At 42.1% G+C, this 72089-nt stretch overlaps 4 protein-coding genes across 7 annotated transcripts in view; 2 read left to right on the forward strand and 2 right to left on the reverse strand.

Moving 5' to 3' along the window:
- Window positions 1–5893, reverse strand: part of LOC106085788 (lysosomal-trafficking regulator) — a 65751-nt gene extending 59858 nt beyond the window's left edge. Inside the window, exon 1 of one of the 2 annotated variants that reach the window (XM_013250202.2) lies at window positions 5539–5893. The gene's annotated coding sequence lies outside the window, so the exon portion shown is untranslated. Of the gene's footprint in view, window positions 1–5119; window positions 5199–5538 lie in introns of those variants that run through there. The other variant, XM_059361216.1, reaches the window with a different exon arrangement.
- Window positions 5894–11161: 5268 nt separating this feature from the next.
- LOC106085790 (succinyl-CoA:3-ketoacid-coenzyme A transferase, mitochondrial) lies at window positions 11162–24114 on the forward strand. 2 transcript variants are annotated; one of them, XM_013250204.2, is made up of 7 exons: window positions 11162–11274; window positions 11354–11467; window positions 16553–16751; window positions 16821–17207; window positions 17275–17858; window positions 23306–23476; window positions 23545–24114. In XM_013250204.2, exons 2-7 carry the CDS (start codon window positions 11396–11398, stop codon window positions 23686–23688), a joined length of 1557 nt encoding a protein of 518 aa, XP_013105658.2. In that variant the 5' UTR covers window positions 11162–11274; window positions 11354–11395; the 3' UTR covers window positions 23689–24114. The 2 variants fall into 2 exon arrangements, with proteins under 2 accessions (XP_013105658.2, XP_059216315.1); XM_059360332.1 differs by having other exon boundaries at window positions 11162–11467.
- A 9333-nt stretch (window positions 24115–33447) lies between these two features.
- Window positions 33448–33993, forward strand: LOC131994090 (uncharacterized). The gene is made up of 2 exons (XM_059360348.1): window positions 33448–33736; window positions 33804–33993. The coding sequence occupies exons 1-2, from the start codon at window positions 33500–33502 to the stop codon at window positions 33963–33965; spliced, it is 399 nt and encodes a 132-aa protein (XP_059216331.1). The 5' UTR covers window positions 33448–33499; the 3' UTR covers window positions 33966–33993.
- A 384-nt stretch (window positions 33994–34377) lies between these two features.
- Window positions 34378–59621, reverse strand: LOC106085791 (uncharacterized). Of its 2 annotated transcripts, none has more exons than XM_013250206.2 (4): window positions 59454–59621; window positions 49916–50006; window positions 37997–38344; window positions 34378–34789 (listed from the first exon to the last, which is right to left on the reverse strand). In XM_013250206.2, exons 2-4 carry the CDS (start codon window positions 49931–49933, stop codon window positions 34472–34474), a joined length of 684 nt encoding a protein of 227 aa, XP_013105660.1. In that variant the 5' UTR covers window positions 49934–50006; window positions 59454–59621; the 3' UTR covers window positions 34378–34471. The 2 variants fall into 2 exon arrangements, with proteins under 2 accessions (XP_013105660.1, XP_013105659.1); XM_013250205.2 differs by having other exon boundaries at window positions 59174–59621.
- Window positions 59622–72089: the final 12468 nt, after the last annotated feature.

A 72089-nucleotide genomic window follows, 5' to 3' on the forward strand; every position in this document is an offset into this window, starting at 1 on the left:
GCAGAGAAAAGATTGCTACCATACACTGTTATAACGCATTCATAGTTTCGTTGCTTTTGACTTGCCTTCATTCGACAATAGCAAGTAATGTTGGTGCTTTAAAATGCATTAATTGTCTTGATGAGTGGTTCTTTAAGTTTTTGTTTACACCCACCACCATCATAGGATAGGGAGTATATTCATTTAGCTATTTTATTTGCAACACATCGAGTTATCCATTTCCGACCCTGCAAAGTATTTGTGTATATTTCTGATCGTCGTAAAATTCTATGACGATTTAACGATCCCATGGCAGCCGGTTGTGCGCACCGGATTGACCCGACGGAACCCTCATCGGCAAGGTCTGCCGCCTCAGTGTACGTTTTCGTCTTTTTTCGTTATGGGAGAGGCACATCCCAGAGTGCCTTCTCCGCACGCTTCAGGTACGTGCCGGAATTGAATAGAACCCCGGACCCTGGTTCTGTTAGGTTTGCCAGAACCGCCTCCATCATCAGTCGGTGTTGGTGAGGTGTAACCGGAGCTTGGAGTGGGTACATTTCCGTTCTTGCTCTGGCCTCACCTCACTACGGGAGTATAGTCATACTGGATATGTCGCAAGATGCTGTGCGAACATAATCAGCAGTGGGTCACAAGCGTCGCCGTCGTCGCCTTCTTTGTCCTCGTCGTCGGACAATGTGACCCCCCAACATATCGTGCCGGGAAATGTACCGTTTTTGCAGCTAAACTGCAACGGACTCCGTGGCAAGATCGATGAGATTGTGGATTTCATGAGTCGGAGAGATATATTGGTCACAGCGATCCAGGAGACAAAGCTGACCAACACCTGCAGCTTGCATAGTTGTTACGGATACAATGTGCTACGTAAGGTCCCTCAAGGAATGGAGGTGGAGGATTGGCCTTCGTGATACATCATTCCGTGCAATATAGACCCATCTCGCCTGCGCCTGCCGCTAGTGACCTCTACATGGAGTGCATGAGGATAGCAGTCAGGTCCGGTACTGCCGAGATAGAGCTATACAACGTGTACATACCGCCTTTTGGTAGCTATGTCCCGATTAAGGGCCAAGCTTACAACCCCGACATAAGTGGGTTACTATCTGGCCATAATCGTCTGGTTCTAGGGGACTTTAATAAACTTCATGGCATTCTCCATAGGCATAGCTTTGGCAGAGCAGATTAAAAGGTCCACGTTTTGCACGGTGAATGAGGAGGTGCAGCAGTTCGGCAGACTTTCCCATTGCATACCCTGATCTCCTGAGGCACCGGTGTAGGCAAGCTGTGGTCTACTGTTAAGTCATTGTCACTCTCGAACCCCGGTAGACGGTATGACAGAACCTCAGTCACTTTTGGCGAAATAACCGTGACTGATCTAAGGAGATGCGTCAGGTAGTTCAACCGTCAATTAATTGTGCGTCCCGAGAGTGACAGGGCAAGGAGGAGAGCCATACGCCGTAATCGTTGTCTCCGAGCCGATGAAGAACCATCACAATTTACCCAGGGCGAAGTTACGAATGTCATCCGTGGCGCCAAATCATCTAAGGCTTTGGGCCCCGACGGAATCTCTACATTGATGTTGAAGAATCTGGATTCACCTGGAGTTGAGTACCTTACTACTATCCTCAAACTGTCTTTGAACACTCTTATAGCTCCCGATGGCTGGAAAATGGGCAGAGTGATCCCGCTGTTGAAGCCTGGAAAGGACCCGAGTAAGGGGGAGTCGTACAGACCCATCTCCCTTCTCTCACCAGTAGCAAAGACATTTGAGGCATCACTCCTCCCGAGCCTCGTAGGAGAATTTCCATTCGCCGAGCATCAACATAGATTTCGAAGACTGCAGAGCACAACAACTGCTTTGCATGCCATCGCCGCACACATTTGCCGTGCTTTGGGGCTTTTATCGCAGAGACCATCCAAATTATTTTCTTGTGGATAGATATCCACCGCCCAGAAGCCTTAAGGTAGATCTACATGATCTAGAGCGTGAGGTATAGCGCCACAAGAGAGAGCCTCTAGAACAAGCAGCATATCAGGCAGGTCTAGGCAACATTCATGCAGACACGGTAGCAGATGCGGTAAATGGCTACCGGTTGATTGTAATCCTTGGAGAACGATCGCCTTCCATTACACCTGAAGAAATTGACCTATCCGGCAAGCCAGAGTAGTTTTGGCTCAATTACGTTCCAACAGTTGAGCAGCACACAATGGAATAAGATTCAGACAGATAAAAATGCTAAAATGGGATAGGCTGTCTACTCAGATCCCTTGTGTACCCCCTCCATCCTTATCAGTATTTTCTGGGCTATCGAAATAAAATACTTATCTTATCGATATGCATCCAATGCACAGACACGTCCCTTTGGATCTTCGTAATTCATATCAAGAGGTTCAGCAATACAAGAAAGAACCTCTAGAGAAAGCGGTCGGGTCTAAATACCATCCACGAGGATACGGTAACGTAAACGGTGAACAGCAACCGAATGTATGTCCTTCTTGTCCGCCACCCATATCTCCTTAAAAATTTAACCTTCTTCGGCCAACCAGGGAATTTTTGACTGGAATACGTTTCGTATGATGCAGCGCCTCATTACCTATTTTTTTACATTTGATGCCATAGATGGAATTTTTAATTAAGGACAATATACTGTTACAACAACAAGCGCGTCACGAACATTTGAATTAAAAACGACAGCTACGGTAGAATTATCCAAAATCTAGATTTTATAAAGTAGGCAACACTTGACATCTCTTTTACCAGTATTTTTATAAAAATAAATCATATCAAAATGAACCATTATTTCATTACAAAATATGATTTGTACAAAAAGACTGTCCATAATTTCAAAACACTTTATCAAATCTGTATGGGTATTGAAAATAAAAATTCCCCTTTTTAACTTGCACGTCTCATTCTAGGAAGGTTTGTTACGCCATAGGTTGGAAAATGTAGTAAATCAATTTACAAAAACACGAAAACATATAGACGTTGCCTCGAGTATTGTTTTTTTTTTTTTTTGTATATCACTTAGAAGCGCTGTAGATTTTCCACCATTTACTCTTAACCCCGTTGTTTACCAATTTAACTTTATAAATAATTATTTTTTTTTTTTTTCAAAAGCTGAAAGACTTTCAGTCAACATTTGCTCCCAAGTCTAATACCTTAAATTTTCTCTGTTTACATTTCTCATCATCATTACGTCAAAGAGCTACTGACCGTCGACAATATTCATAAACATAGGTACGTGACAAAGACCACAAGGCTTCCTAATGAACTGCAGTCGTCTTCATCTCAGAATTTAAATTCGAAGTGGATGATAGAAGAATGCTCCATACGGAGTAGCTGAGGCGGCAGTCGCGGACAATCAGCGGTATCGAGGGGAGAGTCTCAGTGAGAAGCCGGGTGGCATCGAATCTTGCATAAATACTGAGCGCCTATGATGCTCGATACGACAAGCCGAGTTATTGGCGCCTTTAAAAAGGCAATGGCCAACTCGCGGCAATCGGTCGTATAAACCGGAACGAGCCTGCTCGCATATAACAGGTTGGCGAGGATCGCCACCTCCAAATGCAAATGTGGCTACAACAACAACAACAAGGTCCTCATGTTACTTGCTGGCAGCACTGTTGGGGTGTTGACAACTAAATCTTGTTGACTACATGCAAAGCAATTGGCCGGTGTGGCCTCGCTATTTCAGCAGCACACAGTGGAATAAGATTTAGACAGGTTAAAATGCTAAAAGGGAATGGGCTGTCTTCTCAGATCTAGTGTGGACCAACTCCATCCTTATCAGTATCTTGCAGCAGCTGCCGAAATACTCATCTTATCGATATGCATCCATTACGAAGACACATCCCTTGGGATCTTCGTAATGCAGATCAAGAGGTTCAGCAATAAGAGAACGAACCTATAGAGAAAGTAAATGCAATACCATCCACGAGGATACGGTAACGTAAACGATGAACAGCTACCGAATGAATGTCAATCCCATGGCAGCCGGTTATACGTACCGGATTGACCCGATGGCAAGGGCTGCCGCCTCAGTGTACAAGGCACTGCTACAACAACAACCGCATGTATGTCGTTCTTGAAGATCAACTGCCACCCATACCATAGTTTACCATCTTCGGCGAACCAGGGAATTTTTGGCTCGAATACGTTCCGTATCTACTTTTATACGATTGATGCCATAGATGGAATTTTAAATTAAGAACAATATACTGTTACAACAACAAGCACGTCACGAACATTTGAATTAAAAACGACAGCTTCTAAGGTAGAATTATCCAAAATCTAGATTTTACAAAGTAGGCAACACTTGACGCCTCTTTTACCAGTATTTTTATAAAAATAAATCAAAAATAACGGTTCATTACACATGTGATTTGTACAAAAGACTGTCCATAATTTCAAAACACTATCAAATCTGTATAGGTGTTCTAAATAAAAATTTCCCCCTTTTAACGTTCTAGGAAGGTTTTTTACGCCATAAGTTGGAAAATGTACAAAAACACGAAAACGTGTAGACATTGCCTCAAATATTGTTATTTGTATATCACTAAGAAGCGCTGTAGATGTTTTCCACCATTTACTCTTAACCCCATTGTTTACCAGTTTTACTTTATAAATAGTTCTTTTTTTCAAAAGCTGGAAGGCTTTCCGTCACCATTTGCTCTCAAGTCCAATACCTTAAATTTTCTCTGTTTACATTTCTAATCGTTACGTCAAAGAGCTACTGACCGTCGACAATATTCATATGCATATGTAGGTACGTGACAAAGACCACATTTTCTTTTACACCGAGTCCATTGACCTAACCGCAAGCAGAAAGTGCTATATTAATGATCGTCATCTAGGTATCAAACTAAGAAACTAAATTCGATAAGGCTTCCTAATGAACTGCAGCCGTCTTCATCTCAGAATTTGAATTCAAAGTCGATGATAGATAAGCATAAGCAAGACAGCTAGCCAGCTAGCCAGACCCCCATTGTGTACATTTCCACATTGTCAAACATTATCAATGCATACGCATTGCATTCAGTGTCAGAAGAAGAAAAAAAAACAACAACGCAATCGTAGCAGCAGAAGCAACAGCAGAGTTTAATGTATTAAGGGAAAACTTACACTTGACTTTGCAAAAGAAGCAAACATGAAGAGGTGATGGCCGTTACATTGATAGTTGAGTTATTGATTTGGCTGGCCGGCTGACTGCATCTGCTTTTGATTAAAAACACCACAGCCAAATGAACGTGGAGATAAGAAAACAAAAATGAAAGAACCGAGCACAGATGATGGACGTTGGATGGGTTGGATGCTGAGAACATAAAAGGATTATCGCTTGCAAAACCAACAACTAGTAAAAGTACTTTTACACCACAGTCGAATTTTTCTATCGACCATCGAGCCACTACACCTTAAATGACCTTTTAGATTTCAAAAGGAGAACCTAAACAAGATGATGATGAAATTGCGTTTTATTTTTTTTTTTTTTATTTACGTTTCTTTTCTCTCCACCGAGGAAACATTTAATCAGACTCACTCACCAACGTAAATATCACCAAAAAATTTTGTGTGACACACTTTGTTGTTATCAACAAAATTGAAAAATTCACATTTTTGGAAACAGAACAGATATTTATGGTCTTCGATTTATGCGAATTTGCTTTGTTGTTATTTTTTTATTTATTTACGTGCTAAAAGCACTTCTTTGTTTTATTCCGTTTTAATTAAATTCACTTGGGCGTATATATTGTCATGTATAACAGTAATTGACTTTTAATATCTTATAACTTTCTTAGGCAATTTCTGAGATCACTTTTTCACTTTTTAATCCCTCTATTCACTGCGTTTGTGCTGCAGTTTTTTTTATTACTCCATTAAACTTATTCGATTTTAGCAACAAACACTACTAAACGTAAACCGCTAATGATGCCAAAAATCAAAAACACAATGAAAATGCAGAGGATGAACAAACCGAGGAAACATAACAAATAACAGCTGTAGCCAGATAAGAAATTAGTGTTGGAAAGGAATAAGACCAATAAAGGCAGGGTAAGGAATTGTTGCTTTAGTTAAAGTATTGGGTTGCCCAAAAAGTAATTGCGGATTTTTTAAAAGAAAATCCATTTTTAATAAAACTTAGAATGAAATTTAATCAAATATACCTTTTTTACACTTCTTTTCTAAAGCAAGCTAAAAGTAACAACTGATAACTGACAGAAGAAAGAATGCAATTACAGAGTCACAAGTTGTGAAAAAAATTCTCAATGCCGACTATATGAAAAATCCGCAATTACTTTTTGGGCAACCCAATAAAATGTTTGTCAAAGAACATTGCAAGTAATTCTTCAGCTGAAATTATGACATAATTACCAGGTAGGGATCCGAAAACAACTGAGTACAAATTTTTCTCGCGAGTGCACTATCTGTCTGTTGGTTATGTGTGTGTGTATTATGGTTAAGAACACACAAACAATGAAAAATGGCGCAAACTAGTAACATACACAAAATCAGAGTTGCACTAATCACTGATTTTGACAGATAGTGCACTCAATATTTTGTTGTTGGGCAACTGCCACTACCTGTATGAATATATCTTGGCTGAAATTGAGTGCCTAGTTAGTTGCAAATGCAAATTTTGCCTATGAACATTCCACTAAGGAACAGGGGCAAACTTCTCACATATCAATGAGTGCAGTCCGATTCAAGTTTTTAAGTTCAATGATAAGGGGCCTCCTTTTTATAGCCGAGTCCGAACGGCGTGGCGCAGTGCGACACCTCTTTAGAGAGAAGTTTCACAAATTTTGCCAGCATTAGGAGGGGAAAACCACAGTTGAAAATTTTTTCTGGTCTCGCCAGGATTAATTAGATTCTCAATAACAAGGGTGCCAAAAAATTAGGCAGCTGACGAAAGAGCAAAGTATAATTGTTGTTATTGTAACAGTGTGTTGTGTTCTATCTGTCGTCTGCTTGATATTGTTGAATATCCTGATTCAGGAACTCTGGGACTAAACATGGATGAATTATTTTAAAGGTTCTCCCATTTGTACAACAACATAAAAACCGTATGGTGGAATCGCCATGAAGTTGATCGACATTTTATCAACACAAACAAAGTAATATGAGAGAAAGAAGATAACAACAAAGAGAATGCAAACAAAGATCTGGCATCTTAATACCCAAGGCGGATTTAAAAAGTTGGTCTCACGCGAACACCTGTTAACAGCCGCCCAGGTTTGACGGTATTATGATGACAAATTTTTGTTTGCATTCTCCTGTTAACAGTCGGCCAGGTTTGACGGTATTATGATGACAAATTTTTGTTTGCATTCTCTTTGTTGTTATCTTCTTTCTCGCATATTCCCTGCTCATGTACGCACACGTATTCATACACGTACACGCATTTCTTTGTTTGTGTTGGCGATCGGTTTGATGACAACATGGCGGATTGCACCACATTATTTGTGGTTTTTGTAAAAATGAGACAATCTTTAATTGTTTCGCCATGTCAATACCATCAAATCTGACCTTTTTAAGCTTGACTCTAGCGAAGTTTTCGGTTGCAGCTAAGACATTTATGTCGCCTCCAAAAAATATTTGTGTAGAATACAAGATGGCGATGAACATCGAATTATAATTTTTGCCGAATTTAAATCATTTATGGCTAATAAAGTAAATATGTGCTGTAATTAATCGTTTTTATTTGCAAATAACTTTATTTCACTATGCATGGAGCCATTAATGCAGACATTTTGCTGTTGTTGTTGTAGCAGTTTGTTGCGTTCTATCTTTCGTCCGCTTGATTCTGTTGAGTGTCCAGATCTAGGAACTCTGCGACTAAGATGGGGTGCATCCAGAGGGATCTGGGTCTGAGTCAATTGGGTCTGGCTGGGCAGTGTGGACCCTGGCTAGAATCGGGACATACATCTTGCACTTCGGCATCAATCCTTGATCTATAGGAGTTGAGGCGGCGGCATCTGCCGGAACGTAATTGAGCTAGAACTACTCTTCATTCCAGGATTCACTGAGTAAGTTAAAGCCATAACATAAAGCGGATAGGCCCCATGAACTTCATTTAGGATGTCAAATCTGCCTATTGAAAATGTCATCAAATAGGAGAAAATGTAAACAAAGAATGAATGTATAAAGAGAACAAGTTGACATCCCAATGCAAAGTTCTGTCAAAAATTAAAAAAAATTATATGTCGGCTGATCGCTTGGCTGAACCTCCTTCAGTGAATCCTTGATGTTTTCGCAGGTGATCTAAACTTCTATTAGTGAATCCTTCGTAGTTGCAAGAACAAATTCACCAATGACCATTATGTTACACTGTTATGCTGTCGTTTGATCAGCGTACCTGCATGCGAAATTTTCGGTAACGGTAGCGGTACCGAAAATTTCGTTTGGAATATGTCAACGTTTTTCTTATGGTAACGAAAACTTCGCCAGAGGTGTATACTGCGCTTAAGGTAGGATGCACCCAGAGGGATCTGGGTCTGAGTCGAGTGGGTCTGGGTAGGCAGTTAAACAGGTGACGTTTGATCCCAGGTCACAATCGGAACACACATCCTGATATGCTATGCAGTCTTGGAAAGACATGCTAATGCTCGGCAAATGGAAATTCTCCTACGAGGCTCGGGAGGAGTAGTCTTACAAGCGTCTTGGTGAGAGAAGGGCGATCGGTCTGTATGACTCCACCAAACTCGGGTGCTTTCCAGGCTTCCGTAGCGGTACCACTCTGCCCATTTTTCAGACATTAGGAACTAGAAGAGTGTTCAAAGACAGGTTGAGGACAGTTGTAAGGTACTCGACTCTAGGTAGATCCAGATTCTTCAGCATCAGTGTAGAGATTCCGTCGGGGCCCAACGACTTGGCGTCACGTATGACATCCGTTACATTATCTATTGTAAATTGTGGTGGGTGTCCTTTGGCTCGTTGACCATGGATGCGACGATTGGCTCTCCTCTTAACGCTGTCACTCTCGGGATGCACGATAAATTGACGGTTAAACAACCTGGCGCACCACTTCACGGTTACGTCACCAAAGGTGACTGAGGTCTAATCACCCCTTCTACCGGTGTTCGAGTGTAGCTTAACAATCGACCACAGCTTGACTTAGCTGGTATCTATGTTTCTTTGCTCCGATTATGTTCATCGTTTATTTTCCTTGTCATTTCCAGATTCAGCTCACTGATTTTTGGTAAGTGAGATACGGAAACCAATCCCATCATGCTTGTCTTCGCCGGGAAATTGGGTCGCACTTGGGTTATTCGACCGGTTGGTATAAAGCTTGCGTCTACTGCGTTAATGATGTCTCGGAATTTCCTCTCGGCAACTAGGGGGGTGGTGGTTCACTGAAGCGGCGATTTGTATACTCGCTGAAGCTAGCCCAATCAGCCTTCTTCTGATTGATAAACGTCCGGCGCTCAGAGATTATCAAGTCGGGTGGTCAGTCGATGGTGAGAATTATGGCGAGGTGTCCTGACCCCAAAGAGATGAAGGCTTGCCAGGATACGTCACTCAGGAAATCAGGGGATACAATGGAAATGTCTGGCGAGCTACTACACCTCCGCGTAATTCTAGTGGGGGCATCCTCATTTACCGTGCAAAATGTGGGGAATGCCATGAAACGTGATGCGCATTTAAGTCTCCTATAACCAAGCGATTATGGACAGACAGTAGGCCACTAATGTCGGACCTGTAAACTTGACCATTAATTGGGGCACAATAACCAACCAGCGGTATCTACACATTGTATAGCTCCATCTCGGCAGTATCGAACTTTATTGCTATCCCCATACATTCCACGTAGGAGTCACTTACGCCAAGCGCAGACGAGATAGGTCTATATTGCAAGGAAATGGTGTATCACGAAGGCGAATTCCCCACTTCCCCTCCTTAGCGATACATACGTAGCACATTGTATGCATGGCAACTGTGCAGTCTGCAGGTTTTGGTCAGCTTTGGCTCCTGTGTTCTGCAATATGTTGTTCGTAGTCATAAAATCTACTATCTCGTCGATCATGTCTCGAAGACCGTTGCAATTCAATTGCAAGAATCTCCCCGGCAGTATTGGAATAGTATATCACGCAGGCCAACTCCCCATTTCCACTCATTAATTGTATCGTAAAACACTGTATTCATGACAACTGTGCATGCTGCAGGTTTTGGTCAGGTTTGTCTCCTGAATCGCTGCAAGCAATATTTATTTCTGCTATCACGTCGATTTTGCCTCGGAGACGGTTGCAATTAAATTGAATGAATGATGCTCTTCCCGCCAATGGTTCGAAAATATTGGGGCTGGCATGATACCGTCTTTTGCGGTATACGAATTTCTAAAAATCTGCTTATTTATGTTATTCATAAACGGATATACAGACTGATCGGTACTATATTGGACCTTTTAATTGTTTCAAAATGAAATATTCCTTTAAGGGCTGGTAGTATATTTGCTTTTCGCCGATTAAGATAATACATTTTAAAGCAGAAAAACTTATTGATTTCATTCAGTAGGACATTCCCTGATTACTTATGATAAAATTTCAAAAAAGATGTCATTTATTTTATCATTGTAAAAGTGTAGTGTTTCAAAAAAGTAATCGCATAAAACATAGGTTTTTACGGTGAAAATCGCCAAGATATATTCACTTACAGGTAGTGACAGTTGCCTAACAACAAAATATTGAGTGCACTATCTGTCAAAATCAGTGTTGTTGTTGTTGGGCAACTGCCATTGCCTGTAAACAAATATATTGGGTTGCCCAAAAAGTAATTGCGGATTTGTCATATAGTCGGCGTAGACAAATTTTTTTCACAGCTTGTGACTCTGTAATTGCATTCTTTCTTCTGTTACTTTTAGCTTGCTTTAGAAAAAAAGTGTAAAAAAGTATATTTTATTAAAATTCATTCAAAGTTTTATTAAAAATGCATTTACTTTCTTTTAAAAAATCCGCAATTACTTTTTGGGCAACCCAATATCTTGGTACCAGCCATTAGCTGAAAAATTTCCCCAAAACGTGCCCTTAATAATTTCCTACACCTAATACTTATATTGTCAAACGAAAGTACTATGTACTTTCCAACACTGTATTTTAAGAACAGAATCAGCTGATAAGAAAACTTGCAAGCTTTTGCTCAGTTCTCTTCATATTTTCAAGATATTTTCCAAATGTTCAGTAAGAGATACGAGTACGTGCGTGGATCACCAGATTTCCGAGTCCAGTTGGCCTCTGACGATCAAAACGTGTCAATACATAATAATATAAATATATAGCATAGATGTGAATATTAATTATCCAGCTATATTCCTGATATATATATATACCTTTATACGCCAATATTGCTTTACACATTTTCTAGATTTTTTAAAAGTTTAAACTTTGTCGGAAGCAAGAAAACAAAATGTTGGTGCAACAAGCCGCAAGACGTGCCTTTTTCAGTAATGGTGTCTACAATAAAAATACTGCACTTAAGGTAAGTGAATTAATTGATAATTGGGTCTGCTAGTGGAGGGCTGATGCCGCCACTAGTTGCGGCGTCAAAGAACACTAACACTGAAAACTTGTTGTATGGGAAGGGTAGGTGATGGGCAAGATATTAGAATAATACGTAACTATGGAATATTCTGCTCTCTTATCAAATTAAAAATTCTTCTTACTTTGCCTCGACTTTGCTTCAAGAGCAGGAAACTTAACATTTGAGTGGATGTACATGTTTACCGGAGGCACATGTGTATGTATGTTTGTACATACCTGTTGGAATGCTTCCAAATGCATAATTTCAATGATGACATTGTGCTGCTAAACGCAATAACCTTTGACAAATGATATTTTAACTGTGTTCCATTATTAACAGACATTTTCTTAAAGAATTACAGTCTCGTTCTGAAAACAATTATTGTTTTTGTAAGTTGAATGTCTAGTTATTGTTATTCAATAATAAATCGGGCAATTTTACATATATTATAAACAAGTTATTTTGCATTGCCCATTTTTATTTTTATCATCGTTTGAGAAAATAATACGAAAACATTGTCTCATTTCAAGCGTATGCCGTCGTATTCGTTTCTATGATTCGCATACAGATGTTTTTATGGTGCTCTCTTCTCCACGTGTGCTGATTGCGGCAGATCATTTGCTTACATAGTGAGATGGCGAGAGTTGGATACGAGGGTAGTATTATACGGTGAGGTAATTTGGAGATGATGGTTTCTGTCAAACTTCAAATTGAAGGCAAACAACTTCAATTAGTGACTTCCCATGCCCAAATGCGCTCGGGGATGCTCTTAGAGAGGCCAGAGTAAGCTGATAGTAAGTCTAGTAGAATTGGCTGTGCAGATGAACAGGTGACGTGTGTCGTGTAGTTCCAGGTCACATACGAACCATCAATCATAGACCCAGTACGAATTGAGGTGGCTGCATCGCCTGGAATGTAGTAGGGAAGTTTTAACCCTTTTGGAAGCTATGGGCGGCGTTTCGTCTCTAAGAACGGCATTCGCACAGTAGCTGTATGCCGCTGCCGCTACTGTATCCTCGTGAATACTACTTAGAACTGCCTGATACGCTGTTTGATATATGTTGAGGATCTCTTAGCATGTAATTATGTTTACGCACAGGCAGGATATTTGTTGCCACATTTTCCTGTAGGTGTAAAAGCTCGTTCCGGTTCAAAGGTCCTATCGCCACGGGAACATGTTGGCCATTGGTTATTTAAAGGCGCCAATAACTCGCCTTGTCATATCGGGCATCATAGGCACTCAGTTTTTGTGCAAGAGCCGATGTCTCCCGGCCTCTCACTGAGACTTTCCACTTGATATCGCTGATTGTGCGCGACGGCCGTTACAGCTACTCCGTATGGAGCATTCCACTATCCGCAACCTGTGGATGCGCCCGGTAGCTCGCAGCTAAGCTTCTTGTGAATGAACACCACACAGATGGGACCTCAACGTTCCAGCATGTGTGGTGCTCACAGATATCCGGTGCCGGGAGGGATATTTGTTTCGGTGTGGAGGTAGTATGGAGGCCACCGTAGCGCAGAGGTTAGCATGTCCTCCTATGACGCTGAACGCCTGGGTTCGAATCCTGGCGAGACCACCAGAAAAAAATTTTCAGCTGAGGTACTATGTAAAACTTCTCTCCAAAGAGGTGTCGCACTGCGGCACACTGTTCGGACTCGGCTAAAACAAGGAGGCCCCTTATCATAGAGCTTAAAACTAAAAACCGACTGCATTCATTGATATGTGAGAAGTTTTCCCCTGTTCCTCAGTGGAATGTTCATGGGCAAAATTTGCATTTTTGTGGAGGTAGTATAAATGGGAACATATGGGTAGTATACATGGAAACAGTTCGCCCCATTCTAGCAGGGTTGTGCCTTATCCATTGCGATTTGCTCAGCTGGTGATTACACACCGGCACTGTATTTAACACTGTCCGGCAAATCATGTTAGTTGAGGTTGGAGGGTACACGATTGGTAACCTTGGTTGTAAGCCGCTTCACTTAGTGACCTTAGGAGCATGTTGCATGGAGTAGGTACATTTCCGATCTTGCTCTGGACTTACGTCAATACGGGAGTATAGTCACAATGAATATGTTGCAAGGTGCTGCGCGAACATAGACATCAAAAGTGTCGTCGCCTTCGGCGTCCTCGTCGTTGGACTATGTGATCCATCTCACCTCTTCTGTGTAGCAAGATACTTAACAGCAGCGTCCCAGACTCGATGTTGCCAGCCCGATGCCGGGAAATGTATCTTTTTTTTTGCAATTGAATTGCAATGGTCTGAGAGGCAAGATCGAAGAGATCGTGGATTTTATGAGTAGGTAGAATGTATTGGTTTCAGCAATCCAGGAGACAAAGCTGACCAACACCTGCAGCTTGCACAGTTGTTAAGTATACAATGTCCTACTTAAGGATCACTCAAGGAATGGAGGTGGGGGATTGGCCTTCGTGATACACTATTCCGTGCAGTATAGACCCATCACGACTGGCGTTGGTGACCCCATGTTGGGGTGCATTGCGATAGCAGGCAAGCCGGTACTGTCGAGATTGAGCTATACAACTTGTACATACCGCCGGTTGTTAGCCCAGTTAATGGCCAAGCTTACAAGCCCGACATAAGTGAGCTACTATGTGGCCATACTCGTCTGGTTCTAGGAGACTTTAACGCGCAACACATTTCATGGCATTTTCCCCTAGGTAACCACCAGCGGGGCATAGCTTTGGCAGAGTAGATTGAAAGCAGCTCGCCAGACATTTCTATGGCACCCCTAATCTCCTGAGTGACGTATGCTGGCAAGCCGTCAGATACATAATTCTTATCATCCACCGACCACCCGATTTCATACCTCTGAGCGCCGGATGTTTATCAATCAGAAGAAGGTCGATTGGGACGGCTTCAGAGAGTACAACAATCGCCGCTTCAGTAAACTGCCACCCTCTCGATTGTGTTAGTTGCCGAGAGGAAATTCCAAGACACCATTACACAGCAGTCGCTAGCTTTATACCAGCCGGTCGAATACCCCAAGTGCGGCCCAACTTCCCGGCGCAGGCAGTGGTACTCGCAGACGAGCGTGATGGGATTCGTGGTATGGACCCCACTAACCCCAGAATCAGCGAGCTGAATCTGAAAATAAACCGGGTAGTCAACGAACATAAGCGGAATTTGTGGCTGGAACACTTGGAGCAATGTAACTTAGGTACCGGTTTAAGCAAGCTGTTGTCTACTGTTAAGTCACTCTCGAACCCCGCTATACGGGATGACAGGACCTCAGTCACTTTTGGCGACGTAACCGTGACTGATCCCAAGAGATGCGGCAGGTTGTGCAACCGTCAATTTATTGTGCATCCCGAGAGTGACGGGGCTAGGAGGAGAGCCAATCGTCGTATACGTGGTCTCCGAGCCGAAAAATAGCCATCACAATTTACCGTGGACGAAGCTACGAATGTCATCCGTGGCGCCACGTCACCCAAGGCGTTGGGCTCCGACGGAATCTCTACATTGATGCTGAAGAATCTGGAACTTACAACTGTCCTCATCCTCTTTTTGAACACTCTTACCCGTTGTCTGAAAGATGGGCAGAGTGATACCGCTACTGAAGCCTGGAAGGGACCCGAGTTTGGGGGAGTCATAAGACCGATTGCCCTTCTCTCACCAGTAGCCAAGACGGTTGAGGGATTACTCCTCCCAAGCCTCGTTGTAAAATTTTCACTCGCCGAGCATCAGCACGGATTTCGAAGACTGTATAGCACAACAACTGATTCGCATGCCATCACCGCAAACATTTGCCGTATCTTCAATCAGTCCAGGTCATGTGATAGGACAGTCCTCGTGGCACTGCCATGCCAAATTATTTGAGGACATCAGCCAGGGCTGAAACGCTGGGTCGCGAATTATCTGTGTGGTCGCCAGTCATTTGTGGAAGTTAGGGATAATAAGTCGAAGCACCGTTGAGTGAAACAGGGAGTTCCCCAACGCAGGGTGATATCTCCGGCACTGTTTAACTTCTATCTATCCACCATTCCACTGCTTTGCATGCCATTACCGTACACATTGTGCCGTGGCTTCCATCAGCCCATGCCATGTGAGTAGGCGGTCCTCGTGGATCTGGACCTATCGAAGGCATTCAACACAGTCAGCCATGCTAAACTATTTGAAGACATCGCCAATACGTTCCTTCAGCCAGGGCTGAAACGCTGGGTCGCGAATTATCTGTGTGGTCGCCAGTCATTTGTGGAATTTAGCGATAATAAGTCGAGGCACCGTTGAGTAAAACAGGGAGTTCCCCAAGGTGGGGTGACATCTCCGACACTGTTTAACCTCTACCTATCCTTCATTTCACCGACAAAGGCAGAATTTTCTGGCATTGGTACGATAATAGTTGGGTTAAGGTAAAATGGATTTTTTTTTTGCAAATTTTGCCCATGAACATTCCACTAAGAAAAAGGGGCAAACTTCTCATGTATCAATGAGTGAAGTCCGATTCAAGTTTTTAAGCTCAATGATAAGGGACCTCCTTTTTATAGCGGAGTCCGAACGGCGAGCCGCAGTGCGACACCTCTCTAGAGAGATGTTTTACATGGCATAGTACCTCACAAATGTTGCCAGCATTAGGAGAGGAAAACCATCACTGAAAATTTTTTCTGATGGTCTCGTCAGGATTCGAAACCCAGGCGTTCAGCGCCATAGACGGACATGCTAACCTCTGCGCTACGGGGTTAAGGTACTGCTGCCTTTATTGCTGCCCGGCAGAAAACGGAGGCGTCACAAACGATGACCCACTGCTGACTATGTTGACACAGCTCCTGACAGCTCGGTATGAGAGTAAAACTTCATCGGGTCTGTCTGTGACAAGGAACCGGCTGCCCTGAGGTCATATGTTTATTGTATGTTAAAATTTGTTATTTAAAGAAAAATTTAGTCTATGTTTTGTCATATCTTATCTATGATTAGGTATTATTTAAAACTTTTGCTGTCTTAAAATATCAATTATGATGGCTCGTTATCACCACGTGCCAAACTAATCTGAACATTGTTGTTGCATTTCTTTATCATATCATTTTAGCTCATTGCCTGCTATTCCACCAGCGGTAAGCCGGCTAAAGGTAAAGTATATACAAATGCTGCAGATGCGGTAGCCGATATCAAAGATGGATCCAAAATTCTGTTCGGTGGTTTTGGTATATGTGGTATTCCCGAGAAAATGATTGAGGCCATCAGGCAGAAGGGCGTCAAAAATTTAACTGCGATTTCCAATAATGGAGGTAGGAAATTTTTTAAATATTTATTTTTCCCAAATGATCCTGTAAGGACAATGTTTTTGCCCACATAAGGTGTTGATGATTTTGGTTTGGGTTTACTTCTAAAATCACGTCAACTCAGCAAAATGGTGTGCTCATATGTGGGCGAGAATGCCGATTTGGCCAAGCAATACCTAAGCGGTGAATTGGCAGTGGAATTAACACCTCAAGGAACTTTGGCTGAGAAAATTCGAGCTGCTGGTGCCGGTGTTCCCGCATTCTTCACACCTACTGGTTATGGTACTTTAATACAAGAGGGTGGAGCTCCCATTAAATACGCCAAGGATGGCTCAGTTGAGATTGCCAGCAAACCGAGGGTTGTGCAGGAATTCAATGGCAGGCAATATGTAATGGAAGAATCCATATTTGCCGATTATGCCATTGTGAAGGCCCAAAAAGCTGATCCTTTGGGAAATTTGGGTAAGCTATTCAGTTTTTTCGCCCCAGCGCTTGAAATCTTTGATTTTCATTATAACATAATTTACAGTGTTCAACAAATCCGCGCGCAACTTTAATGCCCCCATGTGTCGTGCCGCCAAAATCACCATTGCCGAAGTGGAAGAAATTGTTCCTGTTGGTTCCTTGGATCCCGATCAAATACATATTCCTGGTATTTATGTCAAACGCTTGTACAAGGGCACCAACTATGAGAAACGCATCGAAAAATTGCGCATCACCGAATCCAGCAGCGACAAAAAGGGCGAACCATCTGCCGCCCAGGCCATACGTGAACGTATTGCCAAGCGCGTTGCCATGGAATTCCGTGATGGCATGTATGCCAATTTGGGCATTGGCATTCCAGTACTCTCCTCCAACTATATTCCCAAAGGCATGAATGTGATGCTGCAATCGGAGAATGGTATTATGGGCTTGGGTCCCTTCCCCACTAAAGACAAAGTTGAAGCCGATTTAATTAATGCTGGCAAAGAAACTGTGACTGTTGTGCCCGGTGCCTCATTCTTTGGTTCTGACGATAGTTTTGCCATGATTCGTGGTGGTCACATGGATTTGACCATATTGGGTGCCATGGAAGTATCGGCCACCGGAGATTTGGCCAATTGGATGATACCCGTAAGTTGAAATGTTTTTTGAAGTTTCTTTGTATTTAAAAAAATTACAAACAGTAAGGAATGGCAAAAGTCGGGCGGTGGCGACTGTATAATACCCTACACCTACCCTATAGGTACAATGTGGGACTTATTTCCAAGTCTGATCCAATGGTTATGGACCTCAGCGAATGTTTTCAGATGGCTTATTAAACAATCGCTATCAAATTTCATGCAAATATGTTCAAACTATACCAACTACGGTTGGCAAATAACAAAATTGGTGCAAATTACCCAGAATCTGACGAACATATATATGGGAGCTATATCTAAATCTGAACCGATTTCGAGCTACAGACATTGTGGTAGTCGTCGAGGAGAGCGTTGTGCAAAATTTTGGCAAGATTGGTCGATAAATGCGCTTGCAGTGACTCTTGGACTGAAAATCGGTCGATATACATATATGAGAGCTATATCTAAATCTGCGCCGATTTCTATCAAATTCACCAGTAATGTCGAGAGTCATAAGAAAATCATTCCTGCTTAATTTCGAGAGAGCACTTTATTGCAATATTTCTCAAAATCAGACGAACATATGGGGAGCTTTGTCTAACTCTGAACCGATTTCGAGCAAACTTCTCAAATATTGTGGTAGTCGTCGAGGAAACGTCGTTGTACAAAGTTTTGGCAAGATTCGTTAATAAATGCGCTTGCAGCGGCTCTGGAAGTGAAAATCGAGCGATATACATATATGGCAGCTATATCTAAATCTGAACCGATTTCTAAGATATTCCCCAGTAATGTCGAAGATTATAAGAAAATCCCTGCTGCCAAATTTCGAGAGAATCGGTTGACAAATTAGCACTTTATAGCAATATTTTTCAAAATCGGACGAACATATATATGGGAGCTACATCCAAATCTGAACCGATTTCGAGCAAACTTCTCAGCTATTGTGGATCGCGTTGTGCAAAGTTTTGGAAAGATTGGTCAATAAATCCGCTTGCTGTGACTCTAGAAGTTTGTCAAAATGCCAAATTTAGGTGATAGATGAACCGATTTAAGCGAATCTAGTCAAGTTCTAAAAGTGAGCAAGCTTATTACGGTCCATTGGATCGATCCGTTTTGAAAGCGATGCGATTTAAAGGTGCCAATAACTTGCCTTGTCATATCGAATACCAGTAACACTCAGTATTTAAGCAAGAGCCGGTGCGGCCCGGCCTCTCACTGAGACTCTCCATTCGATATCACTGATTTTCCGCTACTGTAGGGAGAAGGAAAAACAATTTACATCCAAATAAGAAGCAAGTGTCTAGGGGTAACCATCCACCCAAAACTACCCGAGCGGTCATGAAAAACGATATGGGGATAGCTGTGAGCCTATTTACAAGGTGTTGATTTGGATGGTCTCTGCGATAACGGCCCAAAAGGTATTGCTTAGACAGCATGTCTTCGCACGGGTAGGATATTTATCTCCTGATGTAGGTGGTCCACATGAAAACTGAGGAGACAGCCCGTCGCAGTTCGAAGAGCGGCATTTTGACAGATCTGAATATTATTCCACTGAGTGTCATATAGCTAACGAGACCACACTGGCGCTACATAACTTACCACAGACCGGCCAATTGATTTGTACATGTTCAACAAGGTATCTTTGTCCGCACCTCAAGTGATGCCGGCAAGTGACTTGAGCCATCTTCAGATCTCTTGTAACGAAATAAGAGGCAAGTTCGTTGAGGTAGACGTTTAACCTATCGCAGATGTCATCAATGGGTGGGGGGCCTGATGCCATGATCATACAATCGTCTGCATATGATACGATATCTATGGCGTCTTATCCCTAAATTTCGCAAATGACTGGCGACCACACACAGATAATTCGCGACCCAGCGTTTCAGGCCTGGCTGGAAGGACGTATTGGCGATGTCCTCATATAGTTTGGCATGGCTGACCGTGTTGAACACCTTCGATAGGTCCAGTGCCACGAGAACCGTCCTATCACATGGCCTGGGCTGATTGAAGCCGCGGCAAATGTGTGCGGTGATGGCATGCAACGCTGTTCTTGTGCTATGCAGTCTTCGAAATCCATGCTAATGCTTGGCGAATGGAAATTCTCCAACGAGGCTCAGGAGGAGTAGTCCCTCAAGCGTCTTGGCTACTGGTGAGAGAAATGAGAACGGTCTGTACAACTCCCCCTTACTCGGGTCCTTCCCAGGCTTCAGTAGCGGGATCACTCTGCCCATATTCCAGACATCGGCTACTATAAGAGAGTTCAAAAACGTCCGGCGCTCAGAGGTTATGAAGTCGGGTGGTCGGTCGATGGTGATAATAATGGGGTGGTGGTCTCATTCCAAAGAAATGAGATACGTCACTCAGGAGATCAGAGGATGCAATGGAAATGTCTGGCGAGCTGCTGCACCTTGTCCTAGTGGGGGCATTCTCATTCACGGTGAAAAACGTGGAGTCTTCAATCTGCTCTGCCAAAGCTATGCCCGAATAGTTGTTACCTAAGGGAGTATGCCATGAAACGTGTTAGGTGAGGGTTATACAATACCAGAGATATCACCCCGCCTTGGGGTACTCCCTGTTTCACTCTACGGTGTTTCGATTTTTTATCCCTAAATTCCGCCACACATATTCTGAGTTTCGAAAGTGACGGGTCCATCCTCCTGATCTCCTTTGCGACCAACGTAATGGCGCATACCTCTACCTGATAGAACGTGAATTCGTCCGGCAGTCTTACTGACATACCGATATCGAATGTCTCCGAGTAAAGCCCTAGTCCTTCTCTGACTCCATCCTGGAGACGTCAGTGAAAATCGAGTCCTCATCCAAATCAAACACAGCATCCGCCCAAATCAACAACCTTTCCCGAATCGGTTTTGGCGACAGGTAGTCTGAGACACACTTCAGGATACCTCCTGCATGCATGACCTCCGAAAAGAAGCAGTGCCCGTGCCATCTTAAGCGGCACAGCGCCGAATATATACATATACATAAACAGGTTGTAAATTAAGCATCACCTGCAGACGAGCCCGCCGTGTGGATCTTAACACCCCCGTGATCCTGTCGCTGGCCAATCTGTGTACCTATTCTCCACAGCCATACGAGTATAAATACATAAAGAAGTAAGAGCGTGCTAAGTTCGGCCGGGCCGAATCTCATATACCCTCCACCATGGTTCACATTTGTCGAGTTCTTTGCGCGGTATCTCTTTTTAGGCAAACAAAGAATAATGAGTAAGAACTGTTAAGCTATTGGAGCTATATCAAGTTATAGTTCGATTCGGACCATTAATGAATTGAATGCTGAACATTATATTGGGTTGCCCAAAAAGTAATTTTTCATATAGTCGGCGTTGACAAATTTTTTCACAGCTTGTGACTCTGTAATTGCATTCTTTCTTCTGTCAGTTATCAGCTGTTACTTTGAGCTTGCTTTAGAAAAAAAGTGTAAAAAAGTATATTTGATTAAAGTTCATTCTAAGTTTTATTAAAAATGCATTTACTTTCTTTTAAAAAATCCGCAATTACTTTTTGGGCAACCCAATAGAAGTCATTGTGTAATATTTCAGTACATTCGGATAAGAATTGCGCCTTGTAGGCGCTCAAGAAGCAAAATCTGGCAAACGTTTTATAGGGGAGCTGTACCAAGGTATTAATTGATTCAGACCATATTGGACACGTATGTTGAAGGTAATTGGGAGAAGCCATTCTACAAAATTTCTGGCAAATCGGATGAGATTTGCGCCCTCAATAGGCTCAAGAAGTCAAGATCCAAGATCGGTTTATATGGCCGCTATATGAGGTTATGAAACGATTTGAATCATACTTTCACACAGTTGTTGGAAATGATACCAAAAGACCATGTGCAAAATTACAGCCAAATCGGATAAGAATTGCGCCCTCTAAAAGCTGAAGATGTCAAGACCCCAGATAGGATTATATGGCAGCTATATCAGGTTATGAACCGATTTGACCATACTTAGCACAGTTGTTGAGAGTAATACCAAAACACCATGTGCAAAATTTCAGTCAAATCGGACGAGAATTGCGCCATGTAGAGGCTTAAGAAGTCAAGGCCCAAGATCGGTTCATATGGCAGCTATATCAAAACATGGACCGATTTCAAAACATGGGCCGATTTCAAAACATGGACCGATTTTTATACCCTCCACCATAAGATGGGGTGTATACTAATTTCGTCATTCTGATTGTAACTACTCGAAATATTCGTCTGAGACCCCATAAAGTATATATATTCTTGATCGTCGTGAAATTTTATGTCGTTCTAGCCATGTCCGTCCGTCTGTCTGTCGAAAGCACGCTAACTTCCGAAGGAGTAAAGCTAGCCGCTTGAAATTTTGCACAAATACTTCTTATTAGCGTAGGTCGGTTGGTATTGTAAATGGGCCATATCGGTCCATGTTTTGATATAGCTGCCATATAAACCGATCTTGGGTCTTGACTTCTTGAGCCTCTAGAGTGCGCAATTCTTATCCGATTGGAATGAAATTTTGCACGACGTGTTTTGTTACGAAGTTCAACAACTGTGCTAAGTATGGTTCAAATCGGTCCATAACCTTATATAGCTGTCATATAAACCGATCTGAGATCTTGACTTCTTGAGCCTCTAAAGGTCGCAATTATTATCCGATTTGCCTGAAATTTTGTACGACGGATTCTCTCATGACCATTAACATACGTGTTTATTATGGTCTGAATTGGTATATAGCCCGATACAGTTCCCATATAAATCGATCTCTCTATTTTACTTCTTGAGCCCACAAAGGGCGCAATTCTTATTCGAATTGGCTGACATTTTACAAAGGTCTCCAACATATAATTTAATTGTGGTCCAAACCGGACCACATCTTGATATCGCTCTAATAGCAGAGCAAATCTTTTCTTATATCCTTTTTTGCCTAAGAAGAGATGCCGGGAAAAGAACTCGACAAATGCGATCCATGGTGGAGGGTATATAAGATTCGGCCCGGCCGAACTTAGCACGCTTTTACTTGTTCCAATTCCAACCGACCTACACTAATAAAAAGTATTTCAAGCGCCTAGCTTTACTCCTTCGAAAGTTAGCGTGCTTGCGACAGACAGACGGACGGACGGACATGGCTAGATCGACTTGCAGGACGATCAAGAATATATGTACTTTATGGGACCTTAGACGTATATTTCGTGGTGTTACAAGCAGAATGACGAAATTAGTATACCCCCATCCTATGGTGGAGCGTATAATAACTATGTCTGGGGCTTTGAACTACGATTAGCATTGCATGGAAAACTATTCTATTCTCTTCTATGACCACATATGATTAGCATCTTGTTTAATGATAATAAGCAGGGAAATTAAAGTGATTTGTTGTTCTTTTACTGGTTCACACACCCCATTATGTTGAAATGCTAAGTGTTTTAGCTTGGTAACTAATTGCGTGATTTTTTTTTTATATTTCGTTTTCAGGGAAAACTAGTCAAAGGTATGGGTGGTGCCATGGATTTAGTAGCTGCTCCGGGCACAAAAGTTATTGTCACCATGGAACACAATGCTCGCAATGGTTCTCCCAAGATCTTGGAAAATTGTTCACTGCCTTTGACTGGTAAGGCTGTGATTGATTTAATAATCTCCGAAAAGGTAGGTCTTTGCACAAACCACAATGGCTATAGCAACTATGTAACAAAACCATTTCTCTTTCATTCAAGGCTGTCTTCGAAGTTGAAAAGGGAGTTGGCCTTACTCTTATCGAAGTTGCTGAAGGCTTCACCGTTGATGATATTGTTGCTTCTACTGGTGCCAAATTCAAAGTATCCCCCAATGTTAAGAAAATGTCCCAAATCGATGCTTAAGTTTAAATGTTTTCCCCCTCCATTCGTATGTTGACCATAGACAACAAATTGAGATATTACTATTAGAGCGCTGTATTCCTCAGAACAATAATTTTAAGCTAAAAGAATTTTTAAACAAGTCATTGTTTGTTTGTTATAATAGTGATTAAATTAATTATTGTACATATGTACATATCTAACATCTTCTAGGGTGTGCAAATCGGAATTGATTGATCTGGCTGGAGATAAAACAGAATTCAATTCAATTTTATCAAATTATACGCTAAAAGTGTACAAAAATCTGCATTTATTTTTTGAGAAACATAAATAAAATTTGAACAAATGTTGAACTCCCCATAAAGAAATAAGAAATTTGTTAATAATTTTCACAATAAAATAGTAAAAAAAGCTGTCAGTTTCGTTTGATCAATAGACCATCACACAATCTTCGTTTGTTTCTCTCACGAGACGAGCTCAATGATCGGAGCTGTTTTTCTTTGCAAATAGAACTTTGCAACACACATCAACCACTATGGGACGCGTTTCGTCTTTGGTTAGAAGACTTTCCAATCATATTAGGTGTGATGGCTTCAAGGCCACTACGTTGGTATTTTGCACTTGTATCGTATTTATGGCGAAAACGCTTCTGTGATACAAATGCCACATTCACTGCTCTTTAAATCCGGATTTAATGGCTCGATCATCTGTTTTCCCTTTATAAAATCAGCTGACGAGAGCCTTAAAACCGTACTTAATGAGCAGTGTAAACGGGGTTGTAACCACGCTCGACAACCCTGTCTATTAGCTGTACTTTTCCCAATGCATGTGTTTTGGTTGTATAAAAATCTTCCGAAAAGGGAAGGAAGACAATTACTAACAATGAAAAAAACAAGTAAAAAAGTGCTAAGTTAGGCCGGGCGGAATCCTGGGAACCCAGGATGCTGTGCGAACATAGACAGCAGTGGGTCACAAGCGTCTTCGTCGTCGGACTATGTGACCCCCCCGAAATCTGCCGTGCGGCAATATACGCAACGGCAGCATCCCAGCCACAATATTGTAAGGCCAGAGCCGAAAAGTGTATCATTTTTGCATGGCAAGATCGATGAGATTGTGGATTTCATGAGTCGCAGCGATCCAGGACACAAAGCTGACCGACACCTGCAGCTTGCACAGTTGTGACGTTTACAATGTGCTACGTAAGGATCGCTCAAGGAATGGAGGTGGGTGATTGGCTTTCGTGATACACCATTTCGTGCACTATATACCCATCTCGCCTGCGCCTGGCGCTAGTGATGCATGGGGATAGCAGTCAGGTCCAATACTGCTGAGATAGAGCTATACAAGGTGTAAATACCGCCGGTTGGTAGCTGTGTCCCAATAAATGGCCAAGCTTACATCCCCGACATAAGTGGGTTACTATCTGGCCATAACCGTCTGGTTCTAGGGGACTTTAATGCGCATCACACTTCAAGGCATTCTCCCCTAGGTAACGACCATGGCTTTGGCAGGTCAGATTGAAAGCTCCGCGTTTTGCACGGTGAATGAGGATGCCCCCACTAGGATTACGAGAAGGTGCAGCAGCCCGCCAGACATTTCCATTCCATCTCCTGATCTCCTGAGTGACATATCCTGGCAAGCCGTCATCTCTTTGGGGTCAGACCACCTCCCCATAATTCTCACCATCGACCGACCACCCGACTTCATAACCTCTGAGCGCCGGACGTGTATCAATCAGAAGGTCGATTGGACTGGCTTCAGAGGGTATACCAATCGCCGCTTCAGTGAACTGCCACCCCCCCTCGTATGTGCTACTTGCCGAGAGGAAATTCCGAGACATCTTTAACACAGCAGCCGCTCGCTTTATACCTGCCTGTCGAATACCCCAAGTGCGGCTCAATTTCCCGGCACAGGCAGTGGTACTCGCAGACGAGCGTGATGGGATTCGTGGTATGGAACCCACTAACTCCAAAATCAGCGAGCTGAATCTGGAAATAAACATGGTAGTCAACGAACATAAGCAGAATTTGTGGCTGGAACACTTGGAGCAATGTAACGTAGGCACCGGTTTAGGCAAACTGTGGTCTTCTGTTAAGTCAGTCTCGAACCCCAGTAGGCCGGATGACAGGACCTCAGTCACTTTTGGCAAAATAACAGTGACAGATCCAAAGAGATGCGCCAGGTTGTTTAACCGTCAATTTATTGTGCATTCCGAGAGTGACAGGGCAAGGAGGAGAGCCAATCGCCGTATCCGCGGTATTTACTCGTGGGCGAAGTTACGAATGTTATCCGCGCCGCCAAATCATTTTGAGGCGTTCGGCTCCGACGGAATCTCTACACTAATGCTGAAGAATCTGTTGTTGTTGTTGCCACATTTTTATGTTCAGGTGGCGATCCTCGTCTAGCTTCGGTAGGTGAGCAAGGTCGTTTTGGTCCAAAGAACCGATCGTCGGGGGAACAGGGTGGCCATTGGTTATTGAAAGACGCCAATAACTCGCCTTGTCATATCGACCATCATAGGCACTCAATATTCGTGCAAGAGCCGGTGCCGCCCGGCCTCTCACTGAGACTCTCCGCTCGATATCGATGATTGTTCGCGACTGCCGTTGCAGCTGTTCCGTATGGGGCATTCCACTATCCGCAACCTGTGGACGCGCCCGGTAGATTGTAGCTATGTTTCTCGTGAAAGCAATGAACACCACCCAGATCGGACCTCAATGATCCAGACTGTCTGGTGTACACAGCTATCCCGTGCCGGGCTGAAGAATTTGTATTTACCTGAAGCTGAGTACCTTACTACTGTCCTCAACCTGCCTTTGAACACTCTTATAGTTCCCCATGTCTGGAAAATGGGCAGAGTGATCCCGCTATTGAAGCCTGGAAATGACCCGAGTAAGGGGGAGTCGTACAGACGATCTCCCTTCTCTCACCAGTAGCAAAGACGCTTGAGGCATTACTCCTCTCGAGCCTCGTAGGAGAATTTCCATTCGCCGAGCATCAACATGGATTTCGAAGACTGCATAGCACAACAACTGCTTTGCATGCCATCGCCGCACACATTTGCCGTGGCTTCAATCAGCCCAGGCCATGTGATAGGACGGTCCTCGTGACACTGGACCTATCGAAGGCATTCGACACGGTCAGACATGCCAAACTATTTGAGGACATCGCCAACGCGTTCCTCCAGCCAGGCCTGAAACGCTGGGGCGCGAATTATCTGTGTGGTCGCCAGTTATTTGTGGAATTTAGGGATAAGAAGTCGAAGCACTGGTGGGGTGATATCTCATGCACTGTTTAACCTCTACCTATTCTCCATTCCACCCCCTTCAGACGGCATAGAGATCGTATCATATGCGGACGATTGTACGATCATGGCATCAGGCCCCCCACCCATTGTTGACATCTGCAATAGGTTGAACATCTACCTCAACGAACTTGCCTCATATTTCGCTGCAAGAAATCTGAAGATATCTGCCACCAAATCTTCAGCCACATTGTTCACTACAAATACGAGTGAGGTGAATAATGAGTTGACTGTGATGGTCGATGAAGAAATGATTCCGACCATCAAGTGTCCCAAAATACTTGGCATCACATTCTCCCCACATGCCACAGCAATTTGCGATAGAGTCAAAAGTAGAAACAAGGTCCTCAAGTCACTTGCTGGCAGCACTTAGGGTGCAGACAAAGAAACCTCATTGGCCACGTACAAAGCAATTGGCCGGTCTGTGGTAAGTTATGCGGCGCCAATGTGGTCTTGTCAGGTTTGTGACATGCAGTGAAATAATATTCGGATCTGTCAGAATGCTGCCCTCCGAACTGCGACCGGCTGTCTCCTCAGTTCTCATGTGGACCACCTCCATCAGGAGACGAAGACATAACTACATGCTGTCTAAGCAATGCCTTTTGGGCTGTTATCGCAGAGATCATCCAAATCATCATCTTGTGGATGGATATCCACTGCCCAGAATCCTTAAGGTAGATCTACATGAGCTTGAGGTTCATTACTACAAGGGAGAACATCTAAATCAACATCCATGCCGACACGGCAGCAGATGCGGTAAAAAGCTACCGGGTGAATGTAGTCCTTAGAGAACGACCGCCTCCCATTGCGTCCGAAGAAATTGACCTCCCCCGGAAATTCAGAGTAGTTCTGGCTCAATTACGTTCCGGCAGATGCAGCCGCCTCAACTCCCACAGAGTAAGGATTGATGCCGACGTACAAGATGTATGTCCCGTTTGTAACCAGGGACTGGACGATAAACTTCACCTGTTTAACTGCCCAGCCACACCCACTCGACTCAGACCCAGATCGCTGACCCCATTTTAGTCGCAGAGTTCCTGGGTCTTGACACTCAACAGAATCAAGCAGACGAAAGATAGAACACAACCTAATCGGCTACATAGAGGGTTCTCTCGCTGTCAAGGAATATACAATGGCAGTATTTCTTGACATTGAAGGTACCTTCAATAATGTAAAACCGACGTCACTCATGAGTGAGCTGGAGTTTCTAGGCATCAGTTCTAAATATGGCGAGTTCAAGGGACCGCTTTCTTGGAAGGCTACATACCTGGCCGTTATTCTTGACCAGAAATTGAACTGGAGAAGAAACGTTGAGGAGAGAGTGAAACGGGGGGTAAATGCGCTTTACTCGTGTCCCAACTCGAGTTGGGCACTTAGGCCAAGTACGGTCCACAGGATGATGATGCTGTGGCTCGGTCGATCCTCACCTCTGGGTGTCTGGTGTGGCATCGGGCTCTCGAAAAGGTGGGTCTACACGGTATGATGTAGAAGGTGAAGGTTTTTGCGGCGGTGCTGATGTCGGGGGGTGAGAGCGATGCTCCGAGAGCAATGCTGAATGCGTTGGGCCTTAAAGGCCCATATGCTTCTTTGACATTTGTTTCCAGAGTTGCATTTTTCAACTAAACGCTGCTCAACGCGCTCATTCTGTTTTGGCCTCAAGGGTCTTAGATCAAGTATGCATTGAGTGCTGATCTCGGAGCCCTCCTCCTCGCCCCCGATATCAGCACCGTCGCAATAGCCTGTACCTTCTCCATCATACCGCGTAGATCCACCTTCTCGAGAGCCCTTCACCCTTGTATGCGAGGTGAGCGGTGTTAAAGACTATCCTCAGACTGACGAAGTCAGGTATATAGCGCTCTTTGGATTTCGGGCATTCGTTTGTTCTGCGTAAGGCCGCTGGAGTGGGACGACTACTTGGCATTGGCGACGCCGAGGACTATGTGCCGGGCCAATTTTTCTTCGATGGCGACCTGGAGTATGTGGCATGGGGCGTGGCGCCTTTCTTAGGTCCCTCTGTTTACACGTTTACATGGCTCCAAGATGGATGGGAGCTTCGGGGCAGGTGTTTTTGTTGAACTCCTAGGAATTAGAGAAACACATAAATTTCTTCAGGCTGAAGTTTTTGCAATCCTCGGGGCCTTGGTGGCCAAGTAGCTTAGATATAAGCTATGAGGCTGGACGCCATCGTAAACATTTTTCAGCGGTGGCTATCCGCTCCTAATGCTGGCGACATTTGTAAGGTAATATGCAATGAAAAAACTTCTCCCAAGGTGTCGCACTGCGGCGCGCCGCTCGGACTAGGCTACAAAAAGGAGGCCCCTTATATTTGAGCTTTAAACGCTCTTTGATATATGAGAAGTTTGCAATTGTTCCCTAATGTAATGCTCATGGGCAAAACTTGCAATATGACATGAAAAAACTTCTCCCCAGGTGTCACACTGCGGTGCGCCATTCGGACTAGACTATAAAAATGAGGTTCCTTATCTTTGAGCTTAAAACTTGAATCGGACAGCACAAACTTATCACATATCAATGAATGTGATATGTTTGCCCATGTTCCTTAATGCAAGGCTTATGGGAAAATTTGCATTTGCAGGGCCTTGGATGTGATCCTGAGTCAGTAACGGCGGCCTGGCTGCGGGTCGCGAGGATTTTAGGAAGATACAAGGAGTGTCTGTGGCATTTGGGGCTCTGTCAGATTATGCTGGATACTGGCCCGTCAAGGGGTGGCGGGGAATAAAGCGACTGACGAGCTGGCCAGGTTTGGGTCGCGGATGGACTCTGTGTTGATTTTTTGGGATGGTCGAATCCTACTATGGTGAACGTCCAGATTCGTCGTGGGCAGGCGTTGTGGGCTGTAGGGTAGCCAAGGCCTGACTAAGATTCTCCGGAACGAGTAGGTCAATTGATCTCAAGCTGGGGAAGCGTGACCTTGGATTGTTACAGGCCACTGCAATGTCAGGTAGCTGGCATGGCGATGGGCTCGGGACGATGAGGATTTCTGCTGGGTCTGTGGGGTGAAGAGGAGTTGGAAACGTTTGAGCATCTGATGTGCGAATGCCCCGCGAAGGCGGGAAGAGGGCGTAGGATCATGGGTGAAAACCTTTTCTCTTCACTGACATCTCTACAGTCTGTCGACCCCCGAGTCATTCTGGACTTCTGTAAAGGTCTGGGATGGCTGACGTGGCGACCCTTCTAGTCGGTGAGACTTCTTTTGGTGTCTATGCCGGCTTTTCGTTTATCTAGCTGAAGTGCAGTTTTCATGGAATTCTTGGTCGGTTTTTTGCCAAAATTCTAATTTCTCAAAAAATTCAAGGCTCAAAACTTGGATTCTTTCGTCGAAATTGGCCGAATATCCGGCAAATTATTGCAAATTTTCCAAATTTGCCCATGACCATTCCACTAAGGAATAGGGGCAAACTTCTCACATATGACTGAGTGCTGTCCGATTCAAATTATAAGCGCAATGATAGGGGGCCTCCTTTTTATAGCCGAGTCCGGACGTCGTGCCGCAATGCGACACCTCTTTAAGGAGAAGTTTTAACATGGCATAGTACCTCATAAATGTCGCCAGCATTTGGAGGGGAAAACCACCGCTGAATTTTTTTCTGATGTTCTCGCCAGGCGCTTAGCGTCATAGTCGGACATGCTAACCTCTGCGCTACGGTGGTCTCCGGGAAATTATACGATCCCTTAAACCATCCTCCATCAGTAGAGCAGATTCCGATTCCGATTTACAGGGTTTGGAGGATTCAAATTTGTAAAATAAAGGGTGATTTTTTAGCCATTATCTTTTTGGCAACAGGTATGTTTCGTGTTTTATTTCACTATCAAGCATCTTCAGTTTGCTCTTTAATTTAACGTTGAATCGTCTTACAAAAGAAGAATGCTTGCAAATTATTGCATTTTATTATCAAAAAATGAGTGCTCTGCTAAGAAAGTTCATCGCGCTCTTCTTCCATTGAGCGACGAAGTTTATTTTCGGCTCAATGAGTAAGTAAATAAGCAGAATGGTCGATTTTGGAGTAAAGATCAGCCAGAAGCATTGCAAGAGCTACCAAGCATCCAGAAAAAGACACAGTTTGGTGCGGTTTATGGGCTGGTGGCATCATTGGACTGTACTTCTTCAAACATGATGCGAATCGTAATGTAACTGTGAATGATGAGCGCTAGCGTGAGATGATATCCAGCACTTTTTTTCTCAAAATGCAAGAGCTTGACGTGCTTGATATGTAGTTTCACCAAGACGGTGCCACATGCCACACAGCACGCGTATGAATGGACTTAGTGAGAGGCGAGTTCGGTGAAAATTTTATTTCACGTTCGATACCGGTCAATTGGCCACCTAGATCGCGCGCTTTAACGCCTTTAGACTATTTTTTGTGGGCCCATGTTAAAGCTCATGACAAGCCCGCTTCAATTGACGCATTAGAAGACAACATTGAAGCATTTATTCGTGAAATACAGGCCGAAATTTTAGAACTAGTATGACAAAATTGGACTAAGCGGATTGACCATTTGAGGCGCAGGTCACGGTCAACATTTGCATGAAATAATCTTCAAACATTCAAATGGTTTTCGTCTTGCTGTTCTCTCTTATTTCTGTCTAGGACGAATACAGTGGACCAGACATTCCCGAGTGAAGCCGTTGGCCAGGCGCATATCATTTAACCCTCCGATGAGTGCGAAGCACCCTAGGGCCTTTTTGCCTTTTCAAACTGAAATTACTCCTACTTCGGCCACTACAACCCACCCCCAAAGTTACTCTGTATTCCAAGAATATTTTGTTGCACATTTTTTGGAAGAAAATCAAGCCGATCGGATCATTATTTTAGGAGTTATTGAGGTTTTAGTGAGAATAGTACGCGAACGTGTGAATAGGTCCGTATGGACCTTGTACTGAATTTCACTAATAAATGCATGTTTTTGGGCATCATTATAATTTTTTTTATTGTTTCAACACATAATTTACTTGAAAGGCGTGCAGCTGATAGTAGATTTGCTGATTTTATGGACGAAGATGTGGATGAAGAAATTAATATTGCTGCAATTGATAATTATGAAGTTGAGGATGATGAAGATACCAACAACATACCATACCAACATGCTGAAGAGTCAGATGCCGAAACTGAAGGATACGTCGAGCTAAATGAAGATACTGATGACGACGATGATGAAGAGGAAGAAAATGATGGACAGGAAACGAATGAAAGTTACTATTGTATATAGGTAAAGATGGCACCCAATGGAGTAAAAAAGCACCACCAACATCACGCACTCGTTATCATAACGTGGTCGACTTCAGAAGAAAGAAACCAGGACCAACAGGATATAAACACGACCCCTATACAACAATGCGTTCAATCATGACAGAGGAAATAATACACTTAGTGCTACGTGAAACAAATCGTAAAGGCAGGGAGGTTACAGCTGCATGGAATTTGGCCAATCCCACGAAGAAAAAGGAGTGGAAGTCAGTGACAGTGAAAGAGTTTGACGCCTTTGTAGCTATTCTTTTGTATGCTGGACTCACAAGATCAAACCATGAACCAGCTATGGAATTATGGGACGCGACGCGTTGCCCAATATACAAAGCTGCGTTGTCGTACGATCGCTTCATGTGTATAAAGCAATTTATTCGACTCGACAATGGAGACACTCGACAAAAGCAAAACTGCGGCTATTGACGACATTTGGGAAATGTTGCAACATAACTTGGCAGCAGCTTACACTCCTCATGAAGCACTAACAGTTGATGAGCAGTTGTTCCCTTACAGAGGCCGCACCCGCTTCCCTCAATATATTCCGTCAAAGCCAGCTAAGTATGGTGGTTATGCGACTCACAGAGTTATTATCCTGTGAAGGAAATGATATATTCTGGAAAACTGCCAAACCAACAACGGGAGATAAACCAAGGGCAGAACGTAGTACTGGATCTTGGGGAACATTATTTAGATGCTGGCCGTACTATATACGCGGATAATTTCTTTACCACTCTTGATTTGGCGCGTATTTTGTTGAGGAGGAAGACCGCATATGTTGGTACAGTGCGCTACAACAAAACGTTCATTCCACAGGAGTTCAAGAAGAACCCGAAGCGCACCATCAATAGTACATTATTTGGGTTCAACGAGGGGGATATATCGTTATGCTCATACGTGCCGAAAAAAAATACACCTGCCTCGTTGACGAGCAAACCGAGAAGCGGAAGCCCTATGTCATATAAGATTACAATGCCAACAAATGCGGCGTTGATACCATGGATCAAATGCTAGGCACTTACAGCTGCAAAAGAGCAACACAACGATGGCCGTTGGCCATGTTATATATTGGGTTGCCCAAAAAGTAATTGTGGATTTTTTAAAAGAAAGTAAATGCATTTTTAATAAAACTCAGAATGCACTTTAATCAAATATACTTTTTTTACACTTTTTTTCTAAAGCAAGCTAAAAGTTACAGCTGATAACTGACAGAAGAAAGAATGGAATCACAGAGTCACAAGCTGTGAAAAAATTTGTCAACGCCGACTATATGAAAAATCCGCAATTGCTTTTTGGGCAACCCAATAATATGTTGGACGTCGCTGCATTGGCTGCTTTTACGATTTACAACGAAATGAAGCCTATAAAAAGGAGTGACAGACGGCGGTCGTTCTTGTTACTGCTAATGAAACAATTGGCCACACCAAATATCGAAGAACGTGCCCTGAACAACCATATAACCTCCTATCCAAGGATACGCAATGCGATGGAAGCATTCGATGTCAGGGTAAGAAAACATCTTCAAATTCAAGAATAGAATATTTATTTGTTTTTTATTTTTCTTTTCATTTCAGGTATTACCAAGACCGATGGAAGGCAATGTACCGTCGTTTGCGGCTAGGTCAAGTAGACCGTCATGTAGGCTTTGCCGTTCTGAGTACGGGCGGCAGCGGAAAACGCGGGCATACTGCTTCGGCTGCGGCAACGCTGTTTGCGGAGAACATAGCACACTTTAACATCGCTGCAACACTTGCGCACAGGGCAGGGGACAAGAAGTACACGCTCAACAATAAATAATTTTTAAATTTTTTTATAATAGTCTTAAGAAAATTCAAGCAAAAAAAAAAAAATTAAAAAAATTGAAAAAATTATTTTTGTATGTAGAATCAAAAAAAAAATTTATATCAAAAAAATATAATTTACAAAAAAGGTCCGTAGGGACCTTTTCACACGGCCGTGAAATTCAGAACTGTCACTCATCGGAGGGTTAACCCAACCTAGACATTCATGCTTACCTAGGCGTCACCTTTTCTCCAAGTAACAATGGATGAATCTAAAATATTTTTTTTTATAATCATTGATTTGTTTTTTTTTTTTACCGCTTATTTATATGAAATAAGCATAATTTATTTCCAACATTTAGACATATTTGAATTAATGCTCTTGTTTTAATTTAACAACATAAAATGCATATAATTTAGTATAAAATTTCAACACTACCCGATATATACCTTTATATTGCTCATCCAATTGCCTTTGAGACTTCCTTCAGGGTTTGTGATTTGCGAGCCAACCTCATCTGTTTGTTCAAAGCTCGAAATATATTCACCTCCATTTCCGATTCACAGCGACACTTGGCACAAAATTGTGATGTGATGACATGCAAGGGACTGCGATAGTAAAAATCCTTGTTCATGTTAATGCCATTCTTGAAATGGGCCCAAAAATGAAAGAACGTCTCCACAATCATAATGACAAGAGCGGCATAAATATTGAAACAGAACAAGGTGGGCAACAATAACATGCGATAATTGGATTTATTATAACCCAAAATGATGTCCTGCAAAAAATGAACAATTCGAAAAAAAAATAATTAGAAATAGCAATTAGTAAAAAATCAAAAACAAACAAAGCCCAATAACTTGCGAAGGTTCACATCCACTTACGACAGGTTCTCAAAGAAATGAGAACCTAAAGTGATACTCCTTTTGACTGCTAGTGCAGGACACACACACACAGAAGGTGTTCTATAGTCTCTTCTACTTCGATGCCCTCACAGCTTCTGCAAAAGTCGTTGCTGGCAATCTTCAGTCTGTCAGCATGTTTTCCGATTATACATTGACCTGTCATGACGGACACAATGACTGAGACGTCTGTTCTAGACAATGACAGCAAAGCTGTAGACCTCTTCAAGTCTAGGTTAGGACATCTCTCTTTGTGACCATCTATCATTCGTTGTCCTGCGGGCCTGGTCCTGAAAACTTCGCTTACATGTCCCGGAGCCCAGAACAGGTGCATTTTGAACTGTTCAGCCATCTCGTTCAGAAATCTGCGATAGTCGAGGGCGGTTTTTTGTGTTCAGAAATACCTTATCCAGGGATTTAATGGCTGCCTGGCTGTCTGAGAAGATATTTATGCCAAACGTCGTAATGACATTATATCTTAGCCATTCCACCATTTTCTTAATTGCAAGGATCTCTGCTTGATACACACGGCAGTGGTCGGGTAACCTTTTCGATATGACCAGTTCTACATCTTTAGAGTGCACCCCAAAGCCCACCTGGTCGTTTAGTATGGAACCTATATGTATGTAACTACTGTTACCAGGGATATCGTAGTTCCAATCGGTTCTATCGGAAATAGTGTTATAGTAGTTTTTATCAAAAAGTGGCTCAGGTAGGGTGCAATCCACACTGCCTGGAACATCGGATATTGTATCAAGGATAACTTAGTGTCCGTAGCTGTCACGTGACCAATGAGAAAGCTCCCTTTACCTCACGGCAGTGGTCGCTCCAATTTGGGTAGCCCCAATGTCCAGTGGCATAAGCATGTAGCATTAAATTCATTGCATCAGATGATGTCGTCCTCATTGCGGCTGTGATGCACAAACAAGCTATCCTTGGAATCCGGTTAAGTATTGAGCAGTAGTTATATGACTGACAACTGCAATATATACCCAATGCATGACACGCGGTCTAAACTCCCAAGTTTTGCCAATGGATCTCTTGCAGGTGTATAAGGCAAGAGTTGCCTTTCTTGCCCTTTCCAAAATGTTGAATTTGAAGTTCAATTTCCTGTCCAACAAAGCACCCAGGTATTTTGCGCTTTCTGTAAATGGAACATTCTCTCCAACCAAGGTGACAGGTGCCACTGTTGGCAACTTGTATATCCTGCTGAAAAGAACTACTTTTGTCTTGCACGGACCACTTTTGGTAGCCCACTTTGCTGTTGCACCTAGAGCTTGCTGAAGTATATCTCTTAGAGTGATGGGAAACTTTCCCCTAGCCGCAATTGCCACGTTATCAGCATAAGCGACCACTTTAACGTCTTTTTCTTCCAGAGACATAATATTATTGTTAATGGCTATATTCCAAAGTAGAGGAGACAGTACCAATCCTTGAGGTGTTCCTCTGTTGACCCATCTTTTTGGATCCACAGATCCCCAGCCTGCCGTAATGCATCTTTTAGTAAGTAAATTATTAATAAACCTTCTTACGGTAGACTTGATGCCTAGAAACTCTAACTCCTTCATGATTGACGTCGGTTTTTCAATAATTGAAATCAATTTCAATGTCAAGAAATGCTACCATTGTAGGGTTGCCCAAAAAGTAATTGCGGATTTTTCATATAGTCGGCGTTGACAAATTTTTTCACAGCTTGTGACTCTGTAATTGCATTCTTCTTCTGTCAGTTATCAGCTGTTACTTTTAGCTTGCTTTAGAAAAAAAGTGTAAAAAAGTATATTTGATTAAAGTTCATTCAAAGTTTTATTAAAAATGCATTTACTTTCTTTTAAAAAATCCGCAATTACTTTTTGGGCAACCCAATATATGGGCCACATCGTTTCAGATTTAGATATAGCTCCCATATAAACCGATCTCTCGATTTGAGTTATAGAGCCCCTGGAAGCCGCAATTTCTGTTCGAATTGGCAAAAAATTGGCACGTAGTGTTCTATTATGACTTTCAACAACTGTGCTTAGGAAGGGTCAAATCGGTCAATAACCTGATATAGCTCCCATATCAACCGATCTCCCTCTATGTAGCCGACTAGGTCGTGAAGGGCTGTTTCAGTGGATTTCCCTTTACTATATGCATGCTGCTGCCGCGACAGGCGATCTCCAGGGATCTTTGCCCTAAGATAAACTTCTATCAACCTCTCAAGAGTCTTTAGCATAAAGGAGGACAGACTAATAGGACGAAAATCTCTCGCCTTCGTGTGGTAGGGTTTTTCCTGCTTTCGGAATGAAAATGACTTTCGTGTCCCTCCATCCCACGGGTATATATGATATGCTGATACAGAGAATATCTCCCTAAGCCAGGGAACCAGTCTATCGGACAAAGCTTGTAATACAACCGGTGATACATCATGAGGGCCAAGCGACTTAAAGGAGTCGAAACTTCTTATCGCCCAAAAGGTTTTTTGGCTCAGACACAATTTCCCTAATAGCCTCCGACGAATGCATACTAGTGAGAACCTCTTCTGGCACCACGTTGTCCGTAGGAGAATTTCCCTGGGAAATTTGTATCATCGAGTAGCTCTAGTGTTTTCAACAACAGAATTTCATTCCTTAGCCTAGAGGCCTCATAAGTATCCTCCACGGAGCAGCAGAATTCTACCCAGGATTTGTTCTGAGCCTTTCTAAGCTCGCCCTTATATTTTCTTAGCTCAGCCTTATCGATGCCCCAATCGTGTGGTACTCTTGTGGCTTTTTGCTCTGTTGAAGAGTTTTCTGCAGTCCTTTCTTATACCAACCATGGTGGACTCCAGAGTAGTCCACAAGCGAGTCATTCAGGGCCTTCGTGATCCGCTTCACCACTATGTCTATATCCTCCGTAGTTTACATTTTCTGTTCTAGTCTAGAAGGGACAGAAGGGCGGAATATGTGCCGAAATGTATCCCAATCCCAATTAAAGTAAAGTCAAGAAAGAAAATTTGCCTATTAACACAATCGTTCAAGAACTAAATTCATGGTGGAGGGTATATAAAATTTGACCCACCTGATGTTAGTGGGTTATTACATATTTCTGAATAATATTTGACTTACATTAGACACACCTTCCATATTCATGAAATCATCACGATTGTATGACTGCTTCTTAAGTTTGGACTTCGACTTTCGACTTGTTGCCTCAATAGTAGATACTGCTGATTTCTTGCTAATGCAAGCCTTGGGTTCCTCATAGATATCCTCAGTGTGGCCCAGCATACGCTTCTCGAATTCCTCACAGGGCGAAGCTCTCAAAAGTTTCTTAGGTATTTGAAAGTGTTTCTGTTTCTTGTAACGCACTGTTAACTCACCCGAAATGGGTTCACCCGTTTCAGCGTCATAGCTTGGCTCATGGACTCTGTCGGCATCCGTTTGAACATAGCAAAGTTCGCCAGTCTCCGTATTCTGTGAAAACAGATGTAAAGAAAGTGGAGGAAAAATTACAAAACGCAAGTGTGTTAATGTCTGGTGATTGACATGCAAATCTATGTGATTTGTTTCAACAATTAGATCTATGGTAACTTAGGGAATTTTTGTTATCTTGAAAAGTGGTTCTATGAAAAATGATTAGAAAAAAAAAAATTAAAATTAATAACAAAAACAAGTAAGAGCGTGCTAAGTTCGGCCGGGCCGAATTTTATATACCCTCCACCATTGTTCGCATTTGTCGAGTTCTATGCGCGGTATCTTTTTTTAGACAAACATAGAATATTGAATAAGAACTGTTATGCTATTGGAGCTATATCAAGTTATAGTCCGATTCGGACCATAAATGAATTGAATGCTGAACATTATAGAAGTCATTGTGTAATATTTCAGTGCATTCGGATAAGAATTGCGCCTTGTAGGGGCTCAAGAAGCAAAATCGGGAGGAGGTTTATATGGGAGCTGTATCAAGCTATTGATCGATTCAGACCATATTAGACACGTATGTTGAAGGTCATGAGAGAAGACGTTGTACAAAATTTCAGCCAAATCGGATGAGAATTGCGCCCTCCAAAGGTTCAAGAAGTCAAGATCCCAGATGGGTTTATATGGCAACTATATCAGGTTCTATACCGATTTACGCCATAGTTAGCACAGTTATTGGAAGTCATAGCAAAACACCTCATGCAAAATTTCAGCCAAATCGGATGAGAATTGCGCACTCTATTGGCTCAATAAGTCAAGATCCTAGATCGGTTTATATGACAGCTATACCAGATTATGATCCGATTTGAATCATACTTAGCGTAGTTGTTGGAAGTGCTACCAAAACACTACGTGCAAAATTTCAGTTAAATCGGACGAGAATTGCGCCCTCTAGAGGCTCAAGAAGTCAAGACCCAAGATCGGTTTATATGGCAGCTATATTAAAACATGGACCGATTTAAACCATACTTAGCGTAGCTGTTGGAAGTGCTACCAAAACACTACGTGCAAAATTTCAGTTAAATCGGACGAGAATAGCGCCCTCTAGAGGCTCAAAAAGTCAAGACCCAAGATCGGTTCAGCGTATTATTTCAGTTAAATCGGACGAGAATTGCGCCCTCTAGAGGCTCAAGAAGTCAAGACCCAAGATCGGGTCCATCAAAACATGGACCGATTTGGCCATTTACAATACCAACCGACCTACACTAATAAAAAGTATTTGTGCAAAATTTCAAGCGGCTAGCTTTACTCCTTCGACAGTTAGCGTGCTTTCGACAGACAGACGGACGGACATGGCTAGATCGACTTAAAATGACATGACGATCAAGAATATATATACTTTATGGGGTCTTAGACGCATATTTAGAGGTGTTACAAACAGAATGACGAAATTAGTATACCCCCATTCTATGGTGGAGGGTATAATAAAAGACCCTTTGCCGTTGCTTCTGTGTGTGTGTATTTTTGTTGGCACTAAGATAAGATTTTTTTTTAACTTCTAGGGGAATGAGTGACTCACTTAGCCTAGGTATGATTAAACTGCTCATTGATAAATTTTTTTTCTATTTCGAAGCATTTGTGATTCAATTTTAATGGGGAAAATTATTTCAAACGCTGAATTGAATTTTAAATTAACTTTCTTGTTATCACAGCACTCAAAATTGTTTGAATTACTAGTACTAATTGCGGTGGTTCATACGCAATAGAAAGGGCTTGATTTCGTGTATCGATTTGCTGATATTAAAACTAAAATCAAATACTTCTTAAAGAAATGATATGATAGAGATTTTCTGCGACTTAGCGGGAAATATTCTTCTACCTGAAAATACCTTTCATTTGAGTCCCATATTGTGCCGATCGGTCGACATGTTCGTTTGGGGGACTTTTATACCCACTACCATAGGATAGGGGGTATATTCATTTAGTCTTGCCGTTTGAAACACATCGAAATATGCATTTCCGACTCTACAAAATATATGCCTATATTCTTGATCTTCGTAAAATTCTAAGACGATTTAACGATGTTCGTGTGTCTGTCCGTCGGTCAGTTGTATTCACGCCACAGACTTCTAAAATTGAGATATTGAGCTGCAATTTTGTACAGACTCGTGTTATGTTCATATGCAGTTTAAGTTCTTCAACGGTTCAAATTGGACTATATTTGGGTATAGCTGCCATATAGACCGATCTGCCGATTTAGGGTCCCAAGTCCATTACAGGCGCATTTACTGTCCGAAAATTGCTCAGTGAGTAGCCCTATGGCCTCGGATGTCTGAGTCGAATATGGTCCATATCGGGCTTTATTTACATACAGCTTCCTTATAGATCGATCTGCCGATTAGGGTCTTAAGCCCATTACAGGCGCGATTATTGACCGATTTTGCTAAAATTTGGTTCAGTAAGCTGCACAATGGCCTCCGGTATCCGAGCCGATTATGGTTCAGATAGGACTGCATTTAGATATAGCTGCCATATAAACGGATCTGTCGATTTACAGTTTTAGGCCCATAACATGCACATTTATAGTTCGATTTCGTTGAGATTTGGCACAGTAAGCTGCACTATGGCCTCGTATAATCATACCGAATATGATTTAAATCGAACCATATTTGGATATAGTTGTCATGTGGCCCGATCTGGCTAATAAGAGTCTTAAGTCCATAGCAGTCGCATTTTCATCTGATTTCGGTAAAATTTGGACCAGTGAGTTGCCTAGGCCCTATGGCATCTGAGCCGGGTATGGTCTCCATCAGACAATATTTAGATATAGATGCAATCATAAGCGTAGAAAGGCCTTTGGGATAAGCGCCCACCAGAAAAGTTTTAGACCTTATAAACCGATCTGCCGATTCAGGCTTTTAAGCCAATAATATTCGCATTTATTACCCGATTTCGCTGAAACTCTAACTTTACTTTACTTTAATTGGCTATGACAGAACATTTGTTCCGTTAGCCGAACGTAGAATAGCGTTCCAAGCGCCTCGATCTTCCGCGCTCATTCTAAAATATCTAACACCAAGTTTTGAGGTGTCTCCCACCACTTAATCTTTCCATTGGGCTTTTGGTCGTCCTGGTTTGCTGGAGCTTCTTCTTCCATTCTGACAACATGAAGAAGAATCTTTCTCTCAAACACTCCAAGCACTGCCTCGTCTGCATTACCCATGCCTCAGAATCATATAACAACACGGGAAGTATCAGTGTCTTGTATAGTGTAATCTTCGTCTGTCGAGAGGTGGCCTTGTTTCTATGCTGTTTGCTCAATCCAAAGTAGCATGTGTTGGCCATTATTAATCTTCGCTTTATAAGAAAAAAAAAAAAAAAACTGGAAATGAGGGGATTCCAGGAAATGAGAGGGCGGACGAATGGGTCAGGAAGGGGTTCGTCTGAGCCGGGCGGACCAGCCACCGGTCTTGCCTGCGTGCCATTTATGGAGCTACTGAACACAGAGGAGGAGATGGCCAGGGTGACGTCGGCGGCTATATGGGACTCGGAAGATGGTTGCCGGACTGCAAAGGCGCTCTGTCCTGTCATCGCCAGGAAGAGGACGAGGGAGTTGCTGGCGTTCGATAAGAGGTCGATGAGTACCTTAATAGAGGTCATAACCGGGCACTGTGCCATAGGCCACATGCGAATATCGAACAATGACTTCTGTAGGAGTTGCCTCGATAAGGATGAAGAGGAGACTATTGAGCACTTGCTGTGTTCATGTCCGGTTCTGCAGGGAAGTAGGCTTTCCTTTCTGGCGAGTCGTTTCTTCTGCGATCTGGGTGAACATGTGAAAGTACCTTTGGTAGGTCTCCTGGAATTTGTTGAAGGAATAGGATGGTTCCGAGGTGGGGGTGCCATAAGCTCCGACGTAGGTACATTGGTGCTTGAGTGATTCACCCCTCCGCTAGGGTTCTCCTTTCCTCCTGTTTTTCTTTTATTCGTGTATAACCTCAAGACCGAGGTCCCACATCTTCTTTCGCTTCTCTTTCTTTCTAGGGCAACACAAGGGCCAAGCTGGCCTCCAAGTCCACTCAACCTAACCTAACCTCCAGTGTAGATCGGTTAGGACTACGAGTATAAATGAGCCATACCGGTCCATGTTTTGATATAGCTACCATATAAAACGGTGGACGAAGTAGCGCAGAGGTTAGCATGTCCGCCTATGGCGCTATAAGCCTGGGTTCGAATCCTTGCGAGAACATCTTAAAAAAAAACAAGTAAAAAGGCGTTAAGTTCGGCCGGGCCGAACTTTGGATACCCACCACCTCGGGTATATATGTAAACCACCATTCGTCAAACTCCGGTGAAAAATGCATACCTTATGCCCCATAGCAGCTATACCGAATCTTGTTCCGATTTGAACCAAATACTTATAGGTACAAGTCATTGTTCAATTGTGTATAACAAAATATTGTTAGCTATATCTAAAAATAAACCGATCTGAACCATATACGACATGGATGTCGAAAAGCCTAACATAAGTCACCGTGTCAAATTTCAGTGAAATCGGATTATAAATGCGCCTTTTATGGGGCCAAGACTTTAAATCGAGATATCGGTCTATAAGGCAGCTATATCCCAATATGGACCGATTTGGGCCAAGTTTCAGAAGAATGTCGAAGAGCCTAACACAACTCACTGTCACACGACCCCAACCTTAAATCGAGAAATCGGTCTATATGACAGCTATATTCAAATCTAGACCGATTTGGACCAAATTGAAGAAGGATGTCAAAGGGGCTAACACAACTCACTGGCCCAACTCACTTGGAGACATCGGACAATAAATGCGCCTTTTATGGACCCAAAACTTTAAATCGAGAGATCGTTCCATATGGCAGCTATATCCAAATCTGGACCGATCTTTGCCATGTTGCAGGAGTATGTCGAAGGGCTTAACTTAACTCACTGTCCCAAATTTCGAACACATCGGACAATAAATGCGCCTTTTATGGGCCCAAAACCTTAAATCGAGAGACCGTTCCATATGGCAGCTATATCTAAATCTGGACCGATCTGAGCCAAATTGAAGAAGGATGCCGAAGGGCCTAACACAACTCACTGTACCAAAATTCGGTGACAGCGGACAATAAATGCGCCTTTTATGGGTCCAAAACCTTAAATGAAGAGATCGGCCTATATGGTAGCTATATCCAAATATGGTCCGATTTACGCCAAGTTTCAGAAAAATGTCGAAGAGCCTAACACAACTCACTGTTCAACTGTTTCGGCGAAATCGGACAATAAATGCGCCTTTTTCGACCCCAATACCTTAAATCGGCGGATCGGTTTATATGACAGCTATACCCAAATCTGGACCGATCTGAGCCAAATTGGAGGAGGATTTCGAAGGGCCTCACATAACTCACTGTCCCAAATTTCAGCAAAATTGGAGAATAAATGTGGCTTTTAAGGCCCTAAGACCCTAAATCGGCGGATCGGTCTCTATTTTTAAAGACTCTATTTTTAAAGACTGTAGCGTGATTTCAACAGACAGACGGACGGTTATGGCTAGATCGTTTTAGATTTTTACGCTGATCAAGAATATATGTACTTTATAAGGTCGGAAATTGATATTTCGATGTGTTGCAAACGGAATGACAAAATGAATATACCGCCATCCGACATTTGTGTGGGTACTATGCCATGTAAAAACTTCTAGCCAAAGATGTGTCGCACTGCGGCACGCTATTCGGCCTCTAGAGGACGAAATTCTTATCCGATTTGACTGAAATTTTGTATGAGATATTTTGTTTTGATTTCCAACAACTATGCCAAGTATGGTCTAAATCGCTTAATAATCCGAAATAGCTACCATATAAACTGATGTTCAGAGTGTACTTCTAGAGCTGAGGGTGCAATTCTTATTTGATATGGCTAAAAGTTTGCACAGTGACTTTTACAATAATCTCTAACAAATTTTATCCGTTTTGGTCCTAATTTTATACAGCGACTTCTCCTATGATCTTCAATATACGCGCAAAATATAGTCTGAATCGGTCAATAACCTTATATAGCTCCTATATAAAGTGATCTCTCGATCAATTATAATTCTTCAGTTCCTATGGGGTGCAATTCTTATACGATTCGGCAAAAATTTTACACAATGACTTCTAGTATGGTTTCCAACAACCAAACCAAGTATGATCCGAATCGATTCATAACCCCATATATTGGGTTGCCCAAAAAGTAATTGCGGATGTTTTAAAAGAAAGTAAATGCATGAATGTAATAAAACTTAGAATGAACTTTAATCAAATATACTTTTTTACACTTTTTTTCTAAAGCAAGCTAAAAGTAACAGCTGATAACTGACAGAAGAAAGAATGCAATTACAGAGTCACAAGCTGTGAAAAAATTTGTCAACGCCAACTATATGAAAAATCCGCAATTACTTTTTGGGCAACCCAATAGCTCCAATAGCATAGAAGTTCTTGTCCATTATCCTTTGGGTATATAAGATTCGGCCCGGTCAAACATAGCTCGGTTTTAATTTTTCTTTTTTTTTTTGTTTATATGTTCGCTTTTCTTTGTTTTGTTTTGATAATATTCATGCAATTTTTAAAACCTCTTAAATAACTTTGGTTGATAAGAAAATAAACTTTTAAGGTCTTTTTTGACAAAATTAATTGTTGTTATCATTGATTGATCATAAACATAGACGTTATTTCAAAATTCACCATGTTCATTTCCACGTCTAAAGCACGATATTTAGATATGTGGAACGTGCCAAATCACCATTCCAGGGTGGAGAATTTGATTCGATAAATTGGATACTTATCTTATATATAAACAAGTAAAAATGTGCTAAGTTCGGCCAGGCCGAATCTTATATACCCCCCACCATGGATCGAATTTATCTTTGCCCGGTATCTCTTTACAGGCAAACACAGGATAATAGATAATAATTGCTGTGCTGTTGGAGCTATATCTGGTTATGAATCGATTCAGACCATAAGTGGCACTAGTATTGGAGGTCAAAGAAAGAATCGATTGGCAAATTTTCAGCCAAATCAGACAAGAACAGCGACCTCTAGGTGCTGCCCTAGAAGTGCAATCGGGAGATCGGTTTATATGGGAGCTATATTAGGTTTCTGAACGATTCAAGTCATATTTGGCACATCCGTTAAACGTCATAGAAAACGTTATAGCGCGAGATATGCCAATGTTCACATCCGCTAAATCAGACAGGTTCTCAGAGAAATGAGAACCTAAAGTGTAACTCCTTCTGACTGACAGTGCGGGATACACACACAGAAGGTGTTCTATAGTCTCTTCTTCTTCGATGTCCTCACAGCTTCTGTAAAAGTCTTTGCTGGCAACCTTTAGTCTGTCAGCACGTTTTCCGATTAGACAGTGTCCTGTCATGACGGACACAATGACTGAGACGTCTGTTCTAGCCAATGACAGCAAAGCAGTAGACGTCTTCAAGCCTAGATTAGGCCACATAGTTTTGGAATGCTCACAACCTCCTCTTTGTGACCCTCTATCCTTTGTTATCCTTTGGGCCTGGTCTTCAAAACTTAGCTTACATGTCGCTAGAGGCATAGCCACAGATTCCAGTATCCCTGGCATGTGTAGGGTAGTTCCTAGTCTCGCAAGATCCTCCGCTTTACAATTCCCTGGGATATCTCTGTGGTTCGGCACCCAGAACAGATGAATTTTGAACTGTTCAGCTATCTCGTTGAGAGATCTGCGACAGTCGAGGGCGGTTTTTGTGTTCAGAAATACCTTCTCCAGGGATTTAATGGCTGTCTGAGAAGATATTTGAGCCAATCGTCGTAATGACATTATATCTTAGCCATTCCACCACTTGTATAATTGCAAAAATCTCCGCTTGATACACACTGCTATGGTCGGGAAACTTTTTCTATATAACCAGTTCTAGATCTTCAGAGTACACCCCTAAGCCCCCGTGGTTGTTTAGTTTGGAACCATCCGTATAGAAGTTTATGTAACTTCTGTTACCAGGGATACAGTACTTTTTATCAAAAAGCGGCTCAGGTAGGGTGTAATTCACACTGCCTGGGACATCGGATATTGTATCAAGAAGAACACAGTGTCCGTAGCCGCCAAATGACCAAAGAGAAAGCTCCTCTAGCATCAAGGTAGCGGTCGCATCAGATGGTGTCTTCCTAAGTGCGGCTGTGTTGCACAAACATGCCATCCTTTGGATCCGGTTAAGTATTGGGGAGTAGGTGGTCTTTTGAAGCGCCGTCCACCAGACCACAACACCATATAGCATTATAAGTCTGACAACTGCAGTATATACATAATGCATGACACGCGTTCTAAACCCGCAACTTTTGTCAATGTATAGGGCAAGAGTTGCCTTTCTTGCCCTTTCTAACATGTTGGATTTAAAGTCCACTTTCCTGTCCATCAAAACACCCAGACATTTTGCGCTTTCTGTAAATGGAACATTCTCTCCACCCAAGGAGACAGGTGCCACTTTAGGCAACTTGTATCTCCTGCTGAAAAGAACTACTTCTGTCTTGCACGGATTTACACCTAGACCACTTTCGATAGCCCACTTTGCTGTTGCACGTAGAGCTTGCTGAAGTATATCTCTTAGAGTACTGGGAAACTTTCCCCTAACCGCAATTGTCACGTCATCAGCATACGCGACAACTTTTACGCTTTTTTCTTCCAGAGAGAATAATATATTGTTAATGGCTATATTCCAAAGTAGAGGAGACAGTACCCCTCCTTGAGGTGTTCCTCTGCTTTCCCATCTTTTTCGATCCACAGATCCCAAGCCTGCCATAATGCATTTTGTAGTAAGTAAATTATTAATAAACCTTCTTACGGTAGAGTTGATGCCTAGAAACTCCAACTCCTTCATGATTGACGTCGGTTTTTGAATAATTGAAAGTATCTTCAATGTCAAGTAATGCTACCATTGCATATTCCTTGATAGGCTGTTTCAATGGATTTGCCTTTACTATATGCATGTTGCTACCGCGACTGGAGATCTCCAGGGATCTTTGCCCTAAGATATGTTTCTATCAACCTCTCAAGAGTCTTTAGCATAAAGGATGACAGACTAATAGGACGAATATCTTTCGCCTTCGTGTGGTAGAGTTTTCCTGCTTTCGGAATGAGAATGACCTTCGTGTTCCTCCATCACACAGGTATATATGACATTCTGATACAAACAGAGTATATCTCCCTAAGCCAGGGAACCAGTCCATCAGACAAAGCTTGTAATTCACCCGGTGATACATCGTCAGGGCCTGGCGACTTAAAGGAGTCGAAACTTCTTATCGCCCAAAGGATTTTCGGCTCAGACACAATTTCACTAATAGCCTCCGACGAATGCATACCAGTCACAACCTCTTCTGGCCCCACGTTGTCCGTAGGGGAATTTCCCTGGGAAATTTGTATCAAAGAGTAGTTCTAGTTTTTCCTCACTAGATATTGTCCATACATTGTCTGACTTCCGACTATATTCCACCGTAATAGGTCTCGAGGACAGAATCATCCTCAGCCTAGAGGCCTCAGATGTATCCTCCACTGATTGCGGCTTGTAAGGGCTCAAGAGGTCAAATCGGGGGATCGATTTATACGAGAGCTATATCAAATTAAGAACCGATTTGAACCGTACTTAACACAGTTGTCTGAAGTCATAACAGAACACTACACACAAAATTTCAGCCCAATCGGACAAGAATTGCGGCTTGTAAGGGCTCAAGAAGTCAAATCGGGAGATCGGTTTATATGGGAGCTATGTCAGATTATAGACCGATTTGGACCGTACTTGGTACAGGTGTTGGAAGTCTCCACAGAATATTACGTGCAAAAATATCAGCCAAATCGGACACAAAATGCGACTTGTTAGGACTCAAGTCGGGAGATCGGTTTTTATGGAAGCTACATCAGGTTATAGACCGATTCGGACCGCACTGGGCACAGTTGCTGGAAGTCTCAACAGAATATTACATGCAAAATTTCAGCCAAATCGGACACAAAATGCGACTTGTTAGGGCTAAAGTAGTCAAATCAGGAGATTGGTTTATGTGGGAGTTATATCAGGTTATAGACCGATTTGAACCGTGCTTGGTACAGGTGTTGGAAGTCTCAACAGAATACTACCTGCAAAATTTCGGCCAAATCGGACACAAAATGCGACTTGCTAGGGGTCAAGAAGTCAAATCGGGAGATCGGTTTATATGGGAGCTATATCAGGTTAAAGACCGATTTGGACCGAACTTGGTACAGGTGTTGGAAGTCTCAAAGGAATATAACGTGCAACATTTCAGCGAAATCGGACACAAAATGCGACTTGTTAGGGCTCAAGAAGTCAAACCGGGAGATCGGTTTATATGGAAGCTATATCAGGTTATAGACCGATTCGAACCGTACTTGGCACAGCTACTGGAAGTCAAACAGATGCAAAATTTCAGCCAAATCGGACAAAAACTGCGGCTTGTAAGGGCTCAAGAAGCTAAATCGGGAGATCAGTTTATATGGAAGCTACATCAGGTTATAGACCGATTTGAACCGGTATATGGGAGCTATATCAGGTTAAAGACCGATTTGGACCGAACTTGGTACAGGCGTTGGAAGTCTCAACAGAATATTACGTGCAAAATTTCAGCCAAATAGGACACAAAATGCGACTTGTTAGGGCTCAAAATCCAAATCGGGAGATCGGTTTATATGGGAGCTATATCAGGTTATAGACCGATTTGGACCGTACTTGTTACAGTTGCTGGAAGTCATAACAAAACACTACGTGCAAATTTTTTGCCAATTCGGACAGAAATTGCGGCTTGTTATGGCTCAAGAAGTCAAATCTGTATATGGGTTTATATGAGAGCTATATCACGTTAAAGACCGATTCGGACCGTTTTAGGCACAGCTATTGGAAGTCTGATTCGGACCGTACTTGTCACAGCTATTGGAAGTTTCAACAGAACACTACATGCAAAATTTCAGCAAAATCGGACAAAAATTGCGGCTTGTTATGGCTCAAAAAGTCAAATCGGGAGATCGGTTGATATGGGAGCTATATCAGGTTATAGACCGATTAGGACCGTACTTGTTACAGTTGCTGGAAGTCATAACAAAACGCCAATTGCCAATTTTTTTGGCAATTCGGACAGAAATTGCGGCATCCAGGGGCTCAAGAAGTCAAATCGGGAGCTATATCTATATCTGAGACGATGTGGCCCATATACAATTCCCAACGACCTGCATAAATATTAAGTATCTGTGCAAAATTTCAAGCGGCTAGCTTTAGGCGTTCGACCGCTATCGTGATTTCGACAGAAGGACGGACGGACGTGGCTAGATCGACTCAGATCGTGGGGTTTTAGACCAGTTTTTCGGATTGACTAGATTAGTATACCCCCATCCTATGGTGGTGGCTATAAAAATTTGTTTAAATACCTTTAAGTACCACAATTAAGACAAGTAATTAGCGGTAATTTCATCAGAAGTAGAATAATAACAATAACTTAAAAAGATTTATTAACTATTTTGTTAATATTATACAACTTGAAGTATCATTCAAATGAAGTTAATATGGAAAGGGAATGAGTTCATATTAAAAATGTATGCCGTAATATTTACCTGGATCGAATATCCCATTTGTTGTTGTTTCCGCTGCGGTCGTTGATGGGAAATTTAGATGTGTTTTTTGTTTGTAGTAAATACGTTCTTTCTGCAATTCGTTTTGTAACCAAGAATAACGTATTAAGGTAAAGCAGTTTGCAAAGTTATTTCTCAGTGTGAATATACATACAGTGGCAAAGAAAAGTCTGTATACTTAAACCTTTGTCAAATCAAAATCAATATGTGACAATGAATTTCTTGAAAATGTTTTTCCTTTGTTTGGTCTATTCATATAAGTAGACAACTTAAGTTTAAAACTGGGAACGTCATCATTGATGCAGTGCTATGTAGACTTTTCTACTCCACTGTACATACATACCTATAAGTTATATTATATGTAATATGTGTTTATCGTAGAATTTATTACCAACTAATAGAGTTTGTAAACGTCTCTGTTTGTCAGTCTGACAGTTCATTGTTTGATTTGTGTGTGCATTAAATTAAAACGTCACTTTGGAGGTGTATTAAGTGTAGTACCTATAATCACATCGACTAGTTGCACCATGTAATTATTGGTTGTGTTTACTGTAGCCTTATGTTATTCATCGGACTTGAAATGATTGTTTCAAAAAGTTTCCAATCAAAATTCTGGACGATGCCCTCATCCTACTCTTTTTAATGTCGCAATTTCAAATGGAACGTGGGAAATTTTGAAACCTTAGACATGCTTACATCAATCAACAGCACACTCGCTTATGATCAAATGAAGTCCATCACCTGAAATTTAGTACAATTATATTCTTTGATAATATCAACATCGACAAATCAAAAAATTAAGTTGGGCTGGGTCGAACTTCGGATACCCACCACATCGGGTATATATTGGATTGCCCAAAAAGTAATTGGGGCTTTTTTAAAAGAAAGTAAATGCATTTTTAATAAAGCTTTGAATGAACTTTAATCAAATATACTTTTTTTACACTTTTTTTCTAAAGCAAGCTAAAAGTTACAGCTGATAACTGACAGAAGAAAGAATGCAATTACAGAGTCACAAGCTGTGAAAAAATTTGTCAACGCCGACTATATGAAAAATCCGCAATTACTTTTTGGGCAACCCAATATAAACAACATTTCGTTAAAATCCGGTGAAAAGTTCACGATTTTGAACCTTTAGCAGCTATATGGATCCATGGTCGGATCTATGGTCAAACTCGCCACAAATCACTGTATAAAATTTCAGAAAAATCTGTTAATAAAAGAGTCTATATGGGTTCAAGACCATAAATCTGGAGACCGATATATTTAGCATATACATACAAATATGGTCCGATCTGCACCATATTCGGAGATGATGTGTAGGGGTTTAACATAGCTCACTCTATTTAATTTCAGCAAAATCGCAGAAAAAATACGCTATGTATGGTTGAAAGACCTTCAATCGGGAGATCGGTCCATCTGAGGGTTATACCCAAATACAGTCCGATCTAAACCATAATCGACACGGACATCGAAGAGCTCACTGTGTTATATTTCAGCGAAATCGAGCAATAAATGCGGTTATTATTGGTCAGAGACTTTAAATCGGGAGATTGATCTACATGGGAGCTATATTAAAATAAGGACCGATTTGAGCCATATTCGGAACAAATGTCGAGGAACTTAGCGAAAATCATTGTGCCAAATTTCAGCTAAATCAGGTAACAAATGCAGTTTTTATGAACCTGGGACCCGAAACCGGGAGATCGGTATATATGGGGGCTACATTAAGATATAGACTGATTTGGACCATGTTAGGCACGAATGTCGAGGATCTTAACACAAATCATTGTGCCAAATTTCAGCGAAATCGAGTAATAAATGTGGCTTTTATGGGCCTAGGACCTTATATCGGGAGATCGGTCCAAATGGGGGTTACATTAAGATATAGACCGATTTGGAACATATTAAACACAGATGTCGAGGATCTTTATACAAATCATTGTGCCAAATTTCAGCGAAATCGATTAATAAATGTGCCGTTTATGGGCCTAGGACCTTAAATCGGCAGATCGGTGTATAAGGGGGCTACATTAAGATATAGACCGATTCGGACCATATTAAACACGGATGTCGAGGATCTAAGCACAAATCATTGTGGCGAATTTCAGCCAAATCGGATAATAAATGTGGCTTTTATGGGCCTAGGACCCGAAACCGGGTGATCGGTTTATATGGGGGCTACATTAAGATATAGACCGATTTGGACCATATTAAACACAGATGTCGAGGATCTTAGCACTAATCATTGTGACGAATTTCAGCGAAATCGATTAATAAATGTGGCTTTTATAGGCCTAGGACCTTAAATCGGGAAATCGGTCCATATGGGGGCTACATTAAGATATAGACCGATATGGACAATATTAAGTACGGATGTCGAGGATCTTAGCACAAATCATTGTGGCGAATTTCAGCGAAATCGATTAATAAATGTGGCTTTTATGGGCTTAGGACCCTAAATCGGGAGATTGGGCCATATGGGGGCTACACTAAGATATAGACCGATTTGGACAATATTAAGCACGGATGTCGAGGATCTTAGCACAAATCATTGTGGCGAATTTCAGCGAAATCGATTAATAAATGTGGCTATTATGGGCCTAGGACCCTTAACCGGGAGATCGGTCCCTATGGGGGCTACATTAAGATACAGACCTATTCGAACCATATTAAGCACGGATATCCAGGATCTTAATAAAATTCAATGTGCCGAATTTCAGCGAAATCGTTTAATTAATGTGGCTTTTATGGGCCTAGGGCCTTAAATCGGGAGATCGGTCCATGTGGGGGCTATAATAAACTATAGACCGATTTGGACCATAGTAAGCATGGATGTCGAGGATCTTAATAAAATTCAATGTGCCGAATTTCAGAGAAATCTATTAATAAATGTGGCTTTTATGGGCCTAGGACCTTAAATCGGGAGATCGGTCCATATGGGGGCCCAAAAAGGCCAAAAAATACGAATTTATTGCCCGATTTCACTGAAATTGGGAACAGAGAGTTGCACTTCCATCCATCGATATCCAAACCTAATATGGTTCAGATTGGATCCGATTTAGATAAAGCTGCTATGCCACTCGATTACCCGATTAAGGATCTTAAGATCACAAAAGCAACATTTATTGTCTGATTCAGCTGAAATTTGAAACAGTGAGTTGCACTACAACCTCGGATATTCGAACCACATGTGGCATGTTGTTTTAGGGACTTAGACCCATTAAAGCCGTATTTGTTGCGGCTTTTAAGGGTCTAAGTTCCTATATCAACATGCCACATGTGGTTCGAATATCGGAGGATGTAGTGAAGCTCACTGACTCTCTCAATATCCTTGCCAAATATGGTCCCGATTGGACTACATAAAGATATGGCTGTCAAAAAAACCCATCCCCCGGTAAACATTCTTAAGTCCATACCAGTTTTCGCTGAAGTTTGGAATATTGGGTTATATTAACCCTTCCACATCCGCAACCAATATGGTACCGATCGAGATCGGATGCAATTTGGATATAGTTTCCATATAAACCGATCTCTCGATTTAATGTCTTGGACCTATTCAAGTCGAGTTTGTATCCGATTTTGCTTTTATTTGACACAGTTAGTTGCGTTTGGCCCTTCGATAACCGTGCCCGGTATGGTTCAGATCATATCATATTCGGATATAGCCCCCTTATCTCTCTCGATTAGGCTGTGTTGAATGGTGCACTTAGATGTACTGCTACATGGGCGAAGGGTTGCGGCCTGGGTGTGAATGCGAGGAAGACGGAACTGGTTCTGTTTACGTGTAGGTGAAAATGCCGGTTTTTAGGCTACCCATTCTGCAGGGGATGACTTTACACTTATCGTAGTCGGCTAAGTTTTTAGGGATGATTGTGAATGGTAGACTGGACTGGAGACTGAACATGGAGTCAAGGATTAGAGAGGCCCTTGCTGCATTATACTAAGTGGGGTTTCAGGCCCAGGCTGATGCATTGGTTGTTCTCGGCGGTGATGCGGCTAGTCTTGGCCTATGGCTGTCACGTTTGGTGGCCAATGACGCGTAAAATCCGTCCAATGTCCGTAACCTAAACAGGGTGAATAGGGTCACTTTGAGATTTGTTACTGGGGCTATGGGAACCTCTGCGATTAGGAGTTATGATAGGGATTCAGACTATGGACTTATTTCTAAGGGAGACAGCGGAGAGGACTTTTCTCAAATGAACGCAGCATAGATTGATTTGTGGGTCACCGGCGAGACACACACGTATATTGGGTAGTACCACGGCCGTCTCTCAGATGGTCTTCCAGATAGGAAAGGACGTGGTGAATAAGGGACTGCAAGTTATATTACCTACCCGGGTGGGATTGCAGAAAGGGCGGGTTAGACTTCCAGACATTAATGTTTTTACAGTTGGTTCGAAGATGGAGGATGGAACAGGGTGTTGCAGTGAACACGATATCAACGTCTCCTTACAGATGAGAGATGATTGCAACATTTTTAAGGCAGAGGCAGCCATCGCAAAGGCTGCAGCAGCAGAGCTTATGTTGTCTATGGATATCGACCGATCGGAAATTCACATTTTCAGCGACTGTTAGGCAACGTTGAAGCCGTTAAATAAAACGTGTGTGAGATCCAAGGTCCTGGGCGGCTGTCGGGAATTACTAATGTGTCTTCAGGAATACCATACCTTAACCTTATGCTTGGTGCCGAAGCACAAGGATATAAAGGGAAATGAAAGGGCAGGTGTACTAGCAAAGTCCGGAGTGAACATCCTCCTTGTGTCGGTCGTGGATGTGTGTATGAAGTTAAAAATATCTCTCATATTCCAATCCAATTAAACTAAATTTTTTAAAAATAATATAATAACCTAGTGTACCCCAATTATAAACATGTGCACCACATTTGTAGTCATTAATTCTAAAAACTCATCTCTGGTTTTGATAAAGTAGCAGTTTTTGATAAATTTTTGATTTTTTTTTTGCTTTCACTCAAGTATCTACACTAGAGTGGGTAAATTTTTTAATCAACAAAGCGGTTATCAATGTGGGAAACTACGACAAATTCTAATAAAATTTGCCCAAAAAATCATTAGTCTTAAATCCAGTTGTTATAACCACCACCGAAGGATTGGGGTATATTCATTTTATCATTACGTTTGCAACACATCGAAATATTCATTTCCGATCGTAGTATTCTTCATCGTCGTAAAAATCTAAGACGATCTAGCAATATCCGTCCGTCCGTCTGTCCGTCTGTCTGTTGAAATCACGCTGGTCCTTAAAAATAGAGATGTTGAGCTGAAACTTTGAACAGATTCTTTTTGTGTCCATAGGCAGGATACATTCGAAGATGTGCTATATCGGACTATATCTTGATATATCCCACATATAGACCGATCACTCGATTTAAGGTCTTGGGTCCATAAAAGGGGCATTTATTGTCCGATTTGGGACATGGTCAAGTGAATATTCCCCAATAAGGTGTCGCACTGCGGCACTCCGTTCGGACTTGACTATAAAAACAGTTCGCTTCTCATTGAATCGGAAAGTACTCATTTATGTGTGAGAAGTTTGCCCCTGCTCGGTTCATGGGCAAAATTTTACTCTACTCCCAAATGCCTTTCTTTTGAGTCCTATATTACCACTTTTGCAATATTTCCTGTTCACGGGGTATTTTGAGGGTGGGGTGGGGTGGGGTCCTCAAACATATGACTCTTCAATTGGATATAAAATTCTTTATTTTCTCTCATCTTTCTTTTGAGCCTTATATTGCAGTGATTGGTCTATTTGTTGAGTTTTGGGAGGCCCCCGACGTTAACAATAGAGAGACCATGTTTTGTTTAAGGTGACTGTAAGAGTGCAAAAAATTTTCGAACAAATCACATTGCCAATTTCGGTGTTTTTGAAAATTAGGGTAATGAAAAGTGCCTTTTAGGGGAGAGATGGCACCTCAGATATTTTGACTCAAATAAATTTGTGCTTCACCCCCAAATCCCTTTAATTTGAGCCCTATATTGCCATGGTCGGTAAACGTCAATTGTTTGTAGGGTGCTTTGGGGATAGGGCTCCAACCGGCACTTTACCCTGACAATAGATATTAAATTCGTTCTTTATTCCTAAATACCGTTGATTTGAGCTCTATATTGCAATAGTCCGCTTTAGGGCGTATCCCCAAACACTTGGCTCCAATATTGGATATCAGAATCGTTTTCTACTCTCAAATACCTTTTATTTGAGGGTTCGTCACCATCCAATATCTAAAATGATATAACCTATGTTTTCTTCCACAAAACCCTACACAATTAGTGGAAATTTTAAGAAAATCGGCTTAGACGTTTCTGATTCTACGGAACATACAAACAAACCGAGCCCATTTGGTGCGTACACTTGGATCTAATTTTGTATGTCAGATTTGTTATCTACTCCCGAATACCTTTCATTTGAGCCCCATATTGATATGGATGTTAAATTTGTCTTCTTTTAGATGTTTTGGGGTTACGACGACTTCCTGGGTACTTTTTAATACCATATTTGTGTTCTACTCTTCAATACCTTTCATTTGACATTCATATTGTGCTTATCGGTCCACTTTTGATTTTGGGGTAACGCCTCCTTCTGATATCAACAAATTATAAAGTCTATTCCTTCTTCCTTTTTATATTCGTAATCTACTCCCGAATGCCTTTCATTTGAGTTCCATATTGTCATGCTCGTCCAATAAACATTTTTAGGGTGTTTTGGGATTGGGGCGGTCCCCCAGTTACTCGGACCCAAAATTTAATATGAAATTCGTACTCTTCTCCTGAATACCTTTCATTTGAGTCCTATATTGTCCTGATACACTTTTATTTTTGGGTACACTTTTATTTTTGGGAAGTACTTTTAGGGTAAGGGGGAAGGTCCGCCTCCCTTCCGATATCAAAAAATTATATAGCCTATGTTTCCTTCCAGCCCAACCTACACAATCTGTCCGTCTGTCTGTTGAAATCACGCTACAGTCTTTAAAATTAGACATATTGAGTTGAAATTTTGCACAAATTCTTTTTTTTTCATAAGCAGGTTAAGTTCGAAGATGGGCTATATCGGACTATATCTTGATATAGCCCCCGTATAGGCCGATCCACCGATTTAGAGTCTTAGGCCCATAAAAGCCACATTTATTATCCGATTTTGCTGGAATTTGGGACAGTGAGTTGTGTTAGGGCCTCCGACATCCTTTTTCAATATGGCCGAGATCGGCCCAGATTTGGATATGGCTGCCATATAGACCGATCCGCCGATTTTGGGTCTTAGGCCCATAAAAGCCACATTTATTTTCTGATTTTGCTGAAATTTGGGACATTGAGTAAAGTTAAGCCGATCGACATACTCCTGAAATATGGCACAGATCGGTCCAGATTTGGATATGGCTGCCATATAGACCGATCTCTTGATTTAAAGGTTTGCGTCCATAAAAGGCGCATTTATTGTCCGATTTCGCCGAGTTGTGTTAGGCTCTTCGACATTCTTCTTCGATATGGCCCATATCGGTCCAGATTTGAATGTAGCTACCATAAAGACCGATGTCTCGAATTAAGGTTTTTAGCCCATAAAAGGCGCATTTATTGTCCGATGTCGCCTAAATTTGGGACAGTGAGTTACGTTAAGCCTATCGACTTTCTTCTTCAATTTGGCTCAGATCGGTCCAGATTTGGATATAGCTGCCATATAGACCGATCTCTCGATTTAAGGTTTTGGGACCATAAAAGGCGCATTTATTGTCCGATTTCGCCAAAATATTGGGACAGTGAGTTGTGTTACGCCCTTCGACATCCTTCTTCAAAATGACCCATATGGGTCCAGATTTGAATATTGCTGTCAAATAGACCGATATCTCGATTTAAGGTTTTGGGCCCATAAAAGGCCCATCTATTGTCCGATGTCGCCTAAATTTGGGACAGTGAGTTAAGTTCAGCCCTTCGACATTCTTCTTCAATTTGGCTCAGATCGGTCCAGATTTGGTTATAGCTGCCATATAGACCGATCTCTCGATTTGAGGCCATAAAAGACGCATTTATTGTCCGATTTCGCCGAAATTTGGGACAGTGACTTATGTTAGGCTTTTCGACATTTTCACTGATTTTTGACACAGTGACTTATGGTAGGCTTTTCGACATCCGTGTCGTATATGGTTAAGATCGGTTTGTTTTTAGATATAGCTACCATATTTTGTCATACACAATTGAACAATGACTTGTACTTATAAGTATTTGGTCCACATTGAAACATATTTCGATATAGCTGCTATGCGGCATATCGAAATATGCGGGTATGCATTTTTCACCGGATTTTGACCAAAGGTGGTTTACATATATACCCCAGGGGGTGGGTATCCAAAATTCGGGCCGGGTCCTAGATTAATATTTCGAGGCGTTACAAACGAAATGACTAGATTAGTATATCCCTTATACTATGGTGGTGGGTTAAAAAAGGGGATAAGTGGAAAATTTCGTGATGATTGCATAGCAAATGCGACCTCTACCTTGAATAGAAAAAAAAGGAGATACACAAACGATACGGAAAGAAAACAAGGACAGACGGACATAGCCGGGGATGCTTAAACCGTTTCGCCTGGCTGTAGATGGTAAATTTGCCTCTGTTCCTTAATGGAATGCTCATGGGCAAATTTGCATTTGATGAAGATAAATGATTTATGAAGGAAATTTGTCATTAAAATATCTGAAGGTCGATTTTGATTTTAGACTTATGGTTGGTACTATGTTCGTGATTATTTTTTTAGTTAATAGAATTTGAAGGAAAAAACTTGCTTACAAAAGTAGCCGTGAAAAATGTGTGTTTTCAACTGTGGAAAGCGAATATAGTGACAGCCTTTATGGGAAATTTTTTCTTAGTATTCATTGTAGATTTCGATTTTGAAAAAAGCTTGGTGGTTTTTTTTCGTCCTCATAAATTGACCCACCCTAATGTACACTTTTGTTTATTTTTTCTTTGCCTATACTATAGCTCAATTAGCTATATTTGGAAAACCAAATGTCCAAAAATAAGGTTCAAAGGTTCTCATTGAATCTAAAGTGAGCTAAAATATAATGACGTGTTAAAATAAAAGGCGATATTTATCTTTACATGAAATTATAAAAATACCAAAACAAATATTTTAAAATGATCAATTTTTGTATATGTAGTCAGTATACATATGGTTCTGCTGCTTAAACACACACAAACAAGTTTAAACACTTTAACAACTTTTGAGAAACTTACAACAACAATATGATTGGGCTTTGTTAGCGTTGAGGGCTTAGCGTTTTCTTTAAAACTTATATTTGCATAAAATGTGCATATGTTATTTATTTTTTTTTTCTATCGGTCTTGTGGTGGCGGTGTTTGTTGTTGGTGCTTTTTTTTTTCAAAGGTATTTCATGGTTTTATAAGAGGTCATTTGCGTTAAACCTTTGCATGGGGTGGTTCCAGCAACCTCAGCGGGAGCTTAAGCAAAATTAATTTTCTTTGCAATACACATAAATACTTCACGTATTCTTACATTTTTCGTTTTTTTTTTTTTTTTTATTTACATTTCCCTTTCTTTACATTTGTTTATTTTCCGTATCCACTAAATCGAGCGCCGTATTGTGAAATTCTAATTATCGGTGATGAGCAAAACTTGGAACAAACCGTACACGACAACGTTAAGATAACAACTCGCAGTGAAAAGCTTATGCGAACTGAACTTCGTTGAATGTAGTCAAGATAAGTTGGTATTGTGAGTTTCACAATTTCTCTTTCTCTCGCTATAGCCTATTCTCTCTCTCTCTCTTTTCTTTCTCCCCGTATTCACTGAGGTTTCATTGATATCAGCTTTCGAGCTAGTCATTAACGTTGGTATGTCGTTTTGTATTCTATTATGTATTTGCACTCACATCAGCAGATACAGAGGTGTCTTGTTTCTCGTGTGGATTATTTATGAAGTTTTCTCCTATCGTTCGGATCACCATAGACATAATTACGATAACTGACAACTAATTAACCCGGGTTTCACTATGTGCGTGTTTTGTTTAGTCTAGTTTATGTTTCATACAGAATCATTCCATTGTGTAGCAAAGGGAATACGATTGGGACATGATAGCAATGGCATTTCAGTTCGTCAAAGAGTCTAAAAAACCACCACATGGAAATTATATCCCATCTGGTCGATATGGTTTTTAGCATAGGTGTGGATCCTTGGAGTTGGTCACTGCGGCCCTAGAAAACATTGCTTGGACTGCAAAAACTTTATTTATCTCTAAGTATATATCTTATATACAAAATTTCAATTTGTGTTTGTGTTTAGACCCATTATGACTATATTATACTTGGCTGAACTGATTTTTTTAAAATTGTGTACGTTTGTCTGGGAGGATATCGAATGGAGGCGGACCCTCCCCCTAATCCCAAAAACGTCATCCATATCCGAAAGTGGTCCGATGGGCACAACAAGGGTATCAAATGCAAGGTATTGGAGACCACAAAACGAACATGGTATTAAAATTTGGGTCCAAATACTTAGCGGGCCCCCCAACCCCAAAACTCCTCTAAACAGATATATTCGAAGTTCATGTCAATACGGGACTCAAAAGAAAAGTATTTGGCAGTAGATTACAAATATGGCATAAAACATTGCCCCCAAATGGGGATATTAGCCGACCATGGCTATATGGGACCCAAATGAAAGGTATTTGGGAGTAGATTACGAATATGACATTAAAATTTGCGTTCAAGTCTAGATGGCGCTTTTCTCCTAAAGATACGTCAAATGGGTTATTTGACCCATTATGACAATATGGGACTCAAATGAAAGATATTTGAGAGTAGAAAAGGAATTGGATGTCCAATTTTGGAGCCAAGTGTTTGGGGATACGCCTCAAAGCACCCTCTAAAACGGAACCTCATTACCGTTGGGAATAAAGAACGAATTTGATATCTATTTTCAGTGCAAAGTAACTGTGGCCGCCCCAAAACACCCTCCAAACGGTTCATATTTACCGGCCATGGCAATATGGGGCTCAAATTAAAGGGTTTTGGAAGTGCAGCACGAATTTGATATCCATATTTGAGTCGAAATGTATGAGGTGCCATCCATCCCCTAAAGAGCACTTCTCATTACCCTAATTTTTAAAAACACCAGGAACCAAGCAGGGGCGAACTTATCACACATCAATGAGTGCTTTCCGATGCAAGTTTAGACTCAATGATAAGGGACCTTTTTCTTTAGCCGAGTCCGAACGGCGTCCCGCAGTGCGTCACCTCTTTGGGGAAAATGTTTTAAATGACCATGCATGGCATTGTACCTCGCAAATATCGCCAACCACTGCTTTATCCGATGTTCTCGCCAGTATTCGAACGCGTTCAACGTCATAGGCTACAATGGCACGATTTCGATATCCGCATTCAGGGCGAAGTGTCCCCACCCTAAAAAGATATTGGAGAGTTAAAGAAGGCACAGCGGAGCGGGCCCGGTTCGGCTAGTGTACATATATAAAAGAGACGCATGGCGGACTGATCAACGCCCAGCCCAAACGTCTAAAGCTAGAATCATAAAATTTTGCACGAAATGATCTTGGGGCATAGGCACGGAATAAGACGGGATTTGATAAAATTCGTATGTTTTGGTACCAATAGGCACCAATAGTACGAAAATGTTAACTGTTTAAGGGCTAAAGATGATCTTGGGTCATAGGTATGGGATAAGACGGGATTTGATAGTATTCGTAAGCTAAGGTACTTAAAGGTACGAAATAGTACGAAAATGGTGAGTGTTTAACCGGGACGAAAGGAAGGGGCTAGAATTATGAAGGTTTTTCTTGTACCCAAACTAAAGAGCGTCTTGAAAAAATACTGTTTGGAAAAAAATTTCACAAAGTAGTACCGGAAGTTGAAATAGAAATAGTACGTTTAGTACCGCAATTGGTACTATTTGGCATTTTCTTTGTTTATTGAGCTAGAGCTCTGAATTTTTTTAATTTAGGTACACTTTGGCAATCATAATTAGGTGACTATAACCGTTTTTGCAAATTTGTACATTTAGGTACTAAACTACCAAAAAGGTACGAAATGGGTGAACTTTGTACAGGGCGGAGGATAGTTAGAAATTTGAAATTTGACTTAAAAGACATCTGGTGCAAAAAGATAAACAAATGGAAGAATAGTACGCGTAACGGGAGGAAACGTACATTTAGTACCGCAATTGGTACCCTTTAGTACTTTTAGTACTGATGGGGTTAGAGGTCTGAAATATGGCACTAGGAGATATATGAAGGGAACTAATGGCACCATTTGGTACTTTCTTTACAGATGGAGCTAGAGGTCTGAAATTTGGCATGCAGGTACAACTAGGAAAAATATGATGAGTGCCTATGATCTTTTTACAATTTGTCCTTTTTTGTACCAATATTGGAACCATTTGGTACTTTTTGTGCAGATGAAGCTAGAGGTCTGAAATTTGGCATTTGGGTTAAACTTAGAAATATATGATGGGCGACTAAATGATTTTTTACAATTCGAACATATTGGTACCAAAATTGGTACCATTTGGTATTTTGGTACCAAAATTAGTACCATTGGTACTTTTTTTCATAGATGGAGATAGAGGTCTGAAATTCGGCATGTAGGTACAACTAAGAAATATATGATGGGTGACTAAATGATCTATTAAAAATTCATACATGTTGGTACCAAAATTGGTACCATTTTGTACTCTCTTTACAGATGGAGCTAAAGGTCTGAAATTTGGTATGTAGGTACAAGAAGGAAATATATAAAGGGTGACTAATGATCTATTCAAAATTGGTACATTTTGGTACCATAAAGTGCAAATCAGGTACTAAAACATACTAAATGGTACTTTTTTCACAGATTGAGCTAAAGCGCTCAAAATTGTTATTCATCTATAGCTTGACAATATATATTGAGCTATTTGGTAGTTTTATTTACAGAAGGGGATCGATTTTTGAAATTTTATATGCAATTATTACAAAATTTCGTAATCTTATAAACTGAGTGCCTACCTAGGCTTTTGGAAGTTCTACATTAAAAAGTGGGTATAAAAATCGGGGATAGCGAAGCGGACCACGCTTTGTTTGTTTCACTGTTTCATGAAATTTCCACAGATAAAAGATTTTGAGCCCCAGTGAAAATAGGGAACTAAATATTTTGATATCTCGGAGATGGCTACAAAGATTTAAGAGAAATTTTGTATGCCACCTTATGGTGTTTACCGCTTTAGCCAATATGGGTATCAAATGATAGACATTTAAAAGTAGAGTGAAAAGCTGATATAATAATTTATTCCTTGGTGACTGAGGCGGGCCCCACCCTCGGATACCTGTTTTACGCTCAAATGTTTCAGGGACGCCTCATCTCATAAACTCCCCCTAAATCACACATATATGCCGACTATAGCAATATGTAGCTCAAATGTGGGTTTAGGGAGTAGAGTTTTTGGGAGCAAGATTCATAATTAATTCAGGAGCCATAGACGACCCGAAACAAAATTTCCGAACTCAACCATATCAACTTGGCCGAGGGCTGGGTTATTTGTCATAAAAATTTTAATTATGTATTTTCCCCAGAGTTGTTAACGTGGGATGTAACAGTGATGAGACAGGGAGACGGTGGATCATACCTGGCACTACTTTATCTGTCTTTCGACTCTCCGCACGTCTCAGCTGCAACGGCTGGTGAGGAAAGCAGAACAGATAGGAAATGAGGTACTAATAGGGTGCGATGCGCACTCTCACCTGGCACAATTCTCGAATGCTTACGACCTAATAACACTTAATATTGGTAAAACCGCCACCTTTGTTAATAGGACTAGGGAGGAGGTATTAGATACGACAATATGTTCGGAAAATCTGATCGATGAGGTTCAGGATTGGAGGGTCTCTATGGAGCATTCCTTCTTAGACCATCGCTACATTAAGTAATGAAAATGGAACCACAAATGCATTCGTAAATTCCAAAATACAAAGCCAATCTCCGCCGAAAGTTCACTAAATAAAAATTAAAACTCAAATATCCCCGAAGCCTGTGGATATATTGTTGATCTCAGGCAGAGTTTTTTGTAGGAAATTTAGAGCATTGTAATATGGTTCAATAATTTTAATAATCGAACCATAAGTGAAGATTTGGCCGAACAATTTTTCGAAATACCGAGGTGACCAACTTTAGGGGCCTATCAAAGGGCCTTGACATTTTGCACACGCTCTCGCTAACACCTCAGTTCTAACCATTTCAAATAGCTATCTCCATTCGTTCTCAACATTAGCAAAAAGTTACTGCTTCTCAGCAATTTTCTGTTGCTACAGCAAACATTTTTGCTATTTTTACAAATAAATTTCTCTGGAAGTAGCTCCCATATAAACCGAACCCCCAGTTTGGGGGCTTTCGAAAAAAACTCTTCACTTTTGGTTTTTATACCCTCCACCATAGGATGGGGGTATACTAATTTCGTCATTCTGTTTGTAACTCCTCGATATGTTCGTCTTAGACCCCATAAAGTATATATAATCTTGTCCGTCCGTCTGTCCGTCCGTCCGTCCGTCCGTCCGTCCGTCTATCCGTCCGTCTGTCTGTCCGTCCGTCCGTCTGTCTGTCGAAAGCAAGCTAACATTCGAAGGGGTAAAGCTATCCGCTTGAAATTTTGAACAAATACTTCTTTTTAGTGTAGGTCGGTTGGGATTGTAAATGGGCCATATCGGTCCATGTTTTGATATAGCTGCCATATAAAGCGATCTGGGATCTTGACTTCTTGAGCCACTAGAGGAAGCAATTCTTATCCGATTTGGCTGAAATTTCGCACAGATGTCTTATTATAGTTCGTAACAACTGTGCCAATTTTGATTTCTATCGGTTCATAACCTGACGTAGCTGTCATATAAACCGATCTGGGGTCTTGACTTCTTAAGCCTCTAGAGGACGCAATTCTTATCCGATTTAGTCGAAATTTTGCATGCGGTGTTTTGTTATGACGTTTAACAACTGTGCCAAGTAAGGTGTAAATCGGCCCATAACCTGATAAAGCTGCCATATAAACCGATCTTGGATCTTGACTCCCCGACCCATTAGAGGGCGCAATTCCTATCCGATTTGGCTGAAATGATGCATGAGGTGTTTTGTTATGACTTCTAACAACTGTGCCAAATATGGTTCAAATCGGTCCATAACCTGATGTAGCTGCCATATAAACCGATCTGGGGTTATGACTTCTTGAGCCTCAAGAGGGCGTAATAATTATGCGATTTGGCTGAAATTTTGTACAACGGCTTCTCCCATGACCTTCAATGTACGTGTCAAATATGGTGTGAATCGGTCTTCAGCCTGATACAGCTCCCCTATAAACCGATCTCCCTATTTTACTTTGTGAGCCCCTAAAGTGCCCAATTCTTATTCGATTTCGCTGAACTTTTACACATAGACTTCTACTGTGGCAATAGCAATTATTTTCTTTTACCCTTTGTTTGTCTAAAAAGAGATATCGGGAAAGAACTCGACATATGAGATTCGGCCCGGCCGAACTTAGCACGCTTTTACTTGTTTGGTTTGTTTCATTGTTTACCTCCACACGTTATACGGGGCATAATTTCATCCACTGTTCCCCAAAAAAAGTTTCACCAAAAGCTTTCTGTGAGCTTTGTAACCATTCTCATTAAATCTATCACAGATGGCGCCACAAATTTCTTCGACTTTACCTATAGTGATTACTCAACTAGATGGTTAATGACAATTAGATGATTTTTTGCAGCATATTTATTTCATTTTCTCTATTAAGACAAACATTTCCCAAGAATTAGCCTGGAGATATACATTAATATTAATTTGTCAGACATAAGCGATTTAGGTCAGGCATCTAGTGTCTCACTGGCTCACAACAAGAAGCAAAAAACGCATTAAGTTCAGCCATTCCGAACTTTTGATAACCACCACCATGGACACATTTATTATCAAAATTTATTACTACACTACTATATCCATATATATATCCAAATGCAGACCGATCTTAATCATATTCAGTTCAGGTACCGAGAAGCTCTATACAGGTGACAGTTCAAAATTTCTGCGAAATCGGGAAATAAGTGCGACGTGCATGTGATTAAGCCCTAATTCGGTTGATCGATCTATTATATGACAGCTATATCTAAATATGGTGCGAACTGGGCCATATTTGGGTTGGATGTCGGGAGACTTAAAGTAGCTCACTGTTTAAAAATCAGCAAAATCGAAGAATAAATGAGCCTTAATATAGTCCGACCTGAACCATATTCGGGACAAATGTAAAGAGTTTTAATATAACTCATTGTTACAAATTTCAGCCAAGTCGGGTAATAAATGTGCCTGTTATAAGACTAAGACCCAAAATCGGAAGATCGATCCATATGACAGCTATATGCAAATATGTTCCGATCTGGACCATTTTTGGTTCGAATATCGACGGGCCTAATAAAAGTCACTGTTCTGAGTTTCAGCAACATCGGGTAATCAATGCGCCTGTTAATGGCTCAAGACCCTTAATCGGCAGCTATATGTAAATATAGTACGATATACACCATATTCGGGTCGAATATCCAGGCCCCTAGTGCAACTCATTATTTTAAATTTCAGCACAACCAGAGAAAAAATGCGCCTTTTATGGTCTTTAGACCCTAAGCAGTTATATCTAAATATAGCCCGATCCGAACCATATTCGGAACAGATGTTGTGAGTCTTAATACAACATCCCTGCACTGGTAAACCAAGAACGCTACCAAATCGGCTACCCAGGTGCCCATGTGTTACAAACGGAATGACTAAATGAATATACCCCCAATCCTATGGCGGTGGGTATAAAAATGTGCAAAAAGTGCAATTTTTGAAAAAAACAAGTAAAAAAGTGTTAAGTTCGACCGGGCCGAACTATGAGTATATATGTAAACCACCTTTTCATCATAATCCGGTGAATAATTCATAATTTATGCCGCAACTATATCGAAATATGGTCCGATTTGGACCAAATTCGGTACGGTCATTGAGTGGTCTAATAAGTACATGTCATTGTTCAATTTTGTAGAACAAAATATTGTTTTTTTTTGCTAGCTATATTCAAATATAGACCGATCTGAACCAGATACGACGCGGATGTCGAAAAGCCTAACATAAGTCACTGTGATAAACTTGAACGAAATAGGACTATAAATGTGCCCTGTATGGGGTCAAGACTTTAAATCGAGAGATAGGTCTATATGGCGGCTATATCTAAATCTAGACCAACATAGGTCAAATTAAAGAGGGATGTCAAAGGGCACAACACATCATCCCAAATCTCGGCGAAATCGGACAATAAACTCGTCTATTATGGGCCCAAGACCTTAAATCGAGAGATCGGTCTATATGGCAACTATATTCAAATCTGAACCACACACAACTTACTGTCCCAAATTTCGGCGAAATCGGACGATAGGTGCGCCTTTTATGGACCCAAAACCTTAAATCAAGAGATCGGTCTATATGGCAGCTATATCCAAACTTGGCCCGATTTGACCCAAATTGAAGAGCAAAATTCACTGTCCCAAATTTCGGCGAAATCGGAAAAAAATGCGCCTTAAATGCGCCTCAAACCTTAAGTCGAGATCTGAGCCAAATTGAAGAAGGATGTTGAAAGGCCTAACACAACTCACTGTCCCAAATTTGAGCAAAATCGCATAATAAATGTGGCTTTTATGGACCCAAGACCTTAAATCGAGAGATCGATCTATATGCCAGCTATATCCATATCTGAACCGATGTGGGCCATATTGGAAAGGGATATCGAAGGGCCTAACACAACTCCCTGTCCCAAATTTCGGCGACATCGGAGAATAAATGCGCCTTTTATTGACCCAAACCCTTAAATCAAGAGATCGGTCTATATGGCAGCTAAATCCAAACTTGGCCCGATCTGACCCAAATTGGCGAAGGATGTCTAAGGGCCTAACAAAACTCACTGTCCCAAATTTCGGCGCAATCGGACCAAAAATGCGTCTTTTATGAGCCCAAGACCATAAATCGAGAGATCGGTCTATAAGGCAGCTATATCCAATTCTGGACCGATCTGAGCCAAATTGAAGAGCAAAATTCACTGTCCCAAATTTCGGCGAAATCGGAAAAAAATGCGCCTTAAATGGGCCTCAAACCTTAAGTCGAGAGATCGGTCTATATGTCAGCTATATCCAAATCTAGACCGATCTGAGCCAAATTGAAGAAGGATGTCGAAAGGCCTAACACAACTCACTGTCCCAAATTTGAGCAAAATCGCATAATAAATGTGGCTTTTATGGACCCAAGACCTTAAATCGAGAGATCGATCTATATGCCAGCTATATCCATATCTGAACCGATGTGGGCCATATTGGAAAGGGATATCGAAGGGCCTAACACAACTCCCTGTCCCAAATTTCGGCGACATCGGAGAATAAATGCGCCTTTTATTGACCCAAACCCTTAAATCAAGAGATCGGTCTATATGGCAGCTAAATCCAAACTTGGCCCGATCTGACCCAAATTGGCGAAGGATGTCTAAGGGCCTAACAAAACTCACTGTCCCAAATTTCGGCGCAATCGGACCAAAAATGCGTCTTTTATGAGCCCAAGACCTTAAATCGAGAGATCGGTCTATAAGGCAGCTATATCCAATTCTGGACCGATCTGAGCCAAATTGAAGAAGCATGTCGAGGGGCTCACTGTCCCAAATTTCGGCGAAATCGGAAAACTGTACGTGATTTCAACCGACAGACGGATGGACGGACATGGCTAGATCGTTTTCGATTTTTACGATGATCAAAAATATATATGCTCTATAAGGTCGGCTCGATGTGTTGCAAATGAAATGACAAAATGAATATACCTATATCCTTGGGTGAATATACCTATATCCGTCCTTCCGTCCGTCCTTCCGTCCGTCCTTCCGTCCGTCCTTCCGTCCGTCCTTCCGTCCGTCCTTCCGTCCGTCCTTCCGTCCGTCCTTCCGTCCGTCCTTCCGTCCGTCCTTCCGTCCGTCCTTCCGTCCGTCCTTCCGTCCGTCCTTCCGTCCGTCCTTCCGTCCGTCCTTCCGTCCGTCCTTCCGTCCGTCCTTCCGTCCGTCCTTCCGTCCGTCCTTCCGTCCGTCCTTCCGTCCGTCCTTCCGTCCGTCCTTCCGTCCGTCCTTCCGTCCGTCCTTCCGTCCGTCCTTCCGTCCGTCCTTCCGTCCGTCCTTCCGTCCGTCCTTCCGTCCGTCCTTCCGTCCGTCCTTCCGTCCGTCCTTCCGTCCGTCCTTCCGTCCGTCCTTCCGTCCGTCCTTCCGTCCGTCCTTCCGTCCGTCCTTCCGTCCGTCCTTCCGTCCGTCCTTCCGTCCGTCCTTCCGTCCGTCCGTCCTTCCGTCCGTCCTTCCGTCCGTCCTTCCGTCCGTCCTTCCGTCCGTCCTTCCGTCCGTCCTTCCGTCCGTCCTTCCGTCCGTCCTTCCGTCCGTCCTTCCGTCCGTCCTTCCGTCCGTCCTTCCGTCCGTCCTTCCGTCCGTCCTTCCGTCCGTCCTTCCGTCCGTCCTTCCGTCCGTCCTTCCGTCCGTCCTTCCGTCCGTCCTTCCGTCCGTCCTTCCGTCCGTCCTTCCGTCCGTCCTTCCGTCCGTCCTTCCGTCCGTCCTTCCGTCCGTCCTTCCGTCCGTCCTTCCGTCCGTCCTTCCGTCCGTCCTTCCGTCCGTCCTTCCGTCCGTCCTTCCGTCCGTCCTTCCGTCCGTCCTTCCGTCCGTCCTTCCGTCCGTCCTTCCGTCCGTCCTTCCGTCCGTCCTTCCGTCCGTCCTTCCGTCCGTCCTTCCGTCCGTCCTTCCGTCCGTCCTTCCGTCCGTCCTTCCGTCCGTCCTTCCGTCCGTCCTTCCGTCCGTCCTTCCGTCCGTCCTTCCGTCCGTCCTTCCGTCCGTCCTTCCGTCCGTCCTTCCGTCCGTCCTTCCGTCCGTCCTTCCGTCCGTCCTTCCGTCCGTCCTTCCGTCCGTCCTTCCGTCCGTCCTTCCGTCCGTCCTTCCGTCCGTCCTTCCGTCCGTCCGTCCTTCCGTCCGTCCTTCCGTCCTTCCGTCCGTCCGTCCTTCCGTCCGTCCTTCCGTCCGTCCTTCCGTCCGTCCTTCCGTCCGTCCTTCCGTCCGTCCTTCCGTCCGTCCTTCCGTCCGTCCTTCCGTCCGTCCTTCCGTCCGTCCTTCCGTCCGTCCTTCCGTCCGTCCTTCCGTCCGTCCTTCCGTCCGTCCTTCCGTCCTTCCGTCCGTCCGTCCTTCCGTGATCCATCCGCGTAACATGATCTTCCAGATGTCAATACTAGGGTTCCGTCAATCCAAGACTGTGCCGCTGGCATCAGTGCCTCGCACTCGACTTCAAGGTTCAAGGAAGGAAGGAAAGAGGTATCCGATCGGAAACCTCTTCCCTTCCTTCCAGGTTTCCTATCGTCGACTGGATTGTATTGCGATGGTATGAGCTGCTTCCATCCTCAATCCATTCTCCCATCGCCTTAAGTCTCATAGCCGCAGTGGCTGCCTCACACTTAATCTGTATGTCTATGGGTCGGATATCTAGAATAGTCTTCAGTGCCCTAGTGAGCGTGGTCCTCATCGTTCCTCCTATGCCAAGAGAACTTGTTCTCTGAACATGTTGCTTGGTCCTAATGTTGCACTTTTTCCCCATAGCAGTCCACTAAACTACTGAGGCGTAAGTAAGTATTGGTCTAATCACGCTCCTGTAGAGCCAGTGGACTATCCTCGGATTCAGGACCCATTCCAAGCCTACGGCCCGTCTACATAGTGCCCAACATCTGCGTGCCTTCTCAGTACGCTCCAGAATGTGACACTTCCAATTAAGTTTCCTGTCCAAGATCACACCTAAGTATTTGACCTTGTCAGATTTCGAAATCGTCTTATCGAGGAAACGTGGTGCGTTAAATTGGCCCACCTTTTTCTTCGTCATGAACAGGCATATTTCAGTCTTCTCTGGGTTAACTTTGAGATCTCTGGGACTAGCCCAGTCATATGCCATATGCAAGACCCTTTCCGCCCTTTTGCATAGCTCGATCGAATCCTTACCCCATAGAAGTATTATAACATAGTCTGCGTAGCAGAAGGGTTCAAATCCCTCCTCAGTCAGCATCCGAAATAGGTCATTTATGGTGGTCACCCATATGAGTGGCGATAAAATGTCCCCCCTGTGGCGTGCCCAGTGTCATTTTCTTCCTTATATTTTATGCCATGGGACACACAATTTATCCACCTGTTCTTTAGCATATGGTTTATCCAGTCTCTAAGGACCGGGTCCACCCGGTACTGGTCCAAGGATTGGATCTATGTGTCGACCTGCACATTGTTAAAACCCCCTCGATGTCAATGCATACCACCAGTATGTACGTTTTGGTATCGAAGGATTCTTCTAAAGGGTGATTTTTTTGAGGTTAGGATTTTCATGCATTAGTATTTGACAGATCACGTGGGATTTCAGACATGGTGTCAAAGAGAAAGATGCTCAGTATGCTTTGACATTTCATCATGAATAGACTTACTAACGAGCAACGCTTGCAAATCATTGAATTTTATTACCAAAATCAGTGTTCGGTTCGAAATGTGTTCATTCACCGTAACGTTGCGTCCAACAGCATCTTTGAAAAAATACGGTCCAATGATTCCACCAGCGTACAAACCACACCAAACAGTGCATTTTTCGGGATGCATGGGCAGTTCTTGAACGGCTTCTGGTTGCTCTTCACTCCAAATGCGGCAATTTTGCTTATTTACGTAGCCATTCAACCAGAAATGAGCCTCATCGCTGAACAAAATTTGTCAAAATTTGAACACATTTCGAACCGAACACTGATTTTGGTAATAAAATTCAATGATTTGCAAGCGTTGCTCGTTAGTAAGTCTATTCATGATGAAATGTCAAAGCATACTGAGCATCTTTCTCTTTGACACCATGTCTGAAATCCCACGTGATCTGTCAAATACTAATGCATGAAAATCCTAACCTCAAAAAAATCACCCTTTATTTTATGCACAACCTCGTGCAGGGCAGTTTCCACCGACCTTCACCTGACATAGGCATGCTGTTTGTTTTTGAGCAGTTCACTGGATGTCCTACTCTTTATCATACGTTCCATGGTTTTGAGTAAAAAGGATGTAAGGCTTATGGGTCTG

The sequence above is a fragment of the Stomoxys calcitrans genome, chromosome 1 (assembly GCF_963082655.1).
Source record: "Stomoxys calcitrans chromosome 1, idStoCalc2.1, whole genome shotgun sequence".
NCBI lineage: Eukaryota > Metazoa > Arthropoda > Insecta > Diptera > Muscidae > Stomoxys > Stomoxys calcitrans.

Excerpts from the sequence above, each read along its gene's own strand:
- LOC106085790 (XM_059360332.1), top strand. The coding sequence starts at position 11,396 with ATGTTGGTGCAACAAGCCGCAAGACGTGCCTTTTTCAGTAATGGTGTC. Across the intron at positions 11,468-16,552 it reads ATAAAAATACTGCACTTAAG|CTCATTGCCTGCTATTCCAC; the intron begins GTAAGTGAATTA and ends ATATCATTTTAG. Across the intron at positions 16,752-16,820 it reads TGCGATTTCCAATAATGGAG|GTGTTGATGATTTTGGTTTG; the intron begins GTAGGAAATTTT and ends TGCCCACATAAG.
- LOC131994090 (XM_059360348.1), top strand. The coding sequence starts at position 33,500 with ATGAAAAATCCGCAATTGCTTTTTGGGCAACCCAATAATATGTTGGAC. Across the intron at positions 33,737-33,803 it reads TGGAAGCATTCGATGTCAGG|GTATTACCAAGACCGATGGA; the intron begins GTAAGAAAACAT and ends TTTTCATTTCAG.
- LOC106085791 (XM_013250206.2), bottom strand. Across the intron at positions 34,790-37,996 it reads ATATGGAAGGTGTGTCTAAT|GACATCATTTTGGGTTATAA; the intron begins GTAAGTCAAATA and ends CATTTTTTGCAG.